General features: G+C 44.3%; 1 protein-coding gene across 2 annotated transcripts; it reads right to left on the bottom strand.

Moving 5' to 3' along the window:
• Positions 1-27,815: 27,815 nt before the first annotated feature.
• NFU1 (NFU1 iron-sulfur cluster scaffold) lies at positions 27,816-58,299 on the bottom strand. 2 transcript variants are annotated; one of them, XM_066593051.1, is made up of 8 exons: positions 58,228-58,299; positions 50,594-50,700; positions 48,518-48,653; positions 42,816-42,882; positions 42,623-42,737; positions 40,942-41,005; positions 36,587-36,761; positions 27,816-28,257 (listed from the first exon to the last, which is right to left on the bottom strand). In XM_066593051.1, exons 1-8 carry the CDS (start codon positions 58,263-58,265, stop codon positions 28,207-28,209), a joined length of 753 nt encoding a protein of 250 aa, XP_066449148.1. In that variant the 5' UTR covers positions 58,266-58,299; the 3' UTR covers positions 27,816-28,206. The 2 variants fall into 2 exon arrangements, with proteins under 2 accessions (XP_066449148.1, XP_066449147.1); XM_066593050.1 differs by lacking the exon at positions 58,228-58,299 and adding an exon at positions 54,495-54,590.
• Between the last annotated feature and the right edge of the window lie 397 nt (positions 58,300-58,696).

Genomic DNA, 58,696 nt, shown 5'->3' with positions numbered 1-58,696 from the left:
GCTGGAGGAGATTTCTCTCCTCACTCTCCCCCGCCCCTCTTCATTGACTTAACATAGCGGCATTCAATACTGAACGGCTGCTATTTACACTGAACAATCATCGTTTAGCTCATTGTCCATAGTTTACGTGAGCGAGCCAATGATACTAGCTCCTGTGCAGCAGCACGGGAGCAAGTTTATGCGGGGACGAGTGTCGGGCATAGTTTGCCTGACATTTATTCCGTCTAATTGGGTCTTTAGGCTATGATTACACTGTGGAATCAGTCAAGGAATTTTCAAGGCGGATCCTGCCTGTAAAACTGCAGCAGAAATCTGCAGCTATTCTGCCGTGGATTTTGTCGTGGATCCAGTTGATTTAGCGCTGTCAACGGGCATAATTTGTGTGCAGAATTCCAACGCGTTTTTCCGTGAAGAAGTGATATCACTTCTTGATGCCAATCTATGTGGAAACACGGTAAAATTCCCCATGCAGATTTTTCCCAGTGATAGGGCCAAATCTGCATGTGGATTTCTGCCGTGGTTTTACACCATCAAGGACTGTTCAGCTTCTCTGTGGAGGAGCGACAGGCAACCAGAGCGCTCATGTAAATCTATATTACGTATTCACCTGGCCGTATTTTTCACAGCCATGTTTTAAAACTGCAGAAACACCTATTTTTTTACGTTTTTGCCTCCATATGAGTTTTATTTTCTACTGGGCAAATACGGTTCTGTATTTGTGCAGCAAATGATAAAATATATGGAGGCAAAAACAGATCAAATCCTGATGATATACGGCTGTAATGTCATCTGTAACACATTTGTAATCCAGATCTAAATTACAGACGTATTACAATATACCCGTCTGAACCGGACCTTAATCTGAAAACCAAACAAGACTGAACATCACTATTTCTGTGAGCGTGGGTAATCCTTAAACAGTAGTAAGAATAATGAGCAGAGTTATCTAAAATTGTTGTTAGGGTACTTTAACACAGGCCGACAGTTGCCCGAGTAATCATTCAAAAGAGCGATTATGGGTGACTGTCCGTCTGTGTAAACGCAGGACCTGACTGGGCAACTAAGCAAAAATCGCTAACTTGGTTTTCTGCTCACTAAAAAACCAAGCGACTTTCGGCCCAAGTAAACAGGCAATTGCTCATTTATGAATGACTACCTGTTTACTCTAAATGGAGGCGGGTGGCCGGAAGAGATTTTCAACATGCTCCGCCTCCATTCAGTGAGCAATGATCACCGGGATGATTGATTGGTGCTTAAGCGCCGGACAATAGTCTCGTGTAAAAGCTTGCACACTGTAGGCCTATTTAGACCCAATGATTATCACTCAAATAATGTCTTTTGAGCGATAATCGTTGTGTGCATTTACTCGGCAAGATGATCGCTCAAAATTTGCTCAAACGGCAGTTTGAGTGACAGCTTTGACCGTTCACTTTGCATAAGTGTGTAAATGAAGGCTCACGCTGTATGCAGAAGCCAAGCGGGACCGCTATCTTCTGCATACAGCTGTTGTCTTCTCGGAGCGCTCAGCTGGTATACAGCTGAGCGCTCCGACCGGGGTATGCAGAGGACAGCTGGAGCGCTTGTCATCTGCATACTTCTGCTTTGTTTTCCAAGCGGGATACCAGCTGAAACAATAGTATCAGCGGTATCTCGCTGAGAACTCAGCACGCGGTCCTGATAAGACTCGTTGTTGTGTTTCAGTTGGTGAAAGACAACTATGAGCGAAACGTTAACGAAAACTGCATGATGTCCGTGCGTTTAGATCCAACGATTCTCGCTCAAAAGACGGCTTTGAGCGAATTTTGAGCGAGAATCGTTGCGTCTAAATGGGCCTTAAGACTGTTGCTTTTGACTTGTTTGGCTGACAGTTATCCATTCCGACTCTCCCCTATACACTGCATACTTGGATTGCCTATGCATACATGTTTTTGTAATAGTGGGGAATAAGTTCCTGTCAGTCACATCGGGTAGAAGTTTATCTTCCCTGAGCAGAACTGGGTCTGGCATGTCAAAATCCAAGTCCCTGCTTTCACCCCGAGATCTGCTGTTGGAGAGAGTAGCAACACCCCAATGCACATTAGATCAGCCGTGTCCAACCTGCGGTCCAGGATACCTATGAATGTGGCCCACGGGGTTGATTGGCCATTCACTACACCTGGTAAATTGTAGTATGGGCAGGCCACTACACTTCATTATACACAGACCGGCCAATGTCAATGATAACTTAACTACATGCGGCCAGCCCCGTGTATAAGAACTGCAGTGGCCTGCCCATCCAAGTACCACTGTGTGTGACTGAAGTAACGGAGTATAGAGACACTGGCGTGCAAGGGGAAGAAGCCCAGGGGTCGGCACTTACAATTCAGCCGCTGCTGTTGCTGCTCCAAGTTATAGGAGAGTTATTGTGGAGAAGAGAGCCAATAGGGAGCCGTAGTGGCCAGCAAGCCCCTTTGGTCTAGAGCTCAGTAGTCCAGCTTCCAGGATGTGCTGATCATGTGACAAGCTGCCGGCCTGGAGGTGTTGGCAGTAAAGCAGCAACAAGCTGACCCATGCAGTTGTTAGCTCTGCCTCTTCCTGCCCCCTTTCTACTTCTCTCGCGCTACAGCTAGGTCAGCCACCCCAGCTGTATTAATTTAGAAGTCATCAGGTTAGTGCTGGCTGCCTCTATGTCTCAGATGGGTGCAGAATTTTTACATATGTGAATTCTGCTTCTAAAAGCTGTGGCAAAATCCATTGTTTTTTGACGTGGACCCAGACATGGATTTAGCTGTGTCAATGGGCAAAATCCATGTACTGAATTCCGATGCATTTCGTTAGCATTTGCGTATTACATGTGCGGTCCAAGACAACTCTTTTTCTTCCATTGTGGCTCAGAGACGCCAAAAGCTTGGACACCCCCGCATTAGATGGTCTTACAAAGTAAAGGTTCCACCCATGAAAGGCAAAAAAAAGTTCTGGCACACGATAGCCTTTTGGGAGGAAGGGTGTCATCTGAGTCAACTGATTGTTGTCTGTGACATTTGGAGATGGAGAATGTCTGAATCCTAAATATTAGAGTGGAGAAATTATCTGGGCTTCCCGCCAAAGTCAAGGTTATGAGTTAATTAACTTAAACTCTAGTCCATCCGGGCTGCACCTTTTTATGAAGAGTTAATGTAGCCAATAGGATAGTCCTCAGTAGAACTGTAGACGGGTCAACTGCCGCATAGTGAGATAATGTGTGTATATAAGATGAGGCTAACACTTGTCACATCCTGCCTGATGGGTGTACTCCCTTGTGTAATTAGATGGTCCATTTGGAAATCATTGAGGCAAATTAATCTGGTCTTTCTAGATAATGAAAACCTTTCATCTGCCTCTTTTTAGCTTTAGGGGACACAATGGTACTATAGAAAATATGAACTGTGTTGCATAAATTATGTAAATATCCTCAGCTATACAATTAGAAGCACTAAACAAATTGCGCAACAGGGCAAAAAATCTATTACTCTGATCTAATCCTGCAGAAATAATGTGTAGTAAAGAAATAAATAGATTTATCTAACCCTTTAAGGACACTTATATTGCCTTAGAGGCGCAACTGATCTTTAAAAGTTTTTGTCTTACTGCATCCTGACAGCCATAACTTTATTTTGAAGCCTCGTGTATCTTAAGGAGAGTAATACGTTTTTAAGGCATCATTTTCAGATACATTAGCTTTTAATATACATATGAATTCTTGGTGGAATACAGAAAAAATGCAGTTCTGCAATTATTTACAATCTCTATGCATTACAGGTAGAATATTATCACTGTACATGTTGTTAGGATTATAGGGATACCAGATATCTGTTTATTGATTTTGTTTCTTTTAAGACTGATAAAACAGTGTTATTTTAAACAGGTGAGTTTAAAGACACGTAGGTGACCCGCTGAGTCCACAGATGTAAGTGTTATACTTACCTCCCCGTTGTTGTCCCAGAGTTGCCGCTTAAGCAGAGCTGCTAAGTAGTCCACCCATTATAACATTATAATGGGCAAACTATTTAGCGCGCCGCTCAATGCATTAACCCCTTGAGTGGCACGCCCGGAAATTTTCCGGGACGAGCTCCACTGCTCATAGCGACATAGCCCGGAAGATTTCCAGGCTATGTATCACTACGGGTGCTGCAGAGCACAATGCCACAAGCTGTGGCATTGTGCTCTGCCTGCACAGACCCACAAAGAACAAAGCAAGGGCTTTGAAAAACCAGCAGAAGATATTGCCGATATGCCGGCAATCTCCTGCTTTGTTTACAGGTTGCCATAGAGACCATCGGCTTGTCAGAAGCAAGCCGATGGTCTCTGTGGCAGGGAGAGCTTGGTGCTTGGCTGTGAGAGGACAGCTAGGTACCTGCTCCTACAGCAGAGATCAGAGAAAACCTCCGATCTCTGCTATGTTAACCCTTTACATGCGGCAGTCTATGTGACTGCAGCATGTAAAGGGCTGTCACTGCAGCATGTAAAGAGCTGTCACCATCCGACCCCCGGAAAGTGATCAGGGGGTCCTGTGGAAGTCCCCTAAAGGGCCAAAAAAAATAAACAAATAAAAAAAAAAAAGTTAAAAAATTATTTAAAAAATTATAAAAACACTTGTCTCCCTTTACTTTGCAAAAAATCAAAAATACAATCACACATGTGGTATCCGTGTGCGTCGTAATGACCCAGAGAAGGAAGTTAATGCATTATTTAATGACATGGCCCCTTTTTTTCTATTTTCCCCATTTCTTTTTTTCCTCCCCCCTGTTTAAAAAAATCACAACTTGTCCCGCAAAAAACAAGCCCTTATATGGCCATGTCAATGGAAAAATGAAAAAGTTATGGCTCTTGAGACGCAACTGCAAAATTAGTTGAAATTCAATGATTAGACCATTTTAAAAAACCTGCCCTGGTGGGCACGACAGGGTGGTAGGAAACCCGCCACTCAAGGGGTTAAGCTTTCAGCACTCATACCAGGGATCGATGGCTAAGGTAAGTATAACACTTAGGGCTGCTGCACACTGGCGAGAGTGATATTGTGATTTGATTGACGCCCCGATATTGCTGTCGCAATTATTCTTGAAGTCCTGGACGCGAGGCGTTTCCGCAGGGAAACAGCCTCCCATCCCAGGAGGACTGAAGGAATCTCAGTATAGTGTTCTTCTCCCATTGTTTCCAATGGGGCTTGGCGGCAGCAGCGCCAGCCCATTAAAATCAATGAGACACGAGCGCGATCCACTGTGACAGCAGTGGCAGGGGACTCTCCGTGACGAGGATTTTCGGGGGGTAGAGGAGGCTTGAAATGTAAGCCCTACCCCAAAAATAATCCAAACTGTGTAAAAAAAAAAAAATCCCCGCCTTCTGAAAGTGCTGCCTCTGATTGGTCACAGCACTCAGCCAATCAGAGGCAGCGGTTTCAGGAGGCCCCATTGGAAACAATGGGCAAGATCGCAAAAAGAATGGACCTGCCACGATTTGTAGAGATCGCAGGATCGCAAGCGTCACAAGATCGCAGATGTGATGTTAACTATAGGGAACCATATGATTTGTAATCTTGCCATCTCTCACAGAATCGCAACGCAGAGAAAACGCATGATTCCAACGCCAGTGTGAAGCCACCCTTACATCTCTGGACACAGCGATCACTTACTTTCATCCATGAGCTTAGCTTGTATGGCTAAAAGTTGGTGATAGAGTCTTTTTAACTTTTTGAACATAAGCTGGTAATAATATTATTAACAATAAAGTTTGTTACACATTTTATTTTTGATTATATCTCTTCAACTGTAATACACTGTAATACATATATATTCCAATATACTAATGCCTGAGTATATACACTGAATGGCTACATTACTAGAGACACTGCCCCTTTCATAGTTTTCCATCGATTCGTTTCAGTGTGAATCCACATTACAATGGCAAAGCTATTTTAGCTACTTGGAATGATACATGGTCATTGGTGCTAGACTAGCTGCGCCTGGGATTTCAGAAACTGTCAATCTTGTGGAGTTTTCTCATGTAAAGGTATGGAAAGTATACAGAAAATGGTGTGACTGAGATAAACATCCAGCGAAAGTGCAGGTAAACAACTCATTGATGAAAGTGGTTAAAGGAGGATGTCAAGAATCGTTCGGTCAAGCAAATTGCAGCCAAATACAACACTGGTACACTGACCAATATGTCCGAATGCACAATTCATCATTCCGTAGCATGGATGGGCTACAACAGCAGACAATCAGTTTGAGTGCTATTCGTGTTTTAAGAGAAAAAGCAAGACAAGACTCAAGCAAGTAAAAGGACGCAAAAATTGAATCACTGAGCAGCGGAAAAACATTGTCTGGTCAGATGAATGCAGATTTCTGTTGCACCAGCGGAGGGTCATAATTTGGCATAAGCAGCATGACACCATGAACTCCTCCTGCCAGCTGTTCAGAGCTTGTCATAGTCTTGTAAAATTATTTCAACACTTTGTGGATTCCATGCCATGACGAATTGCTGCGGTTCTGAAAGCCAAAAAAGGTCCAACAGGCTGCTAGATGTCTCTAAGAACGTGACCATTCAGTGAAAAAAGCTCAGGTATCTATTAAGTCTTACCTAGGTATGTCTTAATACATGTCCACATGGGAAAGCCTTGGGAAGCTTAGCTAAGAATCTATCGACAAAGTTGGTTTATCGTATTTGTAAGTGATCCTGGCCACGGCTGCTGTCCTCTTCCATCGTATTTCTATTCTTCTACAAAGCAAAAACTCAAATCGACCTACTCCACAAATGTATGCCAAAAAACAGAAAGTCAAGTACAAAACTTTATCTACTATTACTGAAGTATCCTGAACATCTTCTGATTAGTTGTACTCTTAGCACAGTCAGGTCTTAATCATCCTTAGCCTTGAACCTTAAGAGGGTGGGTGGACACTGAAGTTACTGGTGAGCAAGCAACCACAATATCATCTGTATTACATAAGCAGGCCAGACGTTCGTAGAACCTTGTCACTTTTTTTTTTAAACTTAATCGCCCCGCTGAAATATTTCCATTGATCCGAGCAGAATTTTTTTTTTTAGAAAACATATGTGATACCATATGACGGCCCCCCCATGGACCACATACCGCTCATCTCTCCCGCAGTCCTGGGGCCACTGATAATGTTTGCACACATGTTTTCACTTAAAAGAGTACAGCGCAATACACAAAGCAGTTTGCAGAAGATCTCAACGAAATACACACGGGGTTAAATGCATATAAAGTTACAGGAAGCATGAGGTCATTTAAGAAATACAGGGAATGAGGTCCAGCCCCGTGCAGCCAGCGAAGTAATGATTCTAATTACTTAGGGGGTGACTAGAACTCACAGAGATACGCACATTATGTCCACACCATTTTCACTGACCTCACGAACAGCTCATACCTTCTGAATTGTGAAATATACCAAAAAACATCATCAACGCCAGATAGAAAAAAGTGTCTGCATCTGCGAGAATGTCATAAGAAATTGATGGGATTTTCTCAATTATATCATTCCTCAGTTCGGAATAATACAGGTGCAAATGCAGGAGCCCTAAAAACTGGCCAAGACAGCGTTTCACATGTATGGTCAATACATTGCCCGACTCGTGAAACTTTTTCTAACTCTTAGGCCTCCGAGACATTAGCATTTTTTTTATCCGTGTCTTGGACGTGAAAAAAAATGTTGGACACATGGACGGCATATGAAGCCATATTGTTCAGTGAGGCAGCACACACTGCAAATAAGGAACATGAGAAAAAATGTCCTATTTGTGTCCATATTACAGACTACAATTAGGACATGCAAATGCATGTCGATGTGCGGACAGTTTGTATATAGGAAAGCACACGGACAGGTTGGCGAGTTGCACCCAAGGCTCCCAGATGCAATACGGACGCACAGCAAGTATGTCAGAATACCTTAGGCTGCTTTCAGATGAGCATGGTTTAGCTCCATATTTGGTTCATATTTGGGGGACCGTAATACAAAGCGAACGTAAAACTATGTATCTATTCACATAACGGTATTTTCACAGCCATTATTTTAAAAACGCAACATGACTACAGATGAGCGAGCATGCTCGTTTAGAGCAATTACTCGAACGAGCATCGCTTTTTTTCGAGTAACTGCCTACTTGTACGAAAAGATTCGGGGGGCGGCGGGGGTGAGCAGGGGGTTGCGGGGGGGGGGGGGGAGAGAGAGAGATCTTCCCCCTGCTCCCCCCCGCCCCCCCGAATCTTTTCAAACGAATAGGCAGTTACTCGAAAAAAGCGATGCTTGTTCGAGTAATTGCCCTAACCGAGGATGCTCGCTCATCTCTAAACATGACCTATATTTTGTGTTTTTACCTCTGTATGGCTGTTATTTTTAATTGAGCAAATATGGATCAGTATAGCAGACCCCGTCAGTATAGAATCCTTAAAAATAAGAAACAACAGTCTGTCTATCACATTACTTGATTCCCTTAGAAGCCTGGGAGTGTATACCATTGGGATGTGGGAATTTGTATATTTTAAGAGGCGGCTCTCCTCTTCCCCCTACTAATAATGAGTGAAGATGATGTGGCTACACCTGGGCCCTACAGCCTTAGGAGACTGATAAGATCTCTCTTGCCCATATAAGGAGACCTGTATTATTGATAATGCATTATAATTGAGGGCCCAATTACAGATTTTGGAATGGGGCCCAGAAGCTTCAAGTTAGGTTAGGACAACCCCATCCAAATGTATTGCATTGTACATTACCATGGGTTTTCATAGCAGAATTCATACTGAAAATCTGGAGTCTGTCAGCTTAAATATGCTGTCCAAACCACAGGTATCGTGTTATAGAGCGGGAGGAGCTGAGTATTCTTTTATATCTCTGCTCATTCTGAGCTGAAGAGTCCACTGGGCGGAGCTATCAGTGATTGACAGCTGTGTATGACTGTATATACAGGGAAGGATGCCAATCACTGATAGGACCGCCCACTGGACTGTTCAGCTCAGAATGAGCAGAGATATAAATGAATTAATATAAATGAATATATACTGAATACTTTCCTAAAAAATACACACACACACACACACACACACATACATATATATATGCTCAGCTCCTCCTGCTCTATAACATGATGCCTGCAGTTTGGAGAACATGTTTGAGCTGACGGACCCCCTTTAATTATTTTTACCTAATTCACAGTAATGACACAATGTATAGTTAGTGACGTGACGTGGTGCCACCTAGCTCCTTTTCTCTTTCTCTGCTGCCAACTAAATGCCAACACAGATTTCAGCTGAACAGTTGGGTAATGCGAGACCTACTGGTTGCTAAGGATACACTGCCTAACAACCACAGTCACACTGCCTAACAACCAATCTGTCTCAGTTTACCTAGAAACCAGAAAAAGCAGACTCCCCACTAAACTGAGGGCATAGCAGGAGCGCTGTGCCTTTACTCATCTGTTATTCATAGTGCTGCATTATTCATGTGTGTTCAAAATAGGTTTTGGTGGAGAACTTCTATAAAGTCAGACGTGACATTTTATATTCTTAGTGGTAACAAGCATCATTAGTGTTGTCATCGTGACACATGACTGTCACCACCCACGGAATATAGGAACTATCGAAATCTTCCATCCAAGTCTTGTGCAAGAAAACGAAGGCATCTGGTTGGCAAATTTCTGTAACGCCGAGTATGTGATTCTTCAGCAGAGTGTTGTAAAGTCAATTTTAATGTAATGTGTTCTTAAAGGGGTTGTCCTACTTCTAGCTATTGATGTCCTATCATCAGGATAGTTCAGTGGAGGTCCCATGTGGGACCCCCATTGATACATTGTTCCCAGGACTGTTGTCTGAGTGTAAGGAGCTGTTTTTCTGCCAGAAGCACAGTTTCATACATTCTTGAGTAGGTTGATACTGTAGGCTGAGTGCTAACTCGGCCCACTGCACAATATATGGAGCTGTCTGCTTGCATCACTAGTCATTATTCATTCCTCATCCTTTCCTCTCAGGACTCTGGTATATAATATCATGCATACTGGCTTGTTGTTGAGTTGAGGTTTTCCTGGTGGTTGTTGGAGCCAATATTTGGTTCACCCCATATCCCCCTTGTTTACCTTCGATTGGGACCTCTGGAGACCACCACTGTGACATTCTGCAGACCAGGATTAAAGGAGGGGGGCGGGTCAATGGAGACCCCCCCCCCACTGTAAAGTAAGTTAATATACTTCTCCATATTAATTGGCTGTAATGCCTGGATCACTGGGTTTTGTTTACTCACCTGAAATACTACACTTTACGTGCCTTCAGAATCGCACCGGCGCTTTCCATTTGTGAAATTTTGTGGCCACCTCAAATCTGGCATCTGATAGGCTCCCAGAGGCTTCATGTGTGAACGGTCTGCCCTTTTTTTGGGTAGCCGGGTCACACCAGGTAAGTCTCCTCTATTTTGTCCACACCTTGATTTTCTTTTACTTTCACCTCCGAAACGCTGCCTTGTTTTTAATTAAAATTTAGCCACAGAGCAGTGGAAGAACATCTCCTGGTCAAAGGAACCCATCTGTTGCACCATGCTGATGAGAGGGTCAGAATTTGGCGCAAACAGCATGAACCAATGAACCTTTCTTATCAGGTATCAACATTTAAGGCTGGTGAAGATGGAGTGATGTTGGAGGAAAGTTTTCTTGGCGCACCCCGCATCATCTGATACCTGTGGATGGATGACCTGACAAATTGCTACCATTCTCAAGGCAAAATGAGTTCTACTAGATGGTGGTCTCTAATAAAGTGCCCATTGATTGTATATAAACTATATATGGTGTTCCTGACTAAGCTATTTCTCATACAATTATAATGATTCTCACAATTATTACTGTTGTTACAAGAGCTGCCAGTCAGGTGACAAAGCAATACTACGTCTCATAGTGGAATTGTCTGAAAAGTTCAGTGTGAGTTCATAGCGAACGCCAAGCATTAGTACTATTACAGACCTTATCAGCAGACATCAAGGATCTATTTGTATAGTGGCCTTTATCCACAGTAAAATGCTTTGGAAGAGTTTTATTAAAGATACTATAGATTTTATTGTACATGAAATGTTAGATGTATACCCCAAATACTTTATTTGTTAGCACTGTGCACTGTTTTCTGTATATGTAGCTGCTACTTGCGATTATTTCTTTCTTCTCTTGTACAATGCAATAATCACTGCGGAGCAGGAATCGGTCATTCTCTAGCTTGGCTGGACACCAACATAGGTCATAAAATACTTAGCCTAATTATGTGTATTTTGTCAGATGACTAAGGGTACTTTTACACTGGCCGATAGTCGCCTGAGTGATTGCTCAAAAGAGCAATCATGGGCGACTGTGGTCCCGTGTAAACACGGAACTCAATAAAGAAAGTCAGAGAGAATCGCTCACTTGTAGTTGCTTGGTTTTAGGCTTGTCTAAAAACCAAGCCACTCGACCCATGTAAAAAAGCCGTCCATCTATGAACAACGGCCTGTTTACTCTTAATGGAAGCGGGTGGCTGGAAGAGATCTCTGGGGTGCTCGCCCTCCATTCAGCAAGTGATTACGTTCCTATATAAAAGCATAGGAGCGATAATAGTTGGGATGGTTGTCAGGCATCCCATGTAGAAATACCCTAACAATACATGATCTTGTAAACTCAAACCAGGCAGTGACAACATGAAGTTGGCTACATTCATGTTGACCGAACCTCCTGATATCAGTGGAATTGGCTAAAATAGGAAAGGGGCCGCTGAGTCCAGAGATGTGACATTCATACTCACCTACCTCCCCGTTCCCTCACCTCCCATAATGGATGGTATGTATGTGTACACGCAATGAAAAGGAGTCTGCTCAATGGACCAAACGCTGGGATTGGTGGACAGTGAGTATGAAAGTCACATGTCTGTTCCCAGAAGCCCATGTCTTATGAGCCCATAACCTTAGTTTATAGGGCTCATAGTACCTAACAGGTTCCCTTTATACCGTATATTTGCCCAATGCTTTGTTCTCGTTGAAGGTAAGCCACAAAAGTATCTGGAAGTTGATGATTCCTACATAAACATTCATGCTAAACTGAGCAGAGTGAGCATGTTTATGGTGGACCCCATTGTATAGCCACAATCTGAGGGTAAAATAAATCAACCGTGATGGACTTTTCAGCCAATGAATTTGTCTCCCACCATAGTAAAGGTGTCTGGCAGCTGCGCTCTATCCCTATTGTTAGAAATCAACATTCTTGTTAATTTGGAGGAGATGGAGTTTTGGCGTGTTTTATGGCAACCTACCTATTCAAAAACAACATGACCCAACTCAAAAATCAGCAATAGCATCGTGAGAGGCTCCACGGAGTGTCTAAAGCCCCTTATATAGCAGTAATTGGTCCTGTCCTTTCACACAGGAGGTTCATCGCTCATCACAGGCAGATGCAGCGGTAGACTAACGATGATCCTATGGTCATCATGAAGGATCCGATCAGTGATTTATTGCTCATCGTTCTTTCAATGCATGCGTTTACACTGAACAATTATCATGTAAACCACTCAATCTAACGAGCGGTTTGTGTGATAAACATGCTTTGCAAATGCTCCTTAAGTCCTAGCCATGCTCTAACAGCTAGATGTTTGGCCTTCACACTGTAGTGTTTACATTAATTAGGATTAATTAGAAACTTAAAAAAATAACTAGTAAAACGTCAATAAATGATGTTTTTTTATTTATAGCATAGGCGTGAAACAAAACAAACACACACATATGCCCGCCAGTGCTACGTGCTTGATGCCTGTTTATGTAGACCAGAAGGAATGCTGTAATTCCAGGCCGCTCTAAATAAATAAACTTTTGCTTGTCCCAGTGAAGTTTCTTTTTATTTGTTTTTCTCACTCTCACTGCGTCCTCCGCCCCGTCCATTCATGAAACATGAGATAGTGTTTCTAATAATAGTGAACCAGGGTGTATCGTACTGCCACGTATGTAGAAATGACTTCCGTCTCGCTCCACATCAGTTGAGATGCAAAGTTAATATGTGTGTTTACATTGCTGTATGCTGTAACAGTCCCGACACTTTATGGACACGCGTGTAAATATAGATATAGAAGGAACGTGGGGAGCATGCACGCAGCTCATGGAAGAGGACGCTCTCCATATGAGCTCTGAATCTACCATTTCTAAAAAAAAACACTTTAAACGCTGCTCTGCAGCTCAATAGCGGTGAGAGCACCACTGAAGTACAGGGAAGTATGCGCGGAGAGGAGGAAAATGGGATCTACTACCCACAAGGCAGACTATACTGCAGATCTTCCGTGCTGCCCCGGAGATTTGGCTATCAGTACCATCTCTATGCTGACAACACCCAGTTATACACCTCCTCTCTTGATATCACAGCACCCTTCCTTCAGAATGCCAATGACTGTCTATCTGCTGTCTCTAATACTATGTCCTCTCTCTAGCTAAAGCTGAGCCTCCCAAAAACTGACCTACTCGTGTTTCCACCCTCTGCTAACCGACCTCATTGTGACATCTCTATCTCAGTATGTGGCACCACCATAACTCCCAGACAGCACGTCCACTGCCTTGGGGTTATATTCAACTCCGATCTCTCCTTTACCCCCTACATCCAATCCCTTGCCCGAACGGGTCACGTGCACGTCAAGAACATCGCAAGAATCCGCCATTTTCTGAACATGGACACGCTAAAAACGCTCACTGTTGCCCTCATCCACTTTTGGCTCAATTATTGCAACTCGCCCCCTCCAACCCATCCTGAATGCGGCAGCCAGGCTCATCTTCCTATATCGCTATTTCTTATATTTATGGACACTATCAAGACCGGGGTTGTACCACTGGATTGGCACATTGCCAATGTGGTTCCAATATACAGAAAGGGGTATAAAAGAGAGCCTGGTAACTACAGGCCAGTAAGTCTTACTTCAATAATTGGAAAAATACTCGAGGGGTTTTTGAGAGAGGCTGTCATGGAATACCTCAAGGAAAACAACAGCATAAGGCCTCATGTCCACGGGGAAAATCAGGCCCGCTCCGGATTCTCCATGGAGAATCCGTAGCGGGTCCCTCCTGCCCCGCGGACATGGGCGCTTAAAATAGGAATTTAAAAGAATTAACTCACCCGCAGCGGACCAGGAAGGTCTTCTCTTCCTCACGGGCGGATCTTCTTTTTCGGCCGGTGGATGAACTCGGCACGTTGCCGGCATGCCGCTGGCGTGCCGCGCGCATACGCCGGGCACATCCGCCGAGCCGAAGCAAGAAAGATCCGTCCGTGAGGAAGAGAAGACCCTCCCGGCCCGCTGCGGGTGAGTTAATTCTTATTTTAGGTCTCCCGCGGATCTGGACGGCTTCCATAGGCTTCAATAGAAGCCTGCGGGAGCCGTCCCCGCGGGAGACCCGCACGAAAATGGAGCATGGTCCAGATTTTTTCATGCTCCATTTTTTTTTTAAATCACTTTTATTGACCATCCGCGGGTATTTATCTACCCCGCGGGTGGTCAATGCATCCCTATGGGGTGCGGATCCGCGCACGGGAGAAGAGTTAAAATCCGCTGCGGGTTTTAATTCTTCTTTTGCCCGTGGACATGAGGCCTAACTCCTCATCAGCATGGTTCATGAGGGGTCGATCATGTCAAACCAATTTGATCAGCTTCAACGATGAAGTAAGCTCTAGGCTGGACCTGGGAGAGTCTATTGATCTCGTATATCTGGATTTCTTTAAAGCATTTGACACCGTGCCGCATAATAGGTTGATATATAAAATAAGACAGCTCGGTCTGGGTAAAATCGTGTGTATTTGGGTAAAGAACTGGTTCGGAGATAGAAAGCAGTGGGTGATAATAAATGGTTCATACTCTGATTGGGCTACTGTTGCTAGTGGGGCTCAGGATTAGGCCCCATTCTGTTCAATATATTTATCAATGGCCTGATAAAGGGACTGCACAGTAAAATATCAATATTTGCGGAGGACACAAATTATACAAGATAATTAATGCAACGGAGGACAATGTACAGCTACAAACGGACCGAGATAAGCTGGGGGCTAGGGCAGAAAAAGGCAAATGAAGTTCAATATTGATAAGTGTAAGGTTATGCACATTGGCAGGAGAAACAGATGTCACCAATATACGCTAAATGGGGTACTGCTAGGGAAAAGTGATATGGAAAAAGACCTGGGGGTACTTGTGGATTGTAGATGTAACTGGAGAAATAATTGCCAGTCAGCTGCTGCAAAGGCAAATAGTCTTGGGGTGCATTAAAAGAGGTATAGGGTCGAAGGAGGAGAACATTATTCTTCCACTATATAAGGCACTTGTCAGGCCTCACATGGAATACTGCGTACAGTTCTGGTCACCGATGCTCAGGAAAGATGTAGCAGTGCTGGAGGGGGTACAAAGAAGCGCGACTAAATTGATAAACGGAATGGGAGGACTGGAATACCCAGAGAGACTATCAAAATTGCGATTATTTACCCTGATAAAAAAACAGCTAAGGGGTGATCAAATAACTATGTATAAATACATGAGGGGACAATACAAGCATCTCTCCCATGATCTGTTTATGCCCAGGACTGCAACGGTAACAAGAGGACATCCGCTACGTCTAGAAGAAAGCAGGTTTCATCACCAACATAGAAGGGGGTTATTTACTGTAAGAGCAGTGAGACTGTGGAATTCTCTCCCCCAGGATGTGGTAATGGCAAAATCCATAGAGGAGTTTAAGAGGGGACTAGATGTCTTTCTAGAGCACTATATTATTACAGGATATAAACATTAGGTGACCTGTGGGGTTGTTAATCTCAAATGTTGATCCAGGGATTACTTTGGCTGCCATTATGGAGTCACGAAGGAATTGTTTTCCCTCCAAATGAGCTAAATTTGCTGGTTGGAGTTTTTTTCCTTCCTCTGTACTAACAGGGGGGGGGGGGGGGGGGGCCTAACTAGATGTACATGGTCTTCGTTCAGCCTTCATAGGCCTTCATAGCACCGCGCAGCCCTACATTGCCTCCCTCATTTCAATTCACCACCCAGCCCGCGCCCTCCAATCCACTAACGAAATCAGATTAAGTGCCCCTTGAATTAGAACCTCTCATTCCCACCTCCAAGACCTCTCTAGCGAAGCACCAGTCCTCTGAAACACATTACCTAAAACTATCTGTGCAATCCCTGACACACATAATTTCAGGCGTGCTCTAAAATCGCACCTCTTCAGGGAGGCATACCATGTCCCTAAAACCAAACCCCTCTGTACTCCGACTGATAACATGCTCCCTGCCCTACTAACTGTAATCCCTGCTAGCTGCCATCAACCACTCTCTGTAGTCATACCGATTCAGCCACTCTACGACCTAACATTGTCTATGTATATAGCACCCCTCACCCTCCACCTCGCTATACCGTTCTCATCTCCAACCCCTTTACCTTCTGTATCACCCCATTACTTGTAGTATGTAAGCTCATTGTAGCAGGACCCTCACTCCTACTGTTTCAATCAACTGATTACTACATGTAACTGTGGTTTTGATTCTGCTTCCCCTGTTTTGTAGGCGCTGCAGAATATGTTGGCGCCATATAAATAAAGGTTATTATTATTTGTTGAATCATTGGAGAGTCGTGCAATTCAAATATAAAAACTCCAGTCAAAATATTGCCAGCAACACCAATAATCGCTAATCCATTATTTCTACCGGGATTATGCCCTAATGACTTTACGTGGTGGCACATGATGGGTCTCATGAAAGTGCATAACTTTTTATTTAGGAATAAGCTTATGTCTGTTGCTGCCTTTAAGATTCAATATTCTCAATTCATACATTTTTTCCATTTCTGGGTTTTCTGTTCAGTCGGAGGGAGCCCATTTCTTGTTGGATGTTAGAGTGTCTCCTTCTCAGGATTCCAAATTGCCTTTTATGCAGGAGGACATCGACAGAACCCTGTCTTACATTGCTGAAGGTTGTGTTGTGAGGCACTTTCTAAAGGCAGTTGGAGGGTAACTTTGACTGAGACCGTATGAAAAATTATCCATGGGCCTTACTATGTGCCAGTACGACTTCATGTAATTTACCCCCATTCTGTTTTTGGGGATTTCAACGTCTGGGTATTATGTACCATACATGGTGGTCATGACCGGTAGTAGAACGTTCATGGTCGCAGGTTACTGCGTTGATAGCACATCTTTAATATAAATACGTCTTTAGATTTGTTTGATTATGCCTGAGAAAGAACCCTGAGTAGGTTTGAAAGCTTGCTTTAACATCATGTATTTTTGTTAGCCATTAAAAGGTATCATATCTACAAGATTACTTGGGTTCTCTTACAGAGAACAAGCACATGATAGCAGAACTGACGCTTCTTATACCAAAATTGCCTTCTATAAACCTCTTGATATGCCTAATTTGGCATTTGTCTACCCTATGTATCTTGCTGGCCGCCCGGATTCCCATTGCATAGAAATGACAAACCCCTGCGCTTTAGTTTTCACCAGTTGTCTCTCAAATTACTTAGATTATGTGAGAAACTTAATGTGATATGCAAAGATAAAGTTGAACACTTTGAAGATGTGGGCTGTCCTTTCCTCACGCCCCTGATGTGAGGCATTATATGTCTCTATGATATCAATGCTATTTGGATGCTCCTGTCTTCTGTATGGTGGAATTTTTTTTATTCATCAGCAAATATTCCAGCTGTATGCACTACTATGATATTCTGCCATTTTAGTCTTGCCTTAACCATGGTTTGAGTTGGCTGATACACTACTGTAGACATGTACAACTCAAACGTTGGTGATTGTGTTCCTTTTTGCTGTTTGATTTAACAAAGTTTATAGCTTTGAAAGAAATCTAGAAGAAGCTGCAGGATCTGATATTACAGGGTTTTCCCCATGTGTACAATAAAATGTCAGTCACGTAGAAGCTAGAATGCAGTAAAATGCATCTCAACATAAGGCTAATTAACAACATACAGAGAGATATATAGACAGTGCTCATACAGGGTATAGTCAAAAAGCCAGATCCAGCACTAAATCTCAGTATTGGTGTCTTATATTGAAATAGCACTAGCGTTCTTGAATAGGAAGGCATGGATGTGCTACATGATGGTATGGCACATAAAACCTAATTACAAAGTTGAAAAGTAGAACGTTAGAAGCAGAAAGTGCTTTCTATGCCTCTATTCCCCGTAGGACTACTGCTATGACTGACGTAAGGAAAGTGTACTAGACATGGCCTCCCTTCTGCTTCTACACGTGCATGGAGTCACTCAGCAGTGCAGTCCAGGGCTAACGCTAACACTGTGGGACCAATCCAGCGCTAATCCAGTTCTCCCCTCGGCCAATCCCTTTATTGACTACCCATTGCCAAGAGAATTCAGTTCAAAATATTAACAATGACATTACAAGGCGGTCCACCAACCTGTCATCTCCTTACATCTGACCTAATAACCTGATACCTCCCCACATTATACTCTCTGCTCCTCACACAACCCTCTCCTGTGCATACCCAATACTCTGGAACTCACTACCCCAACTTATCAGATTCTCCCCCACCTCCAAAATCTACAAAAGCAACTGGAAAACCTACTTTTTCAGGAAAACCTACAACCTACATTAATCCTGCTGCCACTACGCTACCATATGAGCAGCTTCTACCCTCACCTATCGTTTCCTTCCCCCTTCCTTGTAGGGTCTTCTCGCCCTCTATACCCATCCATCCATCATTTGGTTCTGTTTATTGGTATTATTTTTGTCTTATATTATGTACTAAAACCTCTCATATATGTATAGTGCCCTTGAATTAATGGCACTTTAAAAAGTAATTATGTGCCTGGACAGGAGTAGGCAAAGTAGGCAGCCATTTGGGGGAGGGGTTGTTGGTTTATTGTTGGAAATGCAGAAAATCTTTACAAATTGGGAACAGCTTTAAACAGGAAAAATTAATCTGATCGCTGTGGATACGGTCCAGTTTCTGCATGTTTATAAATAGTGAAATTTAAAAGGGTTTTCCATGTAGTTCCGGCTGTCATGGGAGGGGGGGGGGGGGTTAATCTACCTGTCTACAAGCACCTTTGGTGGAGACAATTAGAAAGATAATGCAAAGATAATTAGTCAAGGCCTAGTTTAGGAGTGTGGGAGACGACCCCTCACAGACAGCTGGCTTTATTTTTCTGTTTGGAGGATTACATTATCATATCTCTGCAAGTGTATGCGTAGTAGACTCTTGTGGTCACATTGTAAAGATGTGGCTACACAAACACCCTCCCCTCATTAATCTTCTCAAGGAATGTTGCACAATTGTCAGAGAAGTAAAGAAGTACATTTTTTTGGATGACTACTACAAGCTGAACTGGCAAAAGACTCAGATTTAGAAAGACCCAACCCTTATTGCGAGCATGGTTCAATAACAAGATTTATAAGCACGCTGAGTTCAGACTGACTCATAGTTACGATTTGACGTAGCCCTTAGATGTTGGCCACAAACAGCGAGATCAAATTAAGAAATGTGTTCATCATCAAAAAATATTGCGATGCTTAGAGTAAAAAAATAACAGAGTATTTCCCAATGTACAAAGGAAGAAAAAAAGAAGAAGAAAACCAAAGCCTATACGTTGTCCTGAGCTCTGAATTCTTATTGAGTTAAAGAGGTTATCTGGCCCCAAAATGTTTTTTTGAAGCTCACTCATGGCCTAATCACACTGTCCTCTGCATCATTCATTACACGTACGAAGTGCAGAAGTGTGTCCCAGTCTGACCGCCGGTCTCCAAACCCGGACTTGGAGCATCATACCCGCTATCAGGCCGTGACACACTTCTGCACTTTGTAAGTGAAACGAATGGTGCAGAAGACAGAGTGGTCGGGCCCTCAAGGTGGTAGGAAAACATAAGAGTGTTTTATTTACTTAACTCAATGTCTTACCACTCTCGTTCCACCGATGCCCAAGTCTCCCACTTAGTGTTGAGTGAACCGAACCAGTAGAACACAGTTTCAGATCGAACTTAGCTAAAAGTTTGGTTTGATCCAATCCAGAACCGAGCTTTTAGCAAAGTTCTACCTAAAGCAGGGTTCCACTGGTTCAACTCACTCAACACTAGTCCTGAACACTGGTGTATAACAGAGTCTAAGGGCGTATTTACACCAGCAGTTTTACCTTGCAACGCACAAAACTCGCACAGAAATACAACATGTTCCAATGGATGTATTTACATCCGCAATTTCTCTTTTGCAGTGATTACCCATTTTTTTCTGCACAAAAAAAAAAACGCATCGCCCTCACACCCAGATGCAATTTTCATGCGAGAGCGAAGCATTTTTTATATTTCCTATTGAAATAACATGCAATTCTCACGTCTGAAAATCACAAAACACGCTGCAAAAAAAATTTAAAATTTGCAGTTTTACAAGTGCAATATAGTACTGTGAAAATCGAACGTTGGCAAGCGCAGTATCGACCCGAGTTTCTTGCCCCGATATTGCACTCGTTCACCCATGTGAATGTAGCCAAAGCATAAGACGAACACTACTCTAAGTTTCTTCCAGATTGGAGAAATTTCAAACTCCGGTAGTACATGAAGAACATATAAAAAAATGTTTTTGAAGAAAATGGTCATACATATAATAAGTAGAGATGAGCAAGCATACTCGCTAAGGACAATTGCTCGATTGAGCATTGTCCTTAGCGAGTATCTCCCCGCTCAGAAGAAAAGGTTCGGCCGCCGATGCGGGTGAGAGGTGAGTTGCGGCAGTCAGCAGGGGGAGCTGGGGGAAGAGAGAGATCACCCTTCCGTTCCTCCTCGCTCTTCCCCACCGGGCAGCTGAACTTTCTCTGCCGAGCGGGGAGATACTCGCTAAGGACAATGCTCGATCGAGTAATTGTCCTTAGCGAGTATGCTCGCTCATCTCTAATAATAAACTTTTAGAAAGCCCGTCCCAGCACGGCGACTGCAATCTATATACTGTACATACACATACCTGTGCTCAGGAAAATAATTCAGTGGAATTAGGAGTAATAGTTATAATAGAAAAGTGTCAGCCATCTCAAATACCTGAAATACCCAGGCTTTGGTAACAAACCACACCACATTAGACTTGACGGTCATTTTCACGAGACGATTATCGGGCAAAATTCCTTTGAACAACCAAAAGTTCTTGATCAATGCAAAAACATTGTTTACTATTCATTTACTTTATGTTACTGTTCACTTTCAACCAGCATAAAAAATAATCGCTGAATCAGCAAGAAGTCAGCATCTGCCAGTCTAAATGCTTTGCATGAGCGCAAACAATCTTAGCGGTGACGTCGGCGCTCATGCAGTCATTTAGTTGACAGTCGTCCTGTGTAAATCCAGCATAAGATATGTATAGATTAGATGCTAACCATATATTGTCATATACCCTATTAGGACTTTATTAGTTAATAGAGGGGGTCTCCAGTTCAGGACCCTTATCTATTAGCCGGAGCAGAGCGGCTATGTCTCTCACTTGGTAGTTCCTAGTATGTATTATATGGACGAGCTGCAGGACTCCATTAGACTTTATTCTTCAGTGATTTAATTCTTGTGAAAACTACATGCGGCTGTGGAGTTGGGAGGGACAGAGGCTGCAGATAGAACTAATGATAAACTGGAGTGAGCAGAACAGGAGGAGGATGTCTAGACAGGATATGATAAGGTCTTGGACATGCAAAAGGGCACTCAACTCCTTCTGTCGTAACACTGAGAAGGCTAAAATCCATGTTGGAAAAAAAAGTAACAAAATAAATTATATTGTATGTATCATTCGTATTGTACATATCATGGCTACATATAGAAATAGGAGAGACAAGAAGGCGCTTCATAGAGTTGAGCGAATGTACTCTGCCAAGCTTGATGCTCGTTCGAGTATTAGCGTACTCGATGGTGCTCGTTACTCGAACGAGCATCAAGCCGTGTTCGACCCTGTCCCTGCGCGACACAGTGCGTGTCAATGGCGAGAGAGAGAGAGAGAACCAAGAAAAAAAAAAAGCTCGGCACCCGGCGTCCCACATACAAAAATGCTCGAGTCTCCCATTGTAGTCCATGGGGTTCGTTACTCCAGTAGAGCTCTCGAATTTTCCAAAAAGCTCGACTTGAATAACGCGGACCCGAGCATTTGGGTGCCCGCTCATCTCTAGTGCTTCACGTGAAGACTCTCAGGAGAGGCTAATCAGGTGTCCAAGAGAACTTGCTCACCTGATTAGGTTGCAAGTACACAACACTATTTGCGCATGAAGAATAATCTTTGGACCGCTGCCCGCTGTAGTTAGTTCAGAGCTCTCTGTCTGCTGCAGGTTCCATCTAGAATTTGCTGGGATAGCCGACTTTGTTAGTATCCTTGATTGGTATTAAAACAACGGCAACTTCTCTATTGTAGTTCTAAAACACGTCAAAATCTGTGATAGACATGCAGATTTTGGTGCAGAATGCTTCTGTGCGGAAAAAAACTGTGTGAGTGAAAGTAGTCTTATACTTCTTCCTGCCGGATCTACTTCTGGCGGTGTGCAAAAAAAGTGCATCAAAAACTGCTTGTGATTCCAGCCTAAGGCTACTTACACACGGGCAAGCGCAATATCCTGCTCATTAGCCTATATTTAACCATGGATGAGCGGCGAGTTTTCAGGCAAAAACGCAACACATTGTGAATTTTCGATTCTCCCACGCAATAGCGAAATGGAAGTGTTACCATTGATTTCAATGGGAAAGCTTGCATCGCAGTCCTATGCACATCACACTGCGTGTGAGAGCCATGCCAATGTATTTAAGGTCCCATTGAAATCAATGGATGATTTGTTCAAGGAATGCAAAAAAATAGAACATGCTACGATTTTTCCCTCGCCACATCAGTGAGGGAAAACACCACTCAAGTGTATGATTCCATTCACAAGATTTCTGTGTCACAATGCACAAAACTCACGGGAGATTCTTGGCCGCGTGAAACCAGTATAAGGCTTCTTTCCCATGAGTGTATATCAGCCCGCTGTGCACAGCGGGACGATATACGCTGCGATCTGATGCATTGTATTCCAATGCATCAGATCCCATGGCTGTATTCTCGTAACGTAAAAGCGCCTGGGCATCCAATATAGCACCGGGCGTTTTTACATCGGGCCCAAAAGATAGTCCTGGAACTATCTTTTGGGCGGGAATATGTTGACAGGTGCATGGGCCCCCTATGGGAACCCATGACAGCGACCGGAGGTAGGAGGGAGTTTAGCAGCGTGGCCCCTTCTCCCAATGCAAAGAGAAAGTGGGGAGGAGAGCAGAGGTGAGCCTGCAAGGGGAAGGGAGGGGAAAGGGGCGATGGCATGGTAGCCTCGGCGTATATGCACGGGGGCACATGCCGTGTGAACGGGTGGACAAACGTTAGATTTGTGCGCCCGCTCAGCAGCTTTAACGCAACAGATGGTATCATATATCGTCCGACTGTGAAAACAGCGGCCGATATACGCTCGTGGGAAAGCAGCCTTAGGGTCCTTTTTAGATGAGCTGATTCTCGTTTAAACGAGCAAGTCATTTCATCGCTAGCTCGTTTGCTCTCCATCTTGAGTACTAATGGAACGAGGTCTAATTGTTATTGAAGGGACCTTTACACGGACAATTATAGCTCAAGAACTCGTTGGATCTTTCGAATATAAACATTTGTTGAGTGTAAATATGACCAACGACGAACGATAATTCACTTGTTTATTGCTCATTTTATGCGGCATTATCGTTCAGTTATTCGCAAATCGCTACGTGTAAAAAGCGAGCGTTCAGTTGTTCCCATTCACTGGTACAGTCCCCTGAATGACCAACGATTGAGTGAACCAGAAGATAACGATTATCTGGCTCTGTCATCGTTCACTCGTTCCAACGATTTCTCACTCAGTGTAAAAAGACCGTGATGATGCGCTCATACGGAACGATTAATGCCGAAAAATATCATTAAAACGAACGAAAGCCAGCCAGCATGAAAATAGTCGTTGGCTTGTTGGTTTCTAGTTCACATAGGAATTTGAAACACTAAATGAGAAGTTCCTAACGATGATTTGCCTGTCTAAACAGGCTTCACAATCACGAATGAGTTGATGATGAGGTCACCAGTTTGTTCACTTATGTATGTGCTTTTTTCATTTTTTCTTGCACATATGTAGTATTTTGCATTTCTCCTTGTTAAATACCATTCTGTTAGTCAGCGCCTACTGTTGAAGTTTGTCCTAGCTTTGTGTTGTCTGCAAATGTGATAAATTTCCCTCCTGCAGATCATTTATAAAAATTTTGAACAGCACTGGGCCCCTGTACAGAAGCTTGTGGTACCCACTTGAGACATTCTTCCAATTGGATGTGCAGCCATTTATGACCACTCTGAGTACGATCACTCAGCCAGTTGTGAATCCACCTAACATTGTCTTGTCAATCCCATATTTGGTCATTTTTCCAATAAGGATGGTATGAGATACTTTGTCAAATGCTTTACTAAAGTCAGGATATAGTATATTTACTGCATTTTCCTGATCAACCCAGTAGGTGTTTCTGTCGTACAAGGGAATTAGATTAGTCTAGCATGACTTGTTTGTTAAGCCCCATTTACATGGGACGAATGTCAGGCAAACGATGCCCAACACTCGTCCCCTCATGTACTCGCTCCCGTGCTGTTCCACAGGAGCGAGTATCCTTAGCTTGCAGCAAGGTGGCTGGAGATTTCACTCCTAGCTCTCTCCATTCACTTAACACAGCAGCCGTTCAATACTGAACGGCTGTTGCTTACACTGGATGATCATCGTTCAGAATTTTAAGCTGCATAAAATCCTGAACGATGATCGTTCAGTATAAACAGCAGCTGTTCAGAACTGAATGACCGTTGTGTTAAGTGAATGGAGAGGGTCGGGGGGAGAGCAAGGAGAGAAATCTCTAGCCTCCCCGCTGTGAGCCAAGGATACAGCACAGGAGCGAATACATGCGGGGACAAGTGTCGGGCATCGTTTGCCCGACAGTTGTCCCATGTAAATGGGGCTTTACAAACCTATGCTGGATCTGGTTAATTACTCCATTCTCATCCAAGTACTTGCATTTATGTTGTTTAATTTATTCAAAGATCTATCTCGGTATAGAAGTCAGGCTCACAGGCCTGTAGTTTCCTGGGTCCACATTCTTCCCTTTTTTGAAGATAGGGACAACATTTGCCCTTCTGTAATCTTCTTGAACTTCTATTCTGCATGAATTTTCAAAGATTATGGCGAGTGCTTCAGCAATTACCTCTGCTGCTTCCTCTATGCTGAGTTCCCATGGGATGGTTTTACCGCAGAAATATTGCGGCTTTGCTGCAGCAAAAAAAACGTGAGATTTCCACGGGATAAGCACAGCTTCAAAACCTGCAGCACTTAGCTACAGGTTTGGGAGCAGCTTCGCCGCATGCTTTTCCATTGCATCCGGCTCTCCCATAGAGGAGCGAGGCCGCAACAGGAAAGAAAAAAATAAATAAATAAAGAATCGACATGCTGCGTCCCGGGAATTGGCGCTGCAGCGCAGGCTTTGCCGCAATGGATTGTCCGCCCCATGTGGATGAGATTTTTGACAAATCTCGTGCACATGGCTGGCTAATCCCGGGATTAGCATCCGCTGGCGGACTTGCCGCAGCAAAATTCTGCGGAAATCCGTCCTGTGTGAACCCAGCCTTAGTATTCTAGAATGTAATTGATCTGGACATGGAGACTTGAAGTTAGCTAAGTGTTCACTCACATCTCTCTGTTTATAGATAGCAAAGGGAAGATCAGCTGATGTTATATTTACTTTCTGAAAATAGATACAAAATAGGAATTTAAAAGTTGAGCCCTCTCAACATCATTTTTAACCAATTCACCATTTTCTGTAAACACACTACAGTATCTTTGACTTTTCTTTTGCTTTTGACATCCCCCCCCCTGCCAAAAAAAAAATATCTTTTTTCATTGCTTTTGGCCTCTCTTGCAAGCTCCAATTTATTATTAGCTCTAGCTTTTAAAACTTGCCGTACAGTTTCTGCAGATTGCATTATACAGATGCTCCCCGACTTGCGAACAGGTTCCGTTCCGGGAGCCCGTTCGCAAGTCCGTTTTGTTCGCAAGTCGAACAAATGGTAGTATGGAGGGGATCGCGGGTGGATCCCGCTCCATACAACGTCGGGTGCCAGCTGTTCTTACAGCGGGCACCCGGCGGCAGCAGTTCCGACGAGCCGCGCCGCTTGTCGGAACTGTTAACACTTTAAATACCGCTCTGACAGCGGTATTTAAAGTGTTAACAGTTCTGACGAGCGGCGCGGCTCGTCAGAACTGCTGCCGCCGGGTGCCCGCTGTAAGAAACAGCCGGCACCCGACGTTCAGGGGGCCCGTACAGCGTCCCACGATGAGATCGCGGGACGCTGTGTGGTTGCTAGGCAGCCGGGGACCTCCTGAAAGGCCCCAGGGCTGCCTATGCAGAGTGCCTATCAAGCGCACAGCTTGATAGGCGCTCTGCATAGACAGCCCTAGGGCCTTTCAGAAGGCCCCCGGCTGCCCAGCAACCACGATGTGACCGGACAGGCTTCTATCAGGCTTGATAGAAGCCTCTCCGCTCCCTGCACAGCATGATGTAATGCCATAGCATTACATCATACTGTGCAGGACAGATAGTTCGTATCTAGCGAAATTCGTAACTCGAATGTTCGCAAGTCGGGGACTATCTGTATCTTCCTTTCCATTTGATAAACATATTTTTCTTAAGTCATGTGTTCATCCATCCTGGTCTCTTTAAATGTTTTACATTTTTACTTCTTTTAGTGATTATTCCCAACCTTCTTGGACATTTCTGTCCTTAAGAACATTCAGCCATCGGATCCTTCCTATCTGCTTTCTGAGATCATAAAAATCTGCCTTTCTGAAATCCAACCTTGAGGTCTGAATCTTCTTAGGTTTTCCCGCCCTGGTTATCCAAAATTCAAGGATAGCAAGATCCCTGCCTCCTAAGGTCCCAGCCACCCTTACTTCCTCAACCATTCCCTCCTTGTTGGTAAGAATTAGGTCCAAGATAGCAGATCCCCTTGTTTTCTCTTGTTAGCGAGAGTGTATAAGAATTTGTTGGATCCATTACTTTTGCCTGAGATTCCAAACAAATGTCTGGATAGTTAAAAAGTGTCCCATGATCACTCTGTCAGACTTATTTGAGAATACATATGCGCTGTTGTGATCACACTACCTGGATCATTTTTATGATGCCATAAATAAAAGTTAATTTTTAACAGACGTGCTGGAGTTTTTATTAAGAAAAATCCCCTTACATTCTCTCTTTTGTGTTACTATCTTTACATAGTTTTGTGTCATCTGCAAATATTGATATTTTACTGCACAATCCTACCAGGTCAATAATAAATATATATTAAAAAGAAAAGGGCCCAATACTGCCCCCTGTGGTCAAATATTGATTTACATTTCTCTTTGCATTTTAATTGACAAAAATAAACACTTCTATTTTTGAAAACCTTCTTACTTTGCAGCTTTTTTCAATTCCTATCTAAAACCTTTGTACGATATATATTACTGTTCTTAAACTTAACATACCTAACTATTTACATTTCAGTCCAAAAGTCACAACTGTAAAGCCAGTTATGTAATCCCCGGAGGGAAGCTTCCACTGTCAATGACAGCCAACATATCCAGCAAATGTTGAATCACTCTTTACTTCTGCCCTCTAGAGGGTTGTGAAGGTGGTGCGCATTAGTATGCTGATGTGTCCTGTATATATCCCAGGGATCATGACACAGAAGGAAACAAATCATTCAATCTATAGTCTGATAGAACAGATAACGTTGTACACAGATGAGGTTATACTTTATTTCTACTCTTAAAGTGATAAATAATTCAGCAGAAACATAATAGGGTGCACAAACTAAAGGGGGGGTGCCAAAAAAAAAAAAAGTGTGCTTCTCAGAAAGATCTAATCAGCGGTTTCCACATACAAATGTAGAAAAAAACCAACATACACAGGCATCATCACTTCAGGCCTCGCAGATCAAAAACACCAAAGAGTCTCGACTTTCCATAGTAATCAGACTCCGGCTTTCATTTCCTAAACTGTGTTGTGCAAATAAAACACGGACTTTGATTGGCCACTTTTTCTTAAGACATTGTTTATACTAAGGCCATGATGGAAATAAAAACAAGTTGTATCAGCGGAGTCACAAGGGTTTTGGTCTTCATTATTAAGACGCTCAAGAAGAAGCGGGTTCTTGTCCAACAGCTTCGTCATCGTCATCGGTCACCTAAAATAGCAATAAAAGCTCAGTTTATAAAGCGCTGCTAATATCGCCTGTATGAAAGCGCATCTAATGGTGCGCAGAACTGAAACTATCCAAGGTACAGTTGTAATTATAGGAAGTAGCCATTTTTTTCTGAACAGTGAAGAATGCTTAAAATGAACACTAACTTTTCACAAAAAGTCTGCTCACCGATCAGCCTATGTGTGTCTCATCAATACTGTAAAATTCTTGCAGTAAACATTTTTGTTTTATTACTAAAAATCAACACTAGGGGTCTCCCTTCCAGCACCTTTGCAATTCACTGCCTGTGGTTAGGCATTTGGCTTCTCTAGTAAACAGGGACATGGAGACACTGCTAGTTACTACATGCAACAGAGAGGCAGGCATTTAGATACGAACTTGCGCCTGATTGTACAGGGCTATGCAAGGAAGTATGGGAAGAGTGGGAGAGGAAGTCCTGGCCAGTACTGTACTGGCAGAATGGTTGTTTAGGATGTGCGCCCACCTGTAAGTTGCTTGCAAACAGCACTCATGGTATCCATGATTTCTAAAACGACGTGTAAAATCTTCATATTCTCTAAATATGTACAATTTTGTCTAACTCTAAAAGAAATGACCTATTGGTAAACCCGTTTTTATACTCTATGCCATATTATACAATCATTCTTTTCACTCTTTTGTAATTGCACTTTATCTCATATTGTATCTCACATTATACAGCCGGTTGTGATTCTTATTGCACTATACACACTTTATTGTTTGGAAATACATTGTGACCTCCTGTAAAGTTATATGTACACTACTGCTATTCTATCTACTAGGGCACATATATCAAACCCGGCCCGCCAACTCATTTTATATGGCCCACTGGCCATGTAGCAACCCAACAGGCATTCCACTCACCCAGCCTGCAACCATCCTGTACACAGAGCAAATGGAATAGGGCAGCGGCTACAGGCTCAGCAGTAGCTGCCAGCACCAGACTGGAGCTGCAGGCTGGATAAGTAGAATGCATGAGGGGTTACTGCCAGGCCAGAGACCAAAAGGAGGGAGAGGGGGTTAGGGGAGTCGCTATTATTGGAACTACCATGGGGAAAGTGTTTCTTCCACTATGCAAGCTGGCGATCATGTGCCAGCTGGGGTCCCTTGGCACAGCAGAGCTGCAGGGTCCTAGCAGACCCTGATCAGCTCTTCCAGTGACTATTGTCACTACAGGGGGAGGTTTCTCTTGTACCTGGGGCTCCTATGGATGCCCCAGCTGCAGTGAAAAAGTGTGTAAGAAAGAAAAAAAAAAAAAAACGACCACGTGAATGACCCCCAGAGGTCTTATATCATGTCATGAGGGACAGAGACTGTAAAAAAAAATGGAATAAAATAAAAATATATAAAAAGAAAATGACCCAAAGCAAGGCTAACCAAAACAGTCACTGTATGCGCCCTGTAATCCTAAATCATACATATTATATATCAAAACATCCAAAACAAGTTGAGGAACCCATTCCCATACTTTATTTTAGCATTAATTTACTAATTAAAAAAAACAACAAATAAACATTAAAAAAATACCCCCAATAACACAAAAAAAAAAGGCAATGAGAAACATTTAAAAAATAGCCCTAAATAGGGAAAAAATGCAGCAAAAATGATTTGGGTAGCTAAAAGATGGGGGGGGGGGGGGGGGGTGTAGGAAGAGGGGGGCTGGGGGAAGGGGGGTAAGGCAGTTAAACCCCCACATAGGTAAAATCACTAAAAAGTGCCTGGTCCTTGAGGGGTTAAATAGATTTGATCACCAATCACTTTTGACTGACTGAAGAACTGCTCATCTCCCATCAGCCAAGCTCTTCAATGGTAATGAAAGGAAGCCAGTCTCCAGGTTTCACTTTTCTAAACCAACTGTAGCACAATATGAATCATGAAGAAAGCTAAACATGTATCTATTACTGCCCCGTCTGTTCATATCTGTAGGAAAGCAGGTCTTAACACTCCCACACCGTATGCTAACTGGGCCCAAACGGCCTTGTGGTACCGCCCAGAGCCTTCTGTGTAACCCAGTCCCTCTTGCTTTGTTTGACGTAGATGATGTCCCCGTCCTGAAGTCAGAGTGAGGAGACTGTTGTCGTCCCAACAGCCATTAGTACTGTACCTGCACACAAGAGCGATAGTCGGTCAGTGAATGGAGGCGGAGCGCATTGGAGATCTTTTCCTGCCACACCCCAAGATTCACTGTGAACAGGAAGTCGATCAAAGATGAACAGCTGCCTGTTTACACTGAGAAAAAAACTCACTCACTAACTGCTTCATTTCAGTAGTGATCAAATGAAGTGATTTCTTGCTCAGTACCCTGTTGGGTCCCATGTTTACATGGGAAACTTATCGCCGAAAGTCACTTGTATGAGTGATTTTGCGTCCAGTGTACAGCCATCCTTATCATCAAGTTAGGCCATGAATAGCTGATGTGCACAACCAGAAGCACACAGCTCCGTACACTTTGCACTGGCCATGCGTGGTATTGCAGGCACGGATCCTATTCAGTTCAAGTAGAGCCGCACCTACAATACCATCCTGGCCTAGTACAAAGTGTACGGAGCTGTGCCCTTCTGGCTCCACAGACAGACACAATCCCGTTAAGACGAATTAATAATTTTCCTGGATGTGAACCTTTGCGATTGTTCCTTATGACAACACAATGCTTACATTTAGAGGCCTGTAAACTTCCTCATGCAAACTCATCCAGAGCACACACTATAAAATACAGCTTAGAGACACTTAAGGGATATAGCTACTTGGGGCGATAACACTGCAGATGTTCTTCTGTGGCCGGACCCTAAACACAGATCTGTCACCCAAATATGTTGCCCTACATAAAAGCAGCAAGTCATGAGGACCGCTCTGTTGTTCTATTACTCAAAATGGCACAAACAATACTGTACCACATGGCCAATAGGATGCAATCAAACTCAATGGACTCGTAGTTATGAGTCCACTGTGTTCATAAGGGAGCACCGCTGTATACTTGCAAAACCCAATCTTTTTGTTTCCCGAGAGAAGAGACACCAAAAGAGCTGTCGGAAAGCAGCTTGACGGCCAACTTAGACGATACGAATGTCGGGCAAACGATTACATCATTCTGTGCAGGACAGATTGTTCGCATCTTGCGACGTTTGTAACGCGAACGTTTTCACGTTGGGGACTATCTGCATTGTATATTTTAAATTCAGTAGAGAAAAAGCTAAAAAAGAAAAAAAAAATGGCAGAATAGCAGTTTTCCCATCATCTTGCTTCCCCAAAACAGGATTGAAAAAAAAATGATCAAAAACGAGTATATACCTAAAAATGGTATCAATAAAAACTATAGGTGGTCTAATAAAAAACAAGCCCTCGTACAGCTGTCACCGGAAAAATAAATGTTCTGGTCCTGGAATGTGGCGCCATACAGAGAGGGTGTTTTTGTTTTTTTTTAAAACACAAAAAGAAAGTGCTTATGTGTACAAAAGGAGTAAAACATAATAAAACCTCTATAAATGTGTTGTGGTCATAATTGTAATGATCCATAATATGTATACCGCATGGTGGATGCCATAAAGATACATCCCAAGAAACAATGTTGAAATAGCTGTTTTCTGATGGCCCCTCCAGCAAAAAAAAAAACAAAAAAAACCCAGAACTTATTCAGTGCATTACATGTACCCGAACGTGCTTCATATGAAAACTAGAACTCTTTCCACAATATACACAAGGTCTCATACAGCTGCACGGATTAAAAAGAAAGTTGACTACTAGAACACAAAAGGGAAAACAATTTACTGATTCTTAAGGTGACTAAGCTCTGCGCCAAATATATTTACACGAAATATACATTCAAGATCTACAATTAAAAAATATATATATATAAAAAAAAAAGTTTTTCCAAAATTTCAGGTTACTGTCAGGGGGGTAAAGAGGGTGAACTGCAGCCCTGGAGTTCACAGATGTAACACATGCAGCCCATCCCTTTATTTATTCTTTATCGAGATATAAAAAGCTAACCGCTGCCCCCAGGGGTGGAACAGCCTGAATTACAGGTTTTTCCTACATGACCAATCAGTCCACGTTTCAGGTATATCAGTGCAGTCACTAGTATTCTGGTTGGTATTTGTAAGCCAAAACCGGAAGGGGAACCTTTAGGCTAGGTTCCCACAGGACGGAAATATCACCAAAAAGCTGCAAGATTTCCACGGGGGAGCCGCAGCTTAAAAGGCTGTGGGTTTTGGAGCGGTTCGGCTGCCGGCATTCCGATGCGGCTTTCTCTCCCCATAGAAAGGAGTGAGACCACAATGGGAAAAAAAAATTTGACATGCTGTGGCTGTCAATTCTGCGCTGTATCACTGGTTCCGCCCAGCTTTGCCACTATGGATTGGCCGCCCCGTGTGGACCAGATTTTTGCAAAATCTCATCCACATAGCAGGCTAATCCCGGTATTAGGAGCCACGGGCAGATAAGCTGCACATTAATTCTGCGGCAAATCCATCCCGTGTGAACCCAGCCACAGAGAAACTGGAATGGAAACATCGTTCACCTCTGCTGCGTTTGGGACACACTCCCGTTTTTTTCTGATATCAGACTTCTCCAGCCAAATCTCAAATGGTGTGCAAAGTGGTGTGCTTTCAAGGGGAGCGGTCTACAAGTACTAGAAGTTATGGTGCTCACAGGGCAGAGAAGGGGGAGTCTGGGGAGTACTTTTTAAACCTACCTGGCACCCTATTCCCACTCTGTCACTCCTGGACGGACGGTGTCAGAAATACATAGTGCTTGTGACATGGTGTGCCAATGTATCTGAATGTTATCTTTGGTTAATGAAGTTATTATTTCATGGCCCGTCTACATGTAACAAATGTCACGCAAAATTAATTCGAACGAACTAAAGTGCGCTGTAATCATCTAGACGCAAGGCCATTGGTACTCGGGTTCAGCCCACACAAAAATCATCGTTCACATCTCATTGCATCTAAATGCTCCCTGCTCAGTGTTTCTCCTAGATTGTGAAGCGCTGAGCAAGAAGTAAGCGATATTCGGCGATGATCTGCCTGTCCAAGCATTCTGCATGAGCGCCAACAACTGCGGGTGACGTCACTCGCACGAGCGCTCTTTAGACAAACAGTCATTTTGTGTAAATGAGGCTACTGGATGAACTGAACCCTGTCCACATTGCCTTATCAGGCCGGACGTGGCTCCTGCTCTATCCCTTAGCGGGGTTGTACGGTTGTTGGACAGCATCCCTTTAACCCCTTCATGACACGGCCTATTTTGGCGTTGAGGACCAAGCGATTTTTTGGTATTTTTCCATCTCCATTTTTCAAAAGCCATACCTTTTTTATTTTTCCGTGGACGCGGCCGTATAAGGGCTTGTTTTTTGCGTGGCGAACTGTAGTTTTTATCGATGCCAATTTTGGGTACATAGACTATATTGTAAAATGTTTTATTTTTTTTTAATGATAGCAGAGAGAGAAAACACATCAATTCTGCCATAGATTTTTTTATTTTTTTTTTACACCGTTAATCATGCAGCATAAATGAGACTTTCCATTTTTTCTGCAGACCGGTACGGTTACAACGATACCAAAATTCTAACATTTTTTTTAGGTTTTCCCACCTTTCTGCAATAAAAACCCTTTTTTTTGGAAATCTTTTTTCTATTCTAAATTGCTGCATTCAAAGTCATGTAACTTTTTTATTTTTTGATGTACAGAGCTCTATGAGGGCTTATTTTTTGCGAGACGAGCTGTAGATTTTATTGGTACCATTTTGGCGTACATACGACTTTTTTGATCACTTTTATTGCGTTTTTAGTGAGGCAAAATGCTAAAAATGAGCATTTTGCCTCAGTTTTTTAGCTTTTTTTTTAGCGTTTTTTTTCGGTGTACAGTCAAAAGCATGTGCAACTTATTGTACGCATCGTTACGGACGCGACAATACCAAATATGTGGGGTTTTATTTTTTTTTTACCTTTTTTTATGCTAATCTGAGAAAAAGCATAAAAAATGGTTTTTTTACTCTTTTTTTTACATTTTTTTAAATTCATTTTTTAAATCTTTCTTTTTTTTACACTGTTTGTGTCCCTCTGAGGGACTTTAATTACTGCCCTGATGATCGCTGTCATAAGGCATGGCAGAGCTACTGCTCTCCCATGCCTTATCGCTCATACAGCGATCTCAGGCATAGGCAATACAGGACGCCAGTGTCTGGCGTCCTGTTGCCATGGTGACAGGCCGGGCTCTCGCGATGACATCGCGAGTTCCGGCCGGAGACACAGAGGGAGCCGCGCTCCCGCTGTGAACTCTTTCCCTGCCGCGATCTACTTAGATCGCGGCAGGGAAGGGGTTAACAGTGGCGGGCGCATCTCCGATGTCCCCCCGCTGCTGCAGCGAGACGCCGGCTGTGAGTGACAGCCGGCTCCCGCTGCGGGATAGCGCTGGATCACATATGATCCAGCGCTATCTCCAGGACGTAAGTTTACGCCCTGTTGCGGGAAGTACCCCGCTCCCAGGACGTAAACTTACGCCCTGCAGCGGGAATGGGTTAATATGGCTGCATGTATTGAAAGAATAAACCGAGCATTACGTACCTCCCCAGCTGGTGACATCACAGGAAGTCAGCTGACCGCTCGTTCTACCGCCATTGGTTCTCACATCCTGCTAGAAGTTTGGGAATGTGACACTGCAGCTGTCACCTGACTTCCTGCGACGTCAGCTGTCACAACAAACAATGGGACCAGGGCAGCAGTGATGGTGGAGAGGCAAACACTATTATGGGGATGTTATCTGGTAACCGGACAATCCCTTTAAGCTTGGGTGTGACTGACGAGACGGTTTTCTTTCCATCATAACTATAGAGAATAAGTTATCAGTTAAGAGGATTGGGCTGCCTGTCCACAGGCGCTTTTGCATTGCGTTCCCCGCAGCGACAATCCGTCCGCAGCATGCTGCGAATTGCCGCGATTCTCTGTAGTGAGCTTATCTGTCAGATAGGCTGACAGCAGAGATCCGTCTGCCGACTCTGCTCCCGGGTAGCGGCTCCCGCAGCAGAGATCAGCTGCGGGATTTTGCAACGCCCGTGGACAGGCAGCCTCTTAAAGAATTAAGAGTAATTCGTTTAATTGGAATTCAAAGGATTGTAAACTGGAATAGCAGGACTGACCAGTATACAGCGACACTGCAAACTGATCTAACAAGTGGTAGCTGCAACACTGACATCTAGAGGCCACTATGTGACCTGCACTTTCAAGAACCTGAAAATACACAGATGAATGCTTGTCACAAACTTACAGACCAGGCCCGAGTAGTCTTGAAAACTGTCTAATGTAATTTCTGTAAGCCATTAAAAAGTATCATATTTACAAGATCATTTGGATTCTCTTACCAGGAGAAATACCACATTTTTCTACTGGATAACACAGTACCAAACTTTTTCTTTTTTACAGATCATAAAAATCAGAAGAGCAAATAAAAAAAAATTGCAATTATTTTATTATTCCTAACTTTGAATCAATGAAATCTTTGAGCATGGGATAATATAAAACTGGAAATATGGGGTGTGAGGCAACAAATGCTCTGGGGGGTCACAGACATACACTATTACTGACCTAGCTTTAGGATAGGTCAATAACAACAGATCAACTGCTGCAGTTGACCACAATGCAGTCAGTTCAGCAAGGGCTCAGTCTGGTATTGCAGCTCTCCCCCATGGAAGTGAAAGGGAGAAACTCCTTTAAATATCTGTGCAAAATAACAATATATATGTATATTACACACACACACACACACACACACACACACACACACACACACACGAGTTACGAACAAGCCTGTCTATAAGCATGTAATGCTTATAGCATAGGCAGCTCTGGGGCCTTACGGCCTGCAACAGCTCCGATAAGCCGCGCTGCTCATCGGAGATGTTAACTCTTTAAATACCGCAGGGTCATATATTCAGTTTGTGTGCTGTCTTTATATTCCACAGACAGCACACAGACCCATAAAAGGCAATGAAGCCATTCAGAGGACCAATTTTTCCCATGGGTGAAGGAAAGAAAAAAAAGAAAATAATTGCTGCTTGTCCAATTCTCATCGGTTTTCACAAACAAGGAAAGGATATGCAATGTGTAAACGATGTGGAGATTGGCCAGCACACAAGTGCCTATGTGTTCAACAATGCGATTTGCGCTAAGAGTTTCTGGTGTGTTTCTTCTGTGTGAATCCGGCCTTAGATTGGAAGAAATATGCAGAGCTGCCAATACCTTCCATGATATCAGTGCAAGCCCTTGTATCCACAGAAGCATGAATAGACAGTTATGTACCTGCTCCACCCCCTCCACCTCCGGGATATAGAACTGCAGCATATTCTGGATGCCGCTCTTCAGTGTGATGATGGAGCTCGGGCAGCTGGTGCAGGACCCCTGGAGCTTCAGCTGTACAATGCCATCCTGGAAGCCTCTGTAGAGGACGTCACCACCGTCTTCTTGAACCGTCGGCCTTTGGAGATGGAGAGAGGAGAAATGGTCTTATTTGTACATGTATGCCATGGAATACATCTAGTTTAATACTGTGAACACGCGTTGTAAAGACTAATCATGGACTGTAGACAGACATCTGTCGCCATCTGACAAACACTTCACTAGGCCCACAAAGTAAAGCTTCTGGCCATATCTACCAACCATCTGCACCCATAAAAAAGGCACCAAAAGTGAGGCAAGACACCACAATAAAACCCCAAAACACACTTTTGGTAATGTATTTCATAAGCTACAGCCAACATCTGGCCATGGGGTCTTTTGAAGCAAAACACTGTGTGAAACCATCCATAAAGTGGGTTGTCCAGTGGAAAAGTGCTGATGGCCAATCCCTTAGGATAGGCCATCAGTAGTAGATTGGCAGGGCTTTTTTGCCCCAGACCCCCACCAATCACCTGACGGCTGGGCTAGTGTACTCATGCACGGAGCTGATTTCTGCAGGAAGCAGACAGCTCTGTTCCCACTGCAGTGCCCAGGCTTGGTATTGCAAGTTAATTTCTTATCAAAATTATTGAGATACTGGTCTGTATCACTAATCCTGGCCACTAGAAAGAGAATGGACCCATTTGTTTCCTGCAGAAATCAGCCCAGCAAACAGCTGATCGGCAGGAGACCTGGGAAATGGACCCCTGGCCAATCTACTGCTGGTGGCCTATCCTCAGAATAAACCATTAATAGTTTACAACTGGCTAACCCCTTTAAATTTTAGCTCAACAGGCTGAACTAGATGCACATTGTCTTCATTCAGCTTAACATACTATGTGTAAAAATAACAAACCAGCTTCTATTCTCTCCCATCTCTTGCTGCTGTCCACCCAACCCTGTGATGTATTGTTTACAGGCTGCTGCAGCCAATGATCGATCCCTGAGCTCTGTTATTGGCTGTAGCAGTCTGTGAGGTACTGCTGCAGCCTGTAAACATTATGTACGAACGGAGACCCGTGGTTACGGTCCTGGACACAGCGGGAGCAGAAAAATTTTAGCGGGTTTGTTATCTTTACACATGGGCAGTATATTGAGCTGAATTTTGAATAAGTCGAACAACCCCTTCAAGGTGACGTCTCATCACAGACAAGCATTATGGGAGCAGACGTGATGATCAGCTACTCAAACCCCATTTATAGGGAAGTTTCCTTACAGTAATGCAGTAAAAAAAAGTGGGCTGAAAAGGGGGAGATCCCGGCTGGGGACTTTGTGTCTGGTATACATAGAAGAGTAAGCTTGCTGCCCAACGCTCTGCAGATATAGATATTATCAGAACTGATCCTTTGGGTGACATCTGCTGTAAGTTTCTGTAGGTTTCCCTCACATTCCAAACAAATGGGTTCATCGTTGGTGACTGTACAGATTGGCGAGCTGCCCACCACAGCGGCGCACACAATTACTAGAGGTGCAGCAGAGATTCATCTCATTTTTAATCTAGAGACATTATTCATTGATGAGCCTGTCCTGCCACACCCATTACCGGTTACTGTGTTGTAAGCCAGACCTAATGACACGTCCACAGTATGTAGTGGCATCCAAATCCTGACATCACGGGTCACTGAAACTACAATGATGAGGCGAGGCGAGGCTCTGGAACGAGACTCTACTGGCAAGCTAGACGCATTTAACTCTTTCCAATCCAATTTGTATCTTGGTTTTCCTAGGGGGCTTACTCTTTTTCTGCCATTATACAACAGCGCTATCTGCTGGCTAGAGCCAGTACTGCATGAGGTGACACGTTGGATAGGCTCCGACAGCAGAGAGGCTGGCAATATACAGTAAGAGAACCCCGATGGACGTCTTCCAACATCGGAGCTGCACAGCCTTAAATCATAATGTCTTCAGAGGTCAGACAGTGGATTGGAAAGGGTTAACTCATAGAAGAAAAGGTTCTGCTGGAGAAATAATATATGCTCAGCTCTGCCATACCACAGATCCCAACGGTGCCCAATGGACCACACTGACTCTGAATGTTGGGACCACCCCCTGATATAGAATAGGAGTCCCCATTCTTAGCAAGCACGGTAACTTTTTATTAAGCTCTTTAGAGAACCCAGAAACAGCCAAGAGCTCATTGATGTATAAATGGTGTCTAACTGGGTCATCGTTATACTTCCTATATCCCCAACTACAATCTACAGTGGTCTCCTGGAATAATTCTTCAACCAGCTCGAAACATTAAAACGGTTATATTTTAGAATTTGGTGCACGAGGATCACAATAACCCCCGAGTATGTGATGACCAAGATGGAAAAATTCTCATCCTGAGGAATTCCTCTTCCAAAGACACTTTAGGTGTATTCATCATTGTACTCCATGCATGCTCAGAGCATGAAAGACATAGGCATCAGGGCTGTAATACTAGACTGTAATCAGCACTTCCCTTCCTACCTCTCGCTGGTTGTACTCCGGGTCTTCCCTGGCATCACTACCATTAATGCGGCATATTCTGAGACTTTTTCTATGTATGAACAATAGATGATTAGTGGGGAACCACCGCTCGGATCCCTGCGGATCAGCAGATTCCCGGTACCACTGTCACTGTGGTTTGCGCAGCTAACAGAGTGCTGTGACCACAGCATAGCAGCCTGGGTTGGTACTGCAAGCACAGCTCCTATTGAATTGAATGAGCTGCGCCTGCAATACAGACCCCAGCCTCTGCGCTATAGTCAAGTCTTTCTGCTTCCAGCACTGATCACAGTGCCAGTGGTAACAGGAATCAGCTCAATGGCGAGGATCTGAGCGGTGGGTCCCTATCAGTCATCAATAGAAAATAAAATAGTCCCAGAATCCCCCTTTAACACTCCCCCATACAAGTGCGCTGACTGGACTTGTGGGGATTAACTCTCCGAAGACAAATGCACCCTCAGAGTCATGTGACCTGTATAAATGCACTCAGTTCATGTACCCTTGGGAGGGTTAATCCCAGTGAGCACACTTGTCAGGGCAGTGCCAATGGTTGTAATGCGAGGTGACATATAGCCAGCCAAATGTGGTGGAAGGGAGAGAACCAACAGCAGTCACTGTCTACTACTACAGTCCTGAGTTCTATATTTTCACACTCTAAGCATGCTCGGAGTGCAATGATGAATGCATCAATTGTGAGCGGGAACTTTCAGACATAAGAGATCCAAGTATATGAGACACACTCTTAAGCCTCTCTTTTCGAGGTCAGTATTCACCTTGTCCTTGCTCCCCCCCACCCGCACCACTATAATCCAATCAAAGTGAGGCCAGAGTATTTACATTGTCCTTGCTCTCCCAACTGTGCACTAGGGGAAAGATTTAGCATTGTTTTTTGTGGCTCAAAACAAACTTTTTGATAGGTACACCATTCTATGCCACTTAAAAAACAACTTCTAAATGAGGTGAAATGTGTTTTTTGTTGTTTTTTTTTTAGATTCATTTTTTCATCACATTAAAACTAGTCACACAAAAAAACAAGCCCTCAGACAGCTATAACGGCAGAAAAAAAGAAAGCTCTGAATTATTTTAACAGTGGGGAGGAGAAGCCAAAAATTGAAATCGCCATGTTCTCAAGAGTTCAAGACCAGGTTCACACGGCTCTGGAGCTGGTGATGACCCGGTGTACTGCTGCATATGGGGGCGAAATTGTACTGTGCTGACAGAGTATCTCACACATGCCCGTTTATATTTCCCGTAATATAATAGCGTACGGAGCGCAGACATATGTGCCCATAGAGAACAATGGGCTCCATCTCGCGCATGTACGCGGCAAAGTAGAACATGCTACGTTCTTCTTTTTGCTCGCGTATTACAAAATTCCGACATGCTAATGTGATCGTAACTGCAGAAAGCAATTTAATTGATTGCCTGTGAGTTACCGCGTATGATGGCCTAATGCTGAAAACATTACTTCAATGCTGAGATGACTTGCCCTGCTTGATTTGCATCACTTGCAGTGTAATCCAAGAGACATGTATCATTAACTAGATCCTGCCTGGACTGAAAAGTGGTAAATCTAAGTACGAGACGGGATTAGTGATTTATCTACATGACCAACAGATCCGACAATAGAGATCATCTGCAGAGAAAGGTTTCCTACCAATCCAGTGATGCACTGCAAGAGTGCTACACAGATATTCATCACACCATCATTAGCATGACTATACACTATATAAAGGCTCTGGTCTTACCGGATCCTGGTGTCCAGAAGTTCTTTGATCATCGCCACAACCTCATCATCATCTTCTGAAGCAGCTATTACAGGAGACACATGGAAGTGTTAGCCAAACATACTTGGGATTCCTTACAATCACCTTAAACACCAGCAAACACAACGCAAGGTGCTGACCGAGTCATTCTGTACGGCTCCTTTTAAACAAGCCGATTCTCGTCTGCACAAGCGAGTGACATCACCGCCAGCTCGTTCGCTCTTGTGCAGCCTGTTTAGACAGCCAGATTCATCGCTGACTCGTTCAGTCTTACACATTAGATAATATATAAGACTGAACGAGAAGTGTTTAAATGGAACGATTAGTGAACAAACCAACAAAGATTGTTAAGCTGGCATAAAATGAACAAGAAGCGAATGTTTCTCGTTTGGCGTTCAGTTGTTGTCTCACATTTAGGCTGAACGATTATCGTTCATGTTCAAAAATCGTTCAAATGCTAATCTTTCTTTCCAAAAGTATCCCAAGTATTGCTTCTTCTCATGTCCCTTCTGTTGACCGGTGTTTAAATAAGACTGCGATTCCAGAAAGGACTTGGACGCCCGTTCCTGGAGACAGATCTCTATAAAGCAGCCACAGTTGACCACCACATGACACATAGCATTATTCTACATTAGAGGTGATGGCGTTGCTTTATGACAGAATTTACCTGTCATCCAGCCACAGCTCATCCCAAAGCGTGAGGCAGCGGAGACGCACATGCACACCTCCACCCCATTCACTTCAGTGGGACTGCCGGGATAGCAGAGTCGGGTATATCCTGTAGCCCCATTGAAGGTGCGCAAGTGCGTCCTCTGCTGCCTCATACTTCAATACAAGTGGCAGCAGGATAACAGATAAAGCCTGTCATGAGACCACCCCTTTAAGGGACTTTAGCTCCGGGTCAGATCGAGATAATTAAAGCACAGTCCAGAGTTGTATTCACAGCATTGCAGGCTTCAGAGCTGAAATTTCATAGCATTTCTTGCTGGCTCAGTATCTTCATATAGGATTCTCTAGGGATTTGCATCCTGGAAAGTGCCATATTTACAATGGTGTATAGTATAGTAATCAGCTCCATTGCATTATGGGAGTTAAAGCTATGGTTCCAAGCCTGGAGGGAAAGGAATATTACTGGACAAAGTCCTTCTCTGCAGATCCGTGGATTCACGGGCCCCTCTTTGGTCTTCCAAGATGGACAAAACTATCCTCTCATGCATGCTATGCATCGGCAGTCTAAAACACTTCACAATGCGGTTTTCCCCGGAAAGGTCAGAGGTCGCAGAGCAAGCTTTACTCTGCATCGCTACTCATCTCTTTGGGAGTACGTATGCACAGCAAGAGTCATGCATGTGCCGATTTCGCTGGGGTAAAATGCAGGAAGAGTGGACCGGGTGAGTATGAGGAAGCTTCTTGGAAGCCCCGTCATCTAAACTATAACTTCATTTATGGCGTTTATGGTTGGTGACAGATTCCGTTAAAAGGGAGCCTCGCCAACGTGATGTCACCCCAAATACTAGTGCTGTATTGTATATGGGCACCACAGTGATTACTGGATGATTCCCGCAAATATAGACTTCCGGTAAAACTTGTTCCATAATTCACAGAAGTTTGACTTCAAAGCAAAGTATTGAAGAATAAATCTGGAATATAAATCCATTCCTACCAGTCTCACTGCGAGGAGCGTCATCTGTTACTATAGGTAGGCCTGACGAGAAGAAGTCCATGATGGTGGCGTAGATATCTGGCTTCATCAAGTTCCAGTCTAGTTCTTCACTTTCCTATTAATGAGACCAATGCAATTTATCACTTCAGGTAAATCATATGCCCCCACCCCCCCGACTTATCACCAATATTACCTTTGTAACCGTAATGAAATCAGGCCCAAGGAAAATGCTTTTAACCCCTTCAACTCTAAAGAGATGTCTGCAATAAAGCACATTATATCACAGATACACTTTACTAGATCCCCCCCCAAAAATACATGCATCCACTTAAATAGCTTCAAAGTGCTGTAAATTCTCAATCCTGTTTATCATTAGCTGAAAGAACATACGAAGCGCCTTCAAATGCACAGGGTGGGGGGATACTGCCGGATGAAGGAATAAGGTCCTATGCAAGAATGTAGAAGAGGAATAAAGTTAGATTAGGGAATGTAGTAGGCCTTCCTACGGAGGAGGAGAAGTGGTTTTAGCGCATGCTTAAAACTATGGATATTGGTGATTAACAGTATTGTCTGGGGTAGCACATAGAGATCTGCAGTGGCTCAGGAAGAGTATTGTAGCCCGATGTGGGAGGTTATGGTGGAGGTTAGTCTAAGATCATTGGTAAATCCAATAGAGCGGGTAGGGTGGTAGAAAATGACGAGGAGATATAGGGCAGTGCAGCACTGTGGAGAGCTTCATGGACAAGAGTAATGAGTTTACACAGTACCTATAGTAGATGGGGAACCAGTGTAACGAGGCATGAGTGTAGCAGTTGGACATAAATATGAACCAGAGTTTAGTGAGGGGAAGACGGATCAGTAGCGAGTTACAATAGTGAGAACGAATCAGGACAACAGGAGGATCTGGAGAGGTTTTTCAGGTGCAGGTGACATGAGAGAGCAAGTGATTGGATATAGGGAGTGAAGGAAAGATCATATATGACCCTAAGTCTTTGGCCGGGTTCACACGGGGCGGATTCCCGGCGGAAATCTCGCGGTTTGGCCGCAGCGAAAAACTGCAAGATTTCCGCCGGGAGAAGCGCTGCTTCAAAACCCGCGGCACTTGCTCTTTCGCTGCGGCCGGCGCTCCCATAGAGGAGAGCGCGGCCGCAGCAGAAGTAGTAAAAAAAATGAACATGCTGCGGCCGGCTAATCCACGCCACAGTGCCAGCTTCTGCCGGTTTTGCCGCGGCAGATTTGCCGTCCCATGTGGAAGAGATTTCTGAGAAAGCTCGTCCACATGGCTGGCTAATCCCGGGATTAGCGGCCGCAGGCGGATTTGCCGTGGTGAAATTCCGGACGGAATTTCCGTGGCAAATCCGCCCCGTGTGAACCCAACCTTCATGTCCAAGGCCATATCGGTAAGACGCTGCGGTTCTCCCCACAATGTTTTAGCGATGTTTGTAAACACCGGCTCTGTCGGCAGAGACCGCGTATGGCTGTGAGTGCTCTGCACATGCCTGCGTATCACACAAAGGCAAAAAAGTTGTCAGCAGCACAATATAAGTACCATATGGTTTGAACAGGTATCCTGCACGCCCACTGGGTTTGGGATCCAAGCCCAGCCGCTCTTTAGTACAAATGTTGATGAAGTAGTGAAAACAGCAGATCAAGGTGCAAAGCAATGACGTTTCTTCATTTCTCTTAAATATTCTAACAGCAGCATAGAATTCTTGGATGTAACAATTATTAAAACCAGTACTGGCTTCTCCACTGATCTCTATGTCAAACCAACTGACCGGAATAATCTTCTTGAGTACACAAGTTTCCATCCTAAAACCACAATTGACTCGCTTCCGTGGAGTCAATTTCTACGGGTTAGGCGAGTCACCAATGATGCATATGTGGAGACACGCCTAACAGAGATGCGTAAAAAATTTCTTGATCGTGGATATCCCACAAAGCTAGTGACTGAGAAAATGGAACGAGCAAGTGTACTCACGCAGGATGAACTATTAATCTCTAAGGGTAGAACTAATAAAAATGAACGCATTCCTTTTGTTTCTACTTTTACCACCATAAGTAGACAGGTATCTTCCATTCTACGTAAACATTGGCCATTATTGCAGCTAGCTTCGCAGGCGAATACATTCCGTGAACGGCCAATCATGTCGTATAAACGCTGCACTAGTCTGCGCGACAAATTGGTACGGTCAACTTATGAAAAAACTATCTCTCGGACATCTAGAACCTTTTTATCGGTCGGGACAGGCAGTTATCCATGTTTGGGTTGTTCCAGTTGCTCAAACATGATCAAGGGTAGTCAATTTTTTCATTCACAGTGCGGGAAAAGTTTTCATATCAAGGGACGTCACACATGTTCATCGACATATGTCATCTACTTACTCACCTGCCCGTGTGGCCTACAATATGTCGGCCAAACAACACAGGAGGTGAGGAGTAGAATTTCGAGCCACAAGAGCGCGATACGCACCAAAAAATTAGATCAGCCAGTACCACGCCATTTTTATGACAGTGGACACTCGGTATGCCAATTAAAATTCCGCATCATTGACTCTGTACCCGAAACATCTAAGGGTGGTAATAGAACATGAATGTTATTAAAGAAAGAATTATATTGGATTTTCACACTTGATACAATGACCCCAAAGGGTCTAAATCACGAATACGATACCCATATGTTCTGTAGTTATTCTGCTTTCTCTGCATTGGTTATGCCATTTATATGGATTTTAATTCACTCCCTTATTTGTATTTTTATGTCTTCACAGTGCATTTATGATGTCGTTATGGCACTAAAGAAATCTATACTGCATCGGAGTGTTATGCGAGCAAATAGCCAATTTTTGTGTATTATTTATATGCGATTACTGGTGGCAGTCTTGTATGGAGGTTATAGCATCATGTGAATATTGATGAATGCATGATGAGCCACTTTGACATCTATGTGTATTATGAGCATCATTACTGGCCTATTAACATGATTATATATGCATGATATGCTATATCTGATTTTTTACCTGATTATCTCATGCCAATTCATGATGCCCTCCAAATATCTATTCTTTTTTCTGGATATTGATATTTAAAAGTTAAAGAATATGCAATGGTATTTTTCACACGGAGGCCACACCCCTTGGGGAGGAGCCCACACGTGCGGCTATGACACTGCAACTATACAATATATTCTGATGCATAGATATGCGGTACTCTTTTCTGTGCGTTAAAAGTTAAAGAATATGCTATGGTATTTTTCACGTGGAGGCCACACCCCTTGGGGAGGAGCCTACACATGCGGCTATGACATTGCAATTATATAATATATTCTGATGTACAGATATGCGGTATTCCTTTTTGTGCGTTATGCACGCAGCAATTCCTCATATACTTGTCTTTGTGTCCACTATAGATGTTGATTTATCTATGTAGGATCACATAGTGAGACTTGGCTGCGCGTCTATGACGCGCCCGATGATGTGGCTCATCTCGGACACGTGACCACGTCTCACTGGCGCGGCTTGATTGCGTCATGGTGATTACTAAGAAACACTGACATTTATGTCTAGTAGTAGCTCTATGGAGCAGGGCGTGAACAGGATATGTGCCCAATGATGCTGCACGCTTCAGTCATGTGACCACGCTATACAGACGTGATGTGATGATGTCACGGTGGACGGGAGGAGACCCATACAGATTCCAGCCAGTAGGAGCCTTGCATAACATGTCTCCATGGCGACATAGCCACAAGAGGAAGTGAAAGGTTGCTACAACGCTCCACCATAGCTACAAACTCCGCAGCATGTGTGTGCCATAATGACATCAATGAATGCAGGTGAATTTTATCATGTGATCTACTGTGATTGGTTAATGTGATACTAGACACACTATATATTTGTATGTTGTTCACTTGTTGTCCATACTTGACAAAGACTCTTGTAGTCGAAACATCGTGTTTTTCTGTCTGGGAGGAAAGAAATAAAGAAACTTCATTGCTTTGCACCTTGATCTGCTGTTTCCACTACTTCATCAACATGCGTATCACACAAAGACACACACAGTTTGTTTTTTTTCAATTGCCCGCTCTGTTTTACAGCAGCGATGTGTATGAGATTGCTGCCCATAAGCAATGTATTGCATAAGGACAGGATTCCATACACTGCCTATACACATGCATAGGGCATGGTACACAGAAAAATAGAGCACGATGCGACCTATTTTTCTTGTGTTTCAACATACGGCGTCTATACACATGTGCATGGATCAATGAAAGTCCATTGGCTCCATTCACCGCATATTACGCGGCCTTGCAACGCATGCATAACACGTGGTGAAAAACCCCCCATGGATAGGAGCCCTAAGACAGCAGGCGCGCTGTGTAGGAGTTATAGAAGTACCGGCAGAAACACAAGAAGTTCGGTGTTTGAAAGACTTAAAGGGGTTGTCCCGCGGCAGCAAGTGGGTCTATACACTTCTGTATGGCCATATTAATGCACTTTGTAATGTACATTGTGCATTAATTATGAGCCATACAGAAGTTATCAAAAGTTTTATACTTACCTGCTCCGTTGCTGGCGTCCTCGTCTCCATGGTGCCGACTAATTTTCGGCCTCCGATGGCCAAATTAGCCGCGCTTGCGCAGTCCGGGTCTTCTCCTGTCTTCAATGGAGCCGCTCGTGCAGAATGCCGCCTCCGTGTAGCTCCGCCCCGTCACATGCCGATTCCAGCCAATCAGGAGGCTGGAATCGGCAATGGACCGCACAGAAGAGCTGCGGTCCACGGAGGAAGAGGATCCCGGCGGCCATCTTCACCGGTAAGTATAGAAGTCACCGGAGCGCGGGGATTAAGGTAAGCGCTGAGCGGTTTTTTTTTTACGTCCCTGCATCGGGGTTGTCTCGCGCCGAACGGGGAAGGGGGGGGGGGGGGAGGGGTTGAAAAAAAAAAAAACCCCGTTTCGGCGCGGGACAACCCCTTTAATATTAGGTAAAAAAAGGACAAGGCATTAGGGACAACAGACAGACCATGTCTGGGCATGATGTCACAGGAAGAAGTATATAGTTGGGTGTCATCAGACTATAGATGTACTGAAAGCCAAGTATACTGATAGTATGTCTAACAGGAGGCTGTGTAGATGGAAAAAAGGAGGGGGCCTATGACCGAGGAATCACAACAGCAAAAGGAAGAAGAAGCAGGTGTGACAAATGGTGCACATGGGTTCAGAGAGGTAGGAGGAACACCAGGAGAGCGCAGCGTCCTGAAGGCCAACACAGTGGAGTATCCTGAGTATCCTGAGGAGGAACCCATTCATCATACATTCAACTAAACATGACAGTAAGCCCCCTATCCTTCCTCTAGTGGGGGCTGCAGGCATGTTAAGTGTTCGGTCTATATCTATGTAGCGAATTTGGAGCTCTGCATCAGAAAAATGGACTTCCTACCGCTACAAAAACATAGTAAGATATCCGCACAGCACAATGGACCTAAAAACAACTTGCTCATAACGAATGGTGACTTCCTTTAAAGAAACACTACAAGAAAACCGGATGCACAGTTAAGTCTAGGGAGGACGGGGCATGACACGGGGATTCCCACTTAGATGTAGCCTCGTCTTTAGGTCCTGTGCAACTGCAGAAGAAAGCAGTAAACTAAGAAAAGCATATCCCCACCTAATCCACCAGCTCAAATGTCAATATCTAATAGATTGGTCCCAGAGGCCCACTAACCTATAAGGAGAATGGGGCGCCCCAGTAATCCACAGTGGGCTTTTGTAATGAGCTTAGTGGGGATGGGAAACATTTGTCTGTTTCCTTAACCTTCACTGACTTGAGAGATGCACACATGTGCGCCACCACATGCAGAATGGAGATCACGAGCTGCGCTCTCCCTGGTGTCCAATACCTGGCTAAAGGGGAGCAGAACGCAGCAGCACGGTTCGGGAAATCCATGGTCCGGGCTTCCAAAACTGCTCTTCCTGGGATGAACTTGATGCTGTTGGGATTTGGGGTTTCCTGTGTCTGGATGAACATACATCGTGCTACAGGAAGAAAAAGAGCAGCTGTAAACATGAGATTGCATCTATACAAACAGCGGCACGCAGTACTGCTGGACGGGCGCATTTGAGGATATTGCAGCTGTAGTAGTCAGAGTTCAGAGGGATCTGCGATATTTTTTAACCCTGCTAATTATACCGGACAACAAAAATACACTGAAATTTTTTCCTTTCGCAAAATAGTTAAACTACCCTAATTTTGCGTCGAGACACACGGATATAACATTATTGGATTTTATTAGCTCTGGTTTATAAGATATACTAATTTCAAATCAAAATAGTAAAAATACCCTTTGAAGTTCTTTCTTTTCTCAAAATAACTAATTTTGGGTTGAGGAGAATGAATGTGACATTATATATTGTGTTTAGTGGGTCTGACTCTGATTTTATACATACATCAACTCCAAATAAAAGGGCTTAATCACGTGAACGGATTCTCTTTGCTAGTCGCTTGTACTTCTCTTCTGGGGCGTTTCTTGTCACTGTCCAACCGCAGTCCGCCAGCAGAGAAGCTTCCATTTTCCCTGATTCCTTTGTTCCATCCTCGATATATCCTGATGGACTCGCTCTTCATGTTCGTCACTCACGGCACCGCAGTTGTCAGGGAAGAAGTCCAGGTGAGAATGTAGAGATGGATTCTGAGTGACGTGTTGTAACCTAATCGATGGTACTTTACTAGATGTTTATTCACAATCTCAACGTAGTTGTCAAGTCTTCGGTTTCCCAGGAAGCCATGCACAACATCTTTACCTCCCATGCTTCCTCGTGATCCTGAAGGACTTGCTCAAAGTTTTTATCTTAAAGATAATGAAGAATCTGCGGGCCAAGGAAGATGCCTTCTTTACCTTTAGCATCACTGAGCTGTGGAGATTGTCTTCTAAGGTGCTGAAAAGCTTCTCTACTAGAGATGAGCGAACGTACTCGGTAAAGCACTACTCGTCCGAGTAATGTGCTTTATCTGAGTACCTCCCCGCTCGTCCTGAAAGATTCGGGGAGCGCCGCTGCTGACAGGTGAGTTGCGGCGGGGAGCAGGGGATAGCGGGCGGGAGAGAGATCTCCCCTCCGTTCCTCCCCGCTCTCCCCTGCAGCTCCCCGCTCCGCGGCGCTCCCTGAATCTTTCAGGACGAGCGGGGAGATACTCGGATAAAGCACATTACTCGGACGAGTAGTGCTTTACCGAGTACGTTCGCTTACCTCTATTCTCTACCTGGTTCATCCCGCTTACAAACTTCTTCATGAGTCCGAGTTTTAAGTGTAGATAATTGGAGAACACTTAATTGCATTTTTGTATTGTAATATATGCATATCAATTTCAGCCTTACGGTATCTGGTTTACATTTTTGTTATTTTAGTATTTTACTATATATACACTTTTGTTTAGTTAATGATTTCACTCCTCTAACCTTGTGGATCTGAATAAAGGGACATATATTTAACTTAAACGGGCTACATCTCAGAGCCGAGAGCTAACTGAAAGTTTTCAATGTCATTTTCGTTTCTTCCATGATGAAATGATTAAGAAATACCCATTTTAAAGTCGGAAAGATTGTATCTGTTGACCAGTGTTATTATGACAAACCTCCTGCTGTTAGCAGTGTGTTCATGTATTTATACATCAGGGGGACATGTGGTAGACGACGCTATTCTATATAAAAGGCAAACAGTTAAAAATGTATATTGCGCACTTCTTTACATTTCGAGCTTATTAGTGATGTATGCCACTGTATATAGTGGGCTATGTTGCAGCCTGCCATCAGCGGTATACGTCAGGAGGACATTTACCGCTAATGCAGGCCTTCTAATGTAACTGGACAGAGCCTTATAGAGTCCCGAGTCCCAGCATCTGATATTGAGCAGAAGCAATCATGTGGTTCAGGTCTAATTATCTGAGAACGCATAAAACATATCAGACATGTATAAAATACCTGGATTCTGAAGAACTTTGAGGGACCGCTGAGGATTCCTTGCAGCAAATGGATAAAGTGTCTGAGCAGCTGTGGAATAAAATGACGTCTTCGTATGACGATAAAACCTGAAATATTAGAAGAAAAACAAGTTTTAAAGCATGCAACTTTCAGAGTATAGAAACAAAACAGGAGATAGAGATATAAAGGACAATGGGTTATAATGCAGTCATTTAAAGGGCCAGCCATTCTAAATGAGCAGCTGATAATATGCACTGCAATGTAAGTACACACTCCACGCACATCCACAGCAGGAACGTTTATGCATCATTCCATATCGTCGGGTGATCGCATCTTTAGGCTGGGTTCCCACGGGACAGAAATCCTGTGGCTTGCCCACACAACGAAAAGCCACAAGATTTCCGCAGGAAAGCTACAGCTTCAAAACCGTGGTATTTCTCCGTGGGTTTTGGAGCAGTTCGGCCGCCAGCTTTCCGTTGCGTCTTTCTCTCCCCATAGAGAGCAGTGAGGCCGCAACAGAAATTAAAGAAGAATTGACATGCCGCGGCTGTCAATTCCGCGCCGCATCGTCGGTTCTGCCCAATTTGCCACGACGGATTGGCTGCCCCGTCGTTCACATGGCTAGCTAATCCCTCGATTAGGAGCCGCAGGCAGGTTTTCTGCACAGAAATTCTGCGCGAAATTTCTGCGGCAAGTCCGTCCCTTGAAAGGGTTGTCTGGGGTAGTAACAGTATGTAAGGCTGAAAAAAGACATATGTCCATCCAGTTCAGCCTATCCACCCCCCCCCCCCCTTCCCCAATGTTGATGCAGAGGAAGCAAAAAAAAAAAAAACCCCAGTGAGGCAGAAGCCGATTCTCTCCAATTAAAGGAAAAAATTCCTTCCCGACTGCAATCTGAAAATTCAGGGATCACCGACCATCTAATGTAATTAGTGATTACAACATATAGTATTGTATCGGTCAAGAAAGGCATCCACGTCCCTCTTGTACTCTTATTGAATTTGCCATCACTACGTCCTAGGGCAGAGTGTTCCACAGTCTCACTGCTCTTACAGTAAAGAACCCCCTCTGTGTCGGTGTAGAAACCTTCTTTCCTCTAGATGTAGAGGACGCCCCCTTGTTAGTCACAGTCCTGGGTATAAAGAGATCATGGGAGAGATCCTTGTATTGTCCCCCAATATATTTCTACCCAGTTAATATGTCGTCTCTCAGATGTCTTTTTTCTCAACTGAATAATCCCAATTTTGATAACCTCTGTGGGTATTGTAGTCCGCCCATTCCATTTATTACTTTAGTTGCCTGCCTTTGTACCCGCTCAAACTCGGATATGTCCTTCTTGTGTCCAAAACTGTCCACAATATTCCATGTGTGATCTGACCAGTAACTTGTAAGGAGGAAGAACAATGTTCCCATCATCTGCCCCTAGACCTCTTTTAATGAACCCCATGATCCTATTTGCCTTGGCAGCAGCTGCCTGACACTGGTTGTTCCAGTTAGGCTTACAGATAACTAAAATGCCCAAGTCCTTTTCCATGTCAGTGTTTCCCAGTGGTTTCCCATTTAGTGTGTAATGGTGATATGTATTTCCTCTGCCCATGTGCAGAACCTTACATTTATCAGTGTTAAACCTCATTTCCCACTTTTCTGCCCCCAACCTATCCAGATCCTCACGCAACCACATTCTGTCCTCTCTTGTGTTAAAAGATTTTTTTTTTTAATTTGGCAAGAACATGTGACTGCTGCAGCCAATCATTGGCCCCAGTGATGTATAGTAAGAGTCTGTTAAAGACAGCGATTGGCTGCAGCGGTCACTTATCTACATGACATCCAGCGTGGAGCACCAGAACCACGGGGAATTTAACAACTAATAGTTCTCTTATTATTTCAACCATTCCCTACGTTCGGACAATTAAAGAAAATATCAGACAACCCCTTTGGGGCTTATTCACACGTCCGTATATGGGCCGGGTTTTCACGCCAGGCCGATATACATTGTCCCTCTCTGCAGGGGGAGAAGGCGGGCCGGGAGCAGTGCACTGAGCTCCCGCCCCCCCTCACCACTGTTTGCAATAGGAGGGGCAGGGGCGGAGCTAAGTTCCACCCCCTCCCATTGCAAATACTGGTGAGGTTCGGAGAGGTGGCGGGATCATAGTGCACTGCTCCCGGCCCGCCTCCTTTCCCTGCAGAGAGGGACAATGTATATCGGCCTGGCGTGAAAACCCGGCCGATATATGAACGACTGAATAAGCCCTTAAACTGCAATATAAATAGCCACACTTTTGTGCATCCATCTCCCTGAAGTCCTGAAGAGGAGAGCAGAGGATCCCCATCCTCCTAATATGTAGCACCCAGACGTGGAGTCCTCACATATCACACATTTATGGCAGTTACTGTTCATAAGCCATAAATGTCTCCAACAGGAACACCCCTCAAAGTGTAGCTAAACTTTCAGAAAACTTCTGAAATGTCACAGCTTAATGTCAGATGTTTTCTTCATTGGGGTCTTGGTGTCGGTACTGGTGCAATAAAGAGACCAACTGGTTAACGCCTCAAAGCTTTGGATTGGCTGCCGTCCCAGTCCGGTAGTAGTGAGGGCACAGAGGTTCCGGAGCTTCCCTGCGATGTGGCCGGGTTGGCGTGAGTGTCCCGTAGCTGGAGGAGATGTCTGAGTAGCAGCAGGACTGCCGGAACCGCTGCTACTATTTGGACTCTGAGGACTTTGAGCAGCTGCAGTGTGAGTGGCGTAGGCCCTGTCCGGCAACCAGCAGCAGTAGCGCTCGGCAACGCAATCCACTTGCTGAACCTTCCCGCTCCTAAGCTGCAGCAGCCATCCGGCCAGGAAATACCATAAAAGCATCCTCTACAGCCGGAATGCTGGGCTACATTGTACTGCTCCATGATGGAAGTTGTATGCGTTTGTGTTGGGCGCAGAAGGCACACCGGTGTTGGCACGGCAGAGCTGGAGGATCTGCCCAACAAGGGGCATGGGCCTGCTTCCAAAAACTGGTCCTCATGGCAGGGTGCAGCGGGCTGCAGATTGACGAAGACACTCCTCAATGTGTTGGGCAGCCAGCCAATCACCAGTTGTGGGCATGAAAGAGCAGCCAACCCATGTCTCCAGCCGTTCTGCTGGTGGAGACCTATTGCACCAGAACCCTTGGTGCCAATAATCCCACCAATTGCTACAATGAAAAAAAACAGAAATGTACAGCTGAGCGTTGTGAATCTACAGCTGTGACCAGTGAGCAATGTACGGACTTAGGCCCCCCCTGCACAATAGTACATTTGGGGCCCTGGCACCAGACAGCACATGCCCCATTACAGGCTAGTGATGCTGTGCACACAGACGTTTATTCAAAAAGCTCATGTCCTATTCCTGTTCATATGACAGACGAGACAAAAGACATGCAAGTAGATGGCAGCGTGCAGCTGTGTGATGCAACTTGCACCCAGGGGTGGTGGGGGGCACAGCAGGTTGGGGGGCACAGGGCAACTGAAAAAAAAATGACATACAAAAGAGAAGAGTGCAGGCACAGCCGGAGCGCCCCCTTCTGCTATGTAGGGCGAACGATTTCTCAGCCCCATCTGTATATAGCAGCACAGAACAGCCTGATAAAACCTACTGCAAAAGTTATTAGAATCACCTATTTTGAACATTAAAAAGTGCCCATGCGGGTAATACAGCAGATTATCCCCAGCGATGGTCCTCTGTGTAACCAGGGAGATGTGCCATGCAGGAGCCAGGGAGAGCTGAGTGCCAACCTTGTGGTGTCACGGGGGCATATTGTCAAAGGGCAACTAGGAAGCCGCTCCTCACAGGGCCCAGAACAACTCGGTCTTACAAAACTATCGCGACATATCGGCTCTTCAACAACATGTCCGTTACTACAACATCACCTACCGCCCTCCTAGATGTGCTGCGCAGCACAACCACCTGCCTATGGGCGCCGCCATCTTTGTTGTGGCTCAGGCAGGCCCCCGGAAGGATGCAGCATAGAGCTGCCCTGCACGCTGCCTGCGTACAGTCACGTGACACAGCGCGCTAGTACCAACATGGCGTGAGCTGGTGTGCAACGTCACCCCTCGCACTGCCGGCTGGCATGCTGGGGGTTGTTGTGCGAACACTTTATGTATGAGGACACTAATGAACGTCAGTCCCACTAATAAACTATGAGAATAGGATCGGACATGGCGGAGCTGCAGCTTGTCTGACTTTATAATGCACTGCAGTACGTCATGGTGGGGGAAAATGCCATTTGCCATGGATTGTGGGAGGAAAAGTTGAGGATTTGCCCCATTCCTTGCACTATGGCCGGCTTCACAGGGAATAGAGCAGAACTCATTGATTTCATTGGGTTTGTTCACATTCCGGTATTTTGCGCGCATTTCGGTCACGGAGAAGAACGTTCTATTTTTGTGTGTGTTTTTCTTTCTTCCTCGAAGGGTCCTAGACGTCAATGGGCGCAATACACAAGATGACTCGTGAAACACTGCGGAACTGCGCAGGAAAAACCCCATACAGAACTCATTAGCCGCGTCCATCAGTGCATCTTTGTATTGCGCAAATGAACACGCCTTGCGGGCGGGAGAAGTGCAGTAACATACACCGATGCACGCGCAAAAAAGCAGCTTCGTTCTGCAAAAAATATGTCCTCATTGCGAACACAAATACGCTCCCGTGAATGCGGCCCGGCCGCGTGTTTACACCGCAGATGTGTGACATACTGATGCAGATTTCAGTCTATCAAATGATAAAATCTGCAACAAATCAGCGCAGTGTGAGAGCGCCCTAAAACTACGTGCGGACGGCGGACAGACCGCGGCAGGAGCCCGCAGCCGAGCCGTGGATTTCACGGACCTGCACATGGATTTAGACCTCCTCATTGGGCAAAATCCCCGTATCTCCAGGGTTAGGAGGATGTCCACTGGGAAATGTTCTGCATGAATTCCGTCTAAGGCCGCTGTCACACGCTGTGACACAATCGCACCATTTTCTTGCGACTGCTACAAATCGCATGTATGTGATGCCCATGCTTTCAATGGGTTCCTTTACATTGCGGGAAAAGAACATCGTGCCTCGCTCCATCCAGCCGAGATTTACAATGTTTTGTAGCCCATGTATGAAGCCTTCCTGTGTGTTACATCGCTTCACATGAAAACGCGGATTTCGTGTGGTGCAACTTTGACAATACTTCACCTAAGAGGCGCTATCCGCTCCTCCGCAGCTCCGGCACACTTGCTTGTAGTCTTCAGCAAACGCTACCTGGGCAGAGGTTCAAAACCTCCACCTCCAGGAAGCACTGGCTCCGATTGGTTCTCGAGTGCTGTGGCTCAGCCAATCACAGCCATTCAATGCGATGGCTGTGATTGGTTCATCGAACGCTGCAGTGATTGGTTCTTGAGCGCCACGATTTAGCCAATCGGAGCCAACGTTTGTTGGAGGTGGGGTTTTTGAACCCCTCACCAGGAAGCGCTAAGGGAAAACTAAGTGTGCAAGAGCAGCGGAGCGGACAGCGCCTATTAGTTAAAGTGTTGGGTTTTTTTCAATGCAGCTAGGGCTTATATTCGCTGTAGGGCTTACATTTGAAGCCCCCCCCCCCCCCTAAAAATCCCAGAAAAAGAGCACTACAAAGTCTCGAAATTGCGACCTCACACAGAACACGTGATAGCGCTGTGTTTTTCTCACGGTGATATCGCTTTTGCCCGTGTGAAAGAGGCCTAAGAAAAAAACAAAACCGCTTTCCGCTGTCCCATTTGGGCAAATCAAAGAAAAAGTGAATCGTACTCGCTTGTAGGTACGATTTTTTTTTTCCTGTTGAAACAACATACGATTTTCACGTGCGCAAAACAACACTAGCGCAATGTGTTTTTCTTGCAAATACATTGCACTCACATACAATCATGCAATACGAGAGTGCACGCAAACGCAGTTATGAAACCCGCGCTTTTCAATGGTTTCCTTCACATTTGAGATGTTTTCACTCATGCGATGTTGTGAGAGAAAAAAAATTATGACGTGTCCTATGGCTTTGCGATTTTTATTTTTTTTTTATTGCCCAAGTTTACCTATGGCATCTTCGTTTTATCGCATCGCCAAGCACAAACGTGCGATTTTCATGCAATGTGATGCGTTTTTAAAATAAAAAACTCCTATGGTCTTTCTCGCGAGAAAATAACGGCAAAAACGCACAAGAAAATTGCAAGCAGCAACGAGGTTTTTGCGAGAAAATGTAGGACGTGCCGCCAATCCAGAAGAATATCGCTCATGTGTACAACCCCGCTCAAAACAATGGGGGTTACATTCAGGTGAGATTTGTTCGTCTCGTAATGCACAAATCTCACACGATTTTCTCGGCCGTGTGAAAGCGACCTAAGAAGAGATGAGCGAGTATACTCGCTAAGGCACATTACTCGAGCGAGTAGTGCCTTAGCCGAGTATCTCCCCGCTGGTCTCTAAAGATTCGGGGGCTGGCGCGGGTGACAGGTGAGTTGCAGCGGGGAGAGAGAGATCTCCCCTCCGTTCCTCCCCGATCCCCGCCGGCCCCCGAATCTTTAGAGACAAGCGGGGAGATACTCGGCTAAGGCACTACTCGCTCGAGTAATGTGCCTTAGTGAGTATACTCGCTCATCGCTTCTTAGGTCGCTTTCACACGGCCGAGAAAATTGTGTGAGATTTGTGCATTGTGAGATGAACAAATCTCACCTGAATGTAACCCCCACTGTTTTGATCGCGCAATGCACAGAAAATAGAATCCATTGTTTTCAATAAGTTCATTTTCGCTTTTGCGCATACATTTTGCGCTCACAAAAAAACAAAAAAAAACGTAGCATGCTCTATTTTTGCGCGCATTTGCACACCAAAGACCCCACAAGAGTTTATGGGGGCAAATACGCATCCTGGACCTGCGCAATACGCTGCAACACATCGGGAACTAATTAGGCTAAATAGCCTTTTAATTTGGGGCATGTCCGTGTCCTGCCCCTGTGCGAACGGTCCTGGTCAGTGCGAAAAATACAGTAAAATGCGCAGATATGTGGGCGTTTTTGCACGTACGCTCGTGGGTATCCGCCCTTATTGTGGTGTTCAAGAAGCAAAATGGTAAAAAAATGTATTTTGGCTTTTTTGTTTTAAGAAATAGCGTTTGCCATGCAAAATAAAAAGTGTGTTCAATTTATTCTGTGGATTGTTACAAATGTGGCAATACCAAACATGCATTCTTTACATTTTTTTTTTGCAAATAAAGTGCACAAAAATGTATTTTTTTTTTACTGTTTTTATTTCTCACCTTTTTTTTTCCTGCAGCGAGTCTGCAATCATATGATTGCTCAGATAATACACTGCAGTAAGTTATGGTAGGCCAATTCTCTGGTGTCTGTTTGCCATGGTAACCCATTTGTCCTCCTTAATTGAAAGGCAAAGGGCTGATGACATCACAAAGATAACACTCTCCCTCTATTAGCCGCTTACATGCTGCTATCATCTTTGTTCGCATCTTGTAAAACGTTAACGTCAGGGATCGGAGTAATCTGTAGCCCCACCACTGCAGCAGAACCCCAGCTGTCAGTTACAGCCTGCATCATCTACATACCATACATGTATAGCATTTTGCACAGTCTGCCCTTACTTGACATACCTGTACGTCCCGCGGCAGGAAGAGGTTAAGCTGTCCATGCACCTGAGAATGAAGTTGCCCAAAATACGGTAGCTAAAAGTGTTTGAAAATAAAAAAAAAACCTGCAATCATCATTTGCAGAGACTAACCTGCCAGGAGCACGATGCGTGGTGTTGGAATATGGCAGCCGTGGTCTTGGTTGTATTTCTTGTTATACAGGTTGAGTTCAGCATTCCCTTTATAAAGCGCGTCTCTTGCCGGACAGTTTAGTCTTGCATGTTGCTGTTGATTGTTGGGATGCGTTGCAGCCAATCAAAGATCTATGTGCCTGGCCGGTTTTGTTAACACTTGCGCTCAGGAGAACAGAAATGAGGGCTACAGCCTGACGTGTTAGAGAGCTGTCTAAGGGACCGTTCACCCAGGACAGATGGTTCCACAAGAGTGTTGCAGAACATTCAGTCCTTAACTCCACACTGCTAATGAATGAGCC

This window comes from Eleutherodactylus coqui, chromosome 2 (assembly GCF_035609145.1).
Source record: "Eleutherodactylus coqui strain aEleCoq1 chromosome 2, aEleCoq1.hap1, whole genome shotgun sequence".
Classification (NCBI taxonomy): Eukaryota; Metazoa; Chordata; class Amphibia; order Anura; family Eleutherodactylidae; genus Eleutherodactylus; species Eleutherodactylus coqui.
This window is presented reverse-complemented; position numbering and strand designations above follow the sequence as displayed.

Excerpts from the sequence above, each read along its gene's own strand:
- NFU1 (XM_066593050.1), bottom strand. The coding sequence starts at position 54,547 with ATGGCGGCGCCCATAGGCAGGTGGTTGTGCTGCGCAGCACATCTAGGA. Across the intron at positions 50,701-54,494 it reads GCAGCACATCTAGGAGGGCG|GTTTTATCGTCATACGAAGA; the intron begins GTAGGTGATGTT and ends CTAATATTTCAG. Across the intron at positions 28,258-36,586 it reads AGGTGGAGGGGGTGGAGCAG|GTGACCGATGACGATGACGA; the intron begins GTACATAACTGT and ends TTGCTATTTTAG.